Below are 60,948 nucleotides of genomic sequence, written 5' to 3'. Positions count from 1 at the left end.
GAGGCCTCATCTGGAGTACTGTGTCCAGTTTTGGGCCCCACACTACAAGAAGGATGTGGAAAAATTGGAAAGAGTCCAGTGGAGGGCAACAAAAATGATTAGGGGACTGGAACACATGAGTTATGAGGAGAGGCTGAGGGAACTGGGGATGTTTAGTCTGCGGAAGAGAAGAATGAGGGGGGATTTGATAGCTGCTTTCAACTACCTGAAAGGGGGTTCCAAAGAGGATGGCTCTAGACTGTTCTCAGTGGTAGCAGATGACAGAACAAGGAGTAATGGTCTCAAGTTGCAGTGGGAGAGATTTACGTTGGATATTAGGAAAAACTTTTTCACTAGGAGGGTGGTGAAACACTGGAATGTGTTACCTAGGGAGGTGGTGAAATCTCCTTCCTTAGAAGTTTTTAAGGTCAGGCTTGACAAAGCCCTGGCTGGGATGATTTAATTGGGGATCGGTCCTGCTCTGAGCAGGGGGTTGAACTAGATGACCTCCTGAGGTCCCTTCCAACCCTGATATTCTATGATTCTAATGCAAACCCATTCCCCTCCCACTTTCCAATTTGCTGAAACTGTCAGCAGCCACCCGCAGGAGATACCAGCCATTACCGCTGTCGCCGGGCACTGCCCCCACAGCCTGCAGCCAAAGACCAGACACGCTTGGAAGCCCTTGATAGTGCAAAACTTTTTTATTCGGTGCTGTATGTAAAGTCTGAGGTTGGGCTGATCTCAGTTGCGCCCTGGGCTCGTTTGTGATCAGTTCTGGAGTTCGCGCCATGTAGGAGACAGACCCAAACTCCCCTCCTCTCCCCAGCCCTTGGGATCTTACCCTTGTTCTCAAAGGGGCAGCCAGCTGGCATCAGAGCTCCACCCCCATGCCCCTGCAGGTGCGTCTGGGAGGTCAGGGGGCACCTCGCGACTATCCTGGGTTGACGTAGTCTAGATGCCAAAGGGAGCAGACAGTAGCTAAAGTGGAGCTGGGCATGGGTGCCAGCCATCCCTGCCCTGTGCTGCAGGCTCTGGGCACCTGGGTTGCAGCCGCTCAGGAGGGAAGAGCTGTGGGGTAGCTCCTTGCCCTGGCAGGAGGGGGCAGTGCTGGTGCCCATCCAGGGCAGGGGGCAGCGTGTCTGACTCTGCTGCTGCTTGATCTGCAGAGTAGCCACCAAGAACTCGTGGGCAGCGCGGGTTCCAGGCACGACCCAAAAACAGGCCTTGGCCGCTGTCCTGCAAGGAGGGGAATTTGCTCCCTAGCTCGGGCTTGGAAAGCTGACGACGTTCCCCCTTCCCTTGCCCCACAAAACCACTGGTGGGAGTGACAATCTCACGTATCCTGGCTGGAACATTGCTCAGCTGAGGATCTCAAAGCACTTTAACATTCACTCACAAAGCCTCGCAAGCCACCAGGGAGGTAGGTACGGGCCAGGAGACCCATTTTTGGCAGATGGGGAAACTGAGGCCTGGCATGGCACAGCCAAAGTCATGCAGGGAGCTAGTGGCTGAAGCAGGAGGAGAACCTGGGAGCCCTGAGCCCGCGTCTCTTACGCTAGCCCCTCAGCAGGAAGGTCCCCCCAATCTTTGGCTGCTGTTCCAGAGAGAGAGATAAGAGGTTGTGTCCCAGAGGCCAATTCCCCAGTGTCCCACTTCCTTGCAGTGACACCTGGGGGGAATTTGGCCCCACGCTAGTGGCTGGAGTGCCCCTTATTCGTTTCTTTGCATTACCACTATCTAGCACTTCCCAGCGCTTGATTGCAAAGGAGCATCAGCATCATGGTACAGAGGGGGAAACCGAGGCACGGGGTGGTGGGGACCTGAGTGGCCCTGTGTGACACACCAGGTCTGTTGGCTGCTTGCTGTGGGTTGGAAACCCTGGTGGATCTAGGCTGGGGTGGGGCAGGTCCGGGGAGAGCTGGTGTCACACCCCGTTGTGTTCCCCTGTGTCACAGGGGTGAGAACTGACACAGGGGCCTCGGCCCAGCACGCAGCCAACCTGCCCCCGGGGTCAGGGAGCCGCTGGGGCACTGGCAGAGTGGATGCTACAATCATCTGCTTTGTGTACAAACGTGAGGCGGTGCGGGGCGAGGAAGCAGCGCACGGCCTGGCCAGGGCCTTCGTGGGGGTTGCATGGTTTCTACCTTCCTAGGAAGCAGCCAGACCAGAGTCAAGAGCCTGTGACTGCAAAGAGCACTGGGCCAGTGGCCCACTGTGGGAGCAGGTCCGGCGTCCCTCCAGGGCAGCGCTTTCTGCTAGCGGGCCAGGAGGGGAGCAGCACTGCCCAGTCGGGGAGGCGGGTCCTGCACCCAGGCTGGGCTAGTCGTGTGCAGGACGTGCCCCGCATGGGGAAGAAGGCCATTCAGAGCTTTTCCTTCCGGGCTGGAGAAAGGCAGGGAGATGGGCTGAGGCCGCGCTGTTCTCGTCCATCCTCCATCAGACTCAGCCACGAACACTCCCATCTCGAACGGAGCTCCCAGTCCCTGCGGGTCGGCCCGCACGCACGCCGTGGCGAGGCCGACTTCTCCTTGTTCCATGTGCAGAAGGGCAGGCCTCCCCTGGGCACGCCGAGGTAACGATGGGACAGTGGCGTGGCTGGAGAGGCCCGGCCCTGTGACACAGTGAAGTGACACAGACGCCAAGTCCTTGGCCCCAGCCTGAGGGATCATCATTAAATTATACAGACACACCCACACCGGCTCTTCTGTAACCATGAAATGCTCCAGCACTGGAGCGGATCCCAGGGCCGGCGCCGGGGAAGGCGGGCCTCCTTACGAATTCCCGCGGTATGTGATGTTAGTAAAGGTGGAGGTGGCGCCTTTGTATAAGGGGTTGTTGGCCTGTAACAGAAACACAACGGACGTCACGCCACACAGCCCTGCTCACCAGCAGGCCGCAAGGCACCAAGGGAAGGTAAATAGCATCATCTCTCCTTTATAAATGGGGAAACTGAGGCCCAGAGCCCTTTGGCCCAGAGCCCTTTGGCCCCAGGACACAGAGCGGGTCAGTAGCAGAGCTGGGACTAGAACCCTGGTCTCCAGGGCCCCACTCCAGTGCCCTCACTGCTAGAGCATGCTGGGTAATTGAAGAATTTCGGGGAGCAGAGTTAGGGTCCGTTCTGAGCGTGCCCGGCTGGGGCCTGATTTCCAGATGGGCTCAGCACCATCTGCTCCCATCCTGACACAGCCAGATTTGTGTGCAGAACCCTGGGCAATATCTCTGCCTACCCGGGCGCTGCGCTCGGTTGGAAATCTGACCCATAACCTCAGCCCCCTGGTCCCAAGCACTGGTAAGAAAGGGGCTGGGTAATTTCAAATGGAGAGGAGGACACAGGTTCCCTCTCACTCTCTGATGTCTCATTCTAGTGCCTGTGTGCCAACAGACAGGGGCCCAGACTGCAGCAGCCTCTCTCCACCAGTTCAAATCCTCCCTAGGGGTCAGCCAAAGAGAATGCCGAAGCCTCGCCCTCAGGGACATTTCTCCACTTCGCCACCCTGTTCAAACAGGGCTGTGTCGGCCTGGAAGGGATCAAGGGCTGCACGCCAGGACTGAGGGGCACTGGCACTGCAGGCTGGCAGAGCTGGGTGTGGGGAGCCCGGGGCTGGGGTAGCAGGGGGCTGTGGGTCGGGAGTGAGGGGCACCGGTAGAGCTGGGTGTGGGGAGCCCGGGGCTGGGCTAGCAGGTCAGCGCTGTGTGCAGTGAGTTTTGCCCAGTGTCTGGCTCTAGCCAAGGAGGACAGTGTCATTGTTATCAGCACCGCTGCATTTCAAAGAACGGGGCCTAAGAATGTCATCAGACGCTCATGCCCTGCCGGGGGCCCCTGGAAAGGTGCAGTGCTGCCTTGAACCATGCAGTGGGGGAACAAGGGGGGTGGGGAGACCTTCCACAGACCCAGCCGCCCCCCGTCCCCCTTTGGTGCTGAATTCCCCGCACTCCATGTGTCTCAGCCTTTCCAGCCGTGCTGGGCCGCTCGCAGGGATGGAAAAGCAGGAGGAGAGTGAGTCAGAAGGACGTGCTGGGGACGAGTGCTCAGGGGACGGGGGAGGCCACTGGGACATTCTCTCCTGCACACGTGCAGCCCTGCTGACTGGCATGTGTCCGGAGGGCAGTGCCCTGTAGCCAGACTTGGGCTCTCCCTCCCCAAGGCTCTTGATCTTCCCCTCCCAGCACCCTTCCTGCAGAGCATCTCCTGGCTTCTCAGGACCTACCCCGGTCCCCTCTGACCCGCCAGGCCCAGACACCCAGGGCATCTGACAGAGGGGGGCGGGGCACAGCAGCCGAGCACAGTCACCCCAACACACCGTGACGGAGGGAGAGGAGCAGGCTGCCCACCCGACTCTTACCGTGTCCCATTTCGCCCGTGCCCTCTCTTCCTCGAACCTGGCGAACTCCCGCCGGTCGTGGACGGTGATCAGGAGCTTCCAGATGAACAAGGCGGCCAGGCCGATGAGCAGGATGGCTCCTGCCACCACGAGCAGAACCATCAGGACGTCTGGCCCCTTGGGACAGTCTGGCAAGGGAAGGAGGGAATTAGTGCTCGGCCATTGCCTGCTTAACCCAGTGCATATCCTGCAGCTCCTCCACGCAGCTAAGCAACAGAAGAACGCCTTCGGCCAGCAGCAGTAGCAGGTCTCTTATCCTGTGCTACTAGAGGGCCGCATCGCTCGCCCACGCACAGGGCCAGAGCCTCCTGCACTGAAGCACATGAGCATCCCCACTGCGTTATTCTTGGGCCGACAGGTGAGGTTTTCAAAGGGGCCTGAGCACCCAAATCCCCCTGCAATGCACCCTCGCTCCCTTTGGCTCCTTTGAACGCCCCAGCCAACGTGTCGGCAGGGCCAGGGGCAGGGCTCTCTATGCTAGGGTCTACCAGGGCGGAGTGGGGAGAGGAGGACACCGCCTTCAAAGGGCAGATATTCCCAGTCAAGTGTCGTATGCTGGCTTCACATCACGCAGCTAGAAATGCAAGGAACGCGGCATGTGGCAGCGGGGACAGACCTGCAGGTCCCTGAGCCTCCCTGCCCCGACTGTAACGGGGATCCGTGCCCTGGCTCCCGGGGTGCTGGGAGGGCGACCGTGATACAGACTGGGAGGTGCCCTGATGCTCTCAGAACAGGGGCCAGGTCGTACATCGGGCTGGGACCTCCCCTGTCCTCAAGCCAGCTGGTCCCCTCTCGTTAACCTGCTTTCCTCCACACATCTGATGGGCAAATCCAGGGCTCCGGGGCTGGGAGCAGAGTAGCTGGCCTCTAGCACCCACTGACGGGCCGCAGTTCTTGCGACTTTGCTCGTGCTTCGATCTGTCTGAAGCTCCCTCCTCCGCACCCCTCCCCTGCGCTGAGCTGGCTGGCTATGTGCCCTGTGGCATCTGCTAACACCTCTGGGCGTGTCCGTGTCTGACGGAGGAGGGGACACACCCGCTCCCCAGGCTCTGACGCAGCACGCAACCCAAACAAACCTGAGCCACCCTTGCCCTCCTGTCTGCCGGGCCCAGCCCAGCCCTCGGCAGCCTGACTGTAATTACAGCTGGCGGCTGCTTTTCAAAGCCTTCGGGGAAAAGCTTGGGGTTGCTGGTGGCCCCCTACAATGGGATGCGCCAGGGCAGTGGCTGCCTCCTGCTTGCGGATCTGCGTGGGACCTGGTGTTATACCCCTTCTGTACAGGGGACATGCCTCTGTCCATGCCCAGGCTGGGGCCGAAAGAGCCCTGAGGCTCCCCCAGATTACGCTGCAGTGCAGAGGGGTCACTGCAAAGCTAGGGAGCCCCAGGCGTTCTCTGGACAGGGCGAGGTCTCTCCCGAGCTCGGCTCCCCGACGTGCGCCCATAGTACTGAGCTGTGGAGACCAGGCAGGGCCGTGCAGAGGGGACGTCTGGTCTCTGCAGCCCACGCTGGCTGCAGGGACGTGCTGAGCAAAGCACAGGGAGATGGAGACAGGAAGTCTCTGTGCTGAATGGCGTGAAACAACAAGGAACAATCTAGTCAGGTTCTCACTCAGACCTCTCAGACGGCCAGGCCCCGCGTCCGAGCCGCACCAGCCAGGACAGGCAAACGGCGGCTTTAAATCCTGCTCCCTGGTGTACATTCGGGCAGTCCCCGCGGCTAGTCTAACATGCAGAGGCTCAGCCTGTCTGCTCCCCCAGTGCAGGGTGCTCCGGCCTGCTCCTACCATGCCGTTCTCTTGGCCTAAGGCCGGTCAGCCAGGTATCCCCCAGGGGCTGGTCGCACTGGCAGAGAGAGGCCGCAGCAGACCCCAAGGGGGTCCAAAGCCTGAGAGGTGCCGAGGCTTTCCCCCCGCCCCGGACATCTGGGGAAGCTGCCGGACCTGGGGCCAGTCTGTATGAATAGGGCCTGGAGGAGGAAATGGATCGTGTCCACAGAGGTTCTTTGTTCTGTTCCTCATGTTTCGGTTGCATTTTCTGAACGCAAGGGGATGGGTCTCGCTCTCCCGGCAGCGTGAAGCGTGGAAGCTCACAACTGTGTGACGGAGACCAGAGTCCACCTGGGCTCCAGCTACTTTGGCCCAAAGCCGCTCCTGAGCCGGGGCTGCCAAACACGAGGCAGAATCGTTTCAGTTCATCATATTCAGCCTCAGAAAACAGCCAGGGAAGCATCCGAGAACAGAAGGGCCTGTAGCCCCAGGGCAAGGAAAGGCTATTTGCCACCCACGGGGCAGATGCTGGCATGCAATGTGGGCTAATTGGTTGGTGCTAGTCCCTGAGATTTCCCAACAACGCCCAGCAGCATTAGGACTCTGAGTACGCTCATAGTTAGCATTGGGAAACAACATGTTCTGGCACTTCCCTCGGAGGGGTATAAACACAGACACACACCCCCTCTGTTAGGCACTACTGTCATATAAATAAGACTAGAACCGAGCTGTCCTGACCCCCTGGCTCTTGCTTTATTCATTAGAATGCCTGTTGCCTTTAGAAATTAAATCCACATCACCCAGCCATGGGGAGACTTCCTGTGCAGCCCCCATGTGTGCTGGACCCCACCTCCCTGGAGAACCCATTGGGGCCGATCGCCAGTTTGTTGGTGGCATCCTGAATTCAGATCTTGGCCAGTGGGCTGGATCTGGGCCTGTCTCCAATTCTGTCATGAGCCAGGGACCTGTGTCTCCTGGCCAAGGGTGAAGGGGGGGTGTCTCAGAAGTGGATTAGGATAAAAGGCAGATGCAGGACAGAGAATTAACCAAAAGGGGGAGAGGGCAGCAGGCGGGGAGAGGAGCCCCCAGAAGAGCTGGACAACCAACGGAGCAGCCACCGGGGCACCGGATGCCAACTCCTCCCCAATTCCTGGGTGAATTCCCACTGGCTGCACTGGGTGCTTCTCTAGAGACAGTGAATGGCAGGGGGATGGGTTCAAGGAAGAAAGGGGAGCATGAAACCTACACCCCAGCAGCTCAGGTCCTGTCCCTGCAGTGTGCCATAAACCTCCCACCACCGTATGGAATAGGCCTGGGCTGAAATTCACACCCTGCCTATTATCCTTGGCCAAGCTGCTGTCTACTCCTAGGGCATGTCCAGCCTGTGATCACAGGGCATGAAAGCAGCTTGGGTCCGGAGCTGTACAAACCCGCCCAGCACCCAGGGCTCTGCAGCTGGCGCAGCTTCACTGCTAGCGGGATTCAAACTCGGTCAGCTCAGGCTGCAGTCCCGCCCTGTGATCACAGGCTAGACACCCCCCACGGAGAGGAAGCAGCTGTCCAGGCTGGACAGAGCCAAGGGCAGCTGACCTGCCCTGCAGAGATCCCATCCAGAAGCTGGGCTCCTCAGGGACGCCTGGCTGCGTATCTCCGCTCCCAGTGGCAGGGCCAGCCCGGGGGCTAACCCTCCTGGGCTATCGCTCGCTCCCTGTCTCACCTGGCTCCTCGACATAAAGGATGGATTTCCCGCTGGAGTCCTCATAATACTGGAACCGCACCACACAGTCGTTCTCATCCTTGTAGGTGCAGTTCACTGCGTCTTTACCAGTGTCACCTGCGGGGGGCGAAGGAGAGGCCGTCAGCCCAAACCGTGCGCCCCGGGTGGGGTTAACAGATGCTGCCTAGCTGGACAGACAGTGAAGCTGAGGCCAGGCCTGTGAGTTCCCCCGGAGGCTTTGTCTAAACGAGGAAGAAAGTCAAGCCTATGTTGGGCCAGGGCCCAGGCTAAAACAGGAGCTGAACCCTGCCTTGAGATCCCCAAGCCGCACCTCAGCACTGGGGTTATTACCGAGAGCCCCGGACCCGCTGCTCAGAGCGACCGCTGCTGCATGGGCACCAGGATCCCGGCGCTGGCTGGGTGTGTCCAAGCAAGGTGTGAAATCCCAAGGGGCACCCACCATGTCCTGATGCTGCTCTTACGGATGGCAGGGCCCACCTCCCACAGAGCTCAACGGGAGTGGGATGGGGCCCCAGCTCTGTATTCGCTTTCCTGGCCAGCGCCCAGGGAAAGGAGGCTGGGGCTGGGCACGCTGGGAGGGGAGGGGGCGGGGATGATGCTCAGCGGGCAGGATGCTGAGCTCCGGCTGCATTAGGCAGGTGGCCGAGTGGAGGTCAGGTGCGTCGAACGTTCGCTAGCGTGCCCAGTTCAGCTCGCCTGCCTGCAGGCTTACCAACCAGCTGGCATGCATTTGTACCTCACTGTGCGGGGCATCTTTATACAGCCCCAGTGAGTCCCCCCAGGAACAAGCAGCCTTTAGCGTCTCGTCTTGCAGGCCCTGCAGCGGGTGGCCTCTGCCTGGAGCATCGGTTTGGATTCTGGCTCCGGTTTCCTGGCTCTGACTCAAAGGGAAAGCTCTGGCTCCCAGAGATCTTGTTGCCAGCCTCCAGCAGTTTACATCTGCTGTATGTTGCCTCCCTCCCCAGCACTCGCGGTGACAAACGCTGATGATCCACTGCCCTGCCAGGCGTCCAAGACTCCGGCTGACAGCCCAGCTCCTCCCTTGCTCACCGAGTTCCTGCACTTCCTGGATCTCGTCCCGGCAGGTGCGGCTGCAGGTTTGCTGCTCTGTCAGGGTCCCCCTCTCAAACTTCTTACACTCCACGCACTCCCTGAGGAGGAGGAGAAAAGTGACAAAGGACAGGAACATCAGTGGATGCTACAGTCAGCTCCAGGGCTCCCTGGGAAGCCTTTGGGTTTGGGGCTCAAAAATCAGACTCACAGCTGGGGGCTCCCGCAGGATCCCTGAAGCAGCTCTGCCAAATGGAGAAGGGGAGGGGAGAAGGGTCCCCCCCATCTGCTTCACATTGTTCCCCTATCCTATGTCCCTGCTTCCCAGCACCTCCATTCCCAGTGGGGATCCCCTGTGCTCCCCGATGGGGCCTGGCCCCTGACACGGCCACTGGTCTTGACCCTGCCTCCTGCCAAGCCCCTGAGTGCATGGAGGCTTCCCGCAGGGATCCCAGGGAGGGGGACCCTGATTCTGACTCTCCCACAGAGGAGCGACCCTTTGCCCTGCATCCACCCTGATTTCACGCTGGAAGATTAGCTGCCTTTTGGCATCAGGGTCTCACAAACCTGCCTCCTCCCCGCCCCAGACTGCAGCCACAGCATCCCACAAAGTCTAGAGCTCAGCCTTCTTCTGGGGCAGACGCTTCCCATTGCGGTGCCACCGGGACCCATGCCCTGAGCCCACGCCAGGTCCACCTGCTGAGATGCCTGCAGCCCGGAACCCCAGCGAGCACCGCCAGGCGTGGGTGTGATGAGCTTGTCTGAGTTGGGTGCCGCCTCGGGCCCTGCCCTGCCTGTCAGCAGCAGTGTTCCCCAGGCCAGGAATTACACACTCTGCCCCCAGCCCCACTCACTTCTTGATGGTGCAAGCATCAGGGCAGGTAGGGCACTTCTCGCAGGTGTCCCCGTAGGAGCCGGCCTGGGTGCACTCGCATTTCCCGCACTGGCAGAGGCCGTGCCCGCTGCACACCAGACCGTTGCCGGACATGCAGGTGTCGGTGCGGGTGGTGCAGTTGCAGTAGTCCCCCATCCAGTCCGAGTCGCACAGGCAGTCCCCACAGCTGCACTGCCCGTGGCCTGCGGGCCAACGCAAGGGCGTCAGGAGTGACTGCAGGCCCCCACCTAGGTTTCCCCCCCAGCAGCTTTGCCACCTTACCCTGGCCTGCAGCACCCCATGCTAGTCCTGACTTGGGCAGCCACACCTGTTGACGCCCCCTAACGTTGCGATGCATGTTAGCCTGGCCCTTTGTAAAACAAACCACCCCACTGGGATCTGAACTCTGCAGCTCATTGCAAAGCTGCTTGGGACTCTGCCCCAGTCTGGTCCCCCTGGGATGGCGAGAGGCAGCGGTCAGGGAGCACTGAGTTTGGGCCACGGGGGTTTTCTCTGTCAGTTTGGAATGAGCCTCGAAAGCGAAAGAGACACTTGGTTGGAAATCTTGACTCTTGCTCATTTCCTCCCCTGACCCCTAAGTCCTAGGGCCTCTCCTTGGGTAGGGCTGCTCCGGAAACAGACCCAGGTTCTCTGAACTGGGACTCGTGCTGCAAAACGGAGACCCAGGTTCAAATCCTCTCCAAGCCTGGGGCTGTGTGGCTCATGGGGTTGGGTTCTGGCCCCAAAGATCCCAGCAAACCTAGCTGGAGTGCTGGATCCACAGCAAAGCCAGCACAAGCCCCCCCGGCCCTGGCCCTCATTGGAACCCTGGGAAATTCTGCTGGTTGCTGCGGTTGGGAGCAGGACCGCAGCCCCTCAGTTAGGCTTTCCTTGGGAAAACTGTCCAGGGCTGCAGTTTCTGCTCAGCCCCGGGTGCAGCGTCGCTGCTGGACAGACTGAATGTGTCACTTTTTAGATAATGGGAAACTAGGGATGAGTCAGGAAAACTGGCCAGAAAGGTGTCAGGAGAGCTATATGCAGGGAGCCCCAGGCTGGAAGAGCAGTGGGTCCTGTGGGTCAGGAAGGAGGGAGGACGGTTAAGCTGCGGGGGTGCAGACGTAGCCCGACAGGTGCCTGGGAGCTGGCACAAGGCATCCGAGAGAGGGACGTCGGTATAAACTTTCCTCTCGCCCCCATTTTAATTTCACAACAAGCACCAAGAGAGTGGGGAAGGTGGAGCAGTGTGAGATACAGACCAGCCCCACCCATGAGCCTTTCAGCTGATCTCATTAACTTCTCGGCCCCTACTAGAGTGACTCCGGATTGACTCCAGATTCACAGCAGTGTGACTAAGAGCAGGCCCTCCATAGGCTGCCCCCCCGCCCACTATGGGGCTTTTACACTGCTACCCTCTCCCCCGGAATGACAGACCCCTGTCTGGGTGATAAACCGCCCACTCACCTCCTTCCTCCCCATGGCTTGTTTGTTTGTTGGGTGTCATCAATTTGTCATCGTCCTGATAACCAGCTTGGCCCCCTGTCTCTGATAACCAGCTTGGCCCCCTGTCTCAGGCCAAACATCCGGAGCCATTGCATTGCACAACAAGCAGGGAAGAGTGTGACGAACTGGCCCAGAGTGAATACAGTGGGGGGGGCGGGGAGCCAGTCCTTCCAGCTGAGCACACTTATTGCTGTGAGTCACCGGGACACTCTCCCATTGCCCTGGAAGATCTGGAGGGCTCACTAGGGAAAAACAGGCCTGCTCCTCCCACCTGCACTGCAATAACTGCGGATAAGGAGGCCCGGAAGGGAGGGGGGGGTTAGGCAATGCTGTGGTCAGAGCAGAAAGCAACAGAGGTGCTGGGTGTGCTAGGGACAGGAGCCCAGTGGGGAATCCACCTCGGGGGGGGCTCAGTTCAGCAAGGGGGGTGGGCAAACACTGGGCTGGGAAGGGGCAGAGCCAGCTCTCCTGAGGCACTGTCTCCCCCACGCAAGGTGGTTCAGACACAGACCAGTCCCCAGGGACCTTATGGGAACCCCCAAGGTCTGCGCCCTAGGGCCCGGTGCCTGGGAAGGGGTAAAGCCTCTTGGGGGATCTGGGGATTTCCCTGAGTGCTGCTGGGTCAAGTGGCTGCCCCCTCTCCTGCCACCTGGGCCCCCTGGGGATGTCATGGGTTTGAACCTGCTGATGGAATGGGCCAAGGCTCCTCTCGCTGGGCGGGGGCTCTTTCTGGAGTAAGCTGTGTGTGCATCTCCCAGCGTTTAGGGAGCCTGCGCAGAGGGGAGCTGGGCAGGGGCTCGCTGGCCCCCTTTCGGGACATGCTGTTCTGAGTCAGGCTGTCTGCCTACTCCCTCTGTGAACTCTGCTCAGCTTTGCTTGGCTGCTTCCGTGAGAAGCTCCAAGGGAAATAAACAGATGTGGTGTTAACCCAGCTGGCTCAAGAAGGGGGAGCAAGGCGACTGGGGCCAGCCTGCCCTGCTGCAAGGGGTCTCCTCAGGCCTGCCATCCTCCTGCCATCTGCTCAGGTTAAGCCACTGAAATGCAGCCACCTCTGGGGTGGGACCTGGCAGCTGCTACACAGCTCTGTACAACAATAGACACCCTGCATCCAACTGCACCTGGAATTTTAGGCAGTCCGTGTGGAATGACACAAGCTGGAGTCCAATCAGAGTGAGCCCCCCTTTTCCTTAGGGGAGCTGCCGTCGGATCTTGGATGACTCCCGGCATCTTAGGCCCAGCACCGGCTCGGTGCTAATACGGACGGGGAGAGCACAGCCGAGGGAACTCCCCACCCCTCCGAGCTCCCCTCAGCAGGCCAGGGCCAGGGGGCTGGTGCTGGGATGGCGCCACTCACCCGAGCACATCTCGCCCTTGAAGCGGACGCAGGAGAAGTCGTCGCACTCGCAGTACTTGCCGGTCACCTTGCCGAAGTCGCTGGTGTGGCAGACGCACTGGCCGCAGAGGCACTCGCCCCGCTGGCTGCACAGGGGCTGCCCCGCGCCGGGGCTGCAGTTGTCCTGCTGCGCGGGGCTGTACTCCTCCTCGGAGCACTCGCAGCGGGAGCCCAGCCGGCCCTGGTAGCAGCGGCAGACGCCGCACTCGAAGGTGCCGTTGCCCTGGTTGCAGGCGGGGCTGTCGGGCTCGGCGTGCTGCTGGCAGGCACAGTCGCAGTCGAAGTTCACCACCACCGTCAGGCTGTCCTTGAAGCCCACGGGCTTGATAGTGAAGGATTTCTGCCGCTGCTGGGGGCAGCCCCGCACCTTGGCCTCGATGCTGAAGCTCACCTGGGGAGGGAAGCGCCGGGGTTCGATTGAGGCAGGGCTGCTCCCAGCACAGCAGGGGCCACCTGGCTGCAAGGCCTGAGACCCAGAGCCGCCAGTCCCTTCCAGGCATGTTTGACCCGACGCTGCCTGGTGACATGGGGCAGCACAGGCTGGCAGCGAGCCATTCGGAGAGAACCACAGGCTCAGTGTAGCATCCCCTTTTGTATTCGTCCCAGCAGAGCCCTGCCATGGAAGACATTACAAGCCTGTGACCTTCTTCCGCAGGGGCAGAGGCTGGGGAACGCGTCCAGGGCTGGGGCGTGGGATGATCCCAGAGTGCTGGGCCGGCTCCTGACAAAGCCCTGACTTGGATGATTTAGTTGGGGATTGGTCCTGCTTTGAGCAGGGGGTTGGACTAGATACCTCCTGAGGTCCCTTCCAACCCTGATCTTCTATGACTCTATGATCTCCCTCCCAGCAGGCTGCCAGCTGGCAAGACTCACCGTGTCTCCTATCTTGAGTCCCACGCAGGACTTGAGTCCCTGAATGACCTCGTCGTTGAGGCAGGTGGCGTTGAAGGAGAGGGACAGCTCCTCAGGCAGGTCTCGCACCTCCAGCTCTACCTTGGAGCGGATTTTCTGGAGAGAGGGAGGAACAGCGCACGCCCCGGATTTAGGAAAGGGCATCGAGAGGAGGCAGCCGAGCCCAGGGAGTGGGGAGCTCTCCCCAGTGCCCAGCGCAGTTAGATGCAGGCCTGTGGAGACGCAGAGAGGGCCAGCCAGCTCCATCTCTCAGGAGTCACCAAGAAGCTGTCACATAGTGACAACTTTTCTCAGCTACCGTCCTGGGCTGGATCGGAACCGGTGACCTGCTAGGGAGAGAGGGAGGCTCTCCTAGAGCAGCGAGCTCAGCGCATGTCCCCGGGGTGCACTTGGGGAAAGGCTTGCTAGCCAAAGGTCCTTGCTCTGCTGCCGAGACATCAACCAGAGGGCCGGCCTGTCTGCCAGGAGGAGGGGGAGAGACAGCTGCCAAGGGGAAGGGGACAAGGTGGGAAATGGAATGACCTCGCTTCCTCTTTGCATCACTAAGGCAGATGTTCACAGCTGGATCCGGGGAGCTCGGGGGGTGAGACGGGGTTGCCAAAGTGCAGGTGCCTCTTTAAGGGCTGAGTTCCTGTGGAAGCACCCCCCATTTTGCTCTGCTTCTGACACGGGGCTCCTCCCAAGTGAGGAGACCCCAGTAGGAACCCCCCAAAACTGCTGCAGGCAGCGGCCCTGGGAGATGCCCTAGGCTGCCGTGGGTTTGCCAAGGCGCCGTGGGCCATGGAGTCCCCGGTGCTCACACTCACCCCATAGGACTCCAGAATGAGCTGCAGGACGTTGCTGGAGTCTCTGGACAGGGTCCCCACAGTGGTGCCGGGAATCAGCTCGCTGTAGTTCTGGCAAGAAAACACACAGCATCCCAGATGCGCTAGGGAAGGGCAAGAGGGCGATGCCCAGGGCGACCGTGGCATGCCAGGGCTTCAGTACCAAGGCCTGGCACAAAGCTCAGATCACTAGTTTTATAGAGCATCGCTGCTCTCCTGGGGCATCAAGACGGCAATTGCCATGTGGCTCAAAGCTGTGCACCGGGGCAGGGGTGGGTCAAACCTCGTGTTTGCAAACACAGGCCGTGTGAGGCCATGGCCAGAGCTCTGGCCTGGGAGCCAGGAAAGCCGGGCTCTGTTCCCGGCTCAGCTGCTGCCTTGCTGGGTGACTGGCCAGGCCATAAAACCTGAGACCGGAGAGCTGAGGGTCACTAAAGGCCCGGGAAGGGTTGCGAAAGGGTTTCTAGCCACTTGGGAGCAGATTGTGGGCAGACGCAGTGTCTGCTTTCATCAGCCATGGGTGGCTCTAGGCAGCCTGGCCCTGGGGGCTGCCTGCAAATGTCCTAGAGGGTCGGCTTACAGCTCCAGCTGTCCTGTGGGGTGGCCCTGGGTGTGCTGAGCTCTTCAGGTGCTGGGGAGGGGAGGGAGCTGCCATTGGGGGCGGAGCTTCCTAGGCTGTGGGCGGGGCATCCAGGACGCCAGCATGGAGCAGTCACCTTGTAGAGGCCAACCACGGTCTCCGTCACGGCAAAGATCAAGTTGATGTTTTTCTGGGAGAGTTTCTCAGTCATCAGGCCCAGCGAGGGATAGTCCTGGAGGGAGAAACGAGTTGTCAGGCCTTGGGGGCTGGTCCTTCCGCAGGCGCATCAGCTGCTGAGACATCTAATCCCCCCCAGCCCCACCGCACAACACGTCTCACCAGGCCCTGCCGGCCCGGCTTGTACTTCCCTCCCTGCCCCGGAGGCCTGTGTGGAGGTGGGAGCTCTGTCTGCCCTCAGCAGCCTGCACCTCCTCTTTCTGCCGTCCCATGCGGGTAGGGATTTCCCAATCCCACAGGCTGTTCCCCCGGGACATGGCTGGGGGAGCCCTGCAATCAGCACACATCCTCCCTTTACTGTCTTACAGAGGTGCACACACATGGACCATGAACATCCACATGTGTACACACAACTACACACACACACTCCTGCATTTACACATAGCTATCCGCGTGCTCTCGTGCGCAAGCCCCCCCCCATCTTATTATTTTGTTTACCTGCCTGCCAAATTCCCCAGGAACTCCCGTCCCATACCCGTGTCCAGGTTTGCACGGAGGACCCAGGAAGGTTTCCCATATTCCATAGGGACCCACTTCCCTCCCCGCCACCCGCAGGCAGGGCCCTGCGTTTACCAGTGTAGTCGAGGCCGAGTAGAGATTATCCTTGCCAATGTGGCACTGCCCGTCATTGGGCTGGACGATCCCCGCCAGCCTCCCATCCAGAGCGATGTGGGTCTTGGCGTCTGTCGTGAAGACCAGCAGGTGACTAGCATCATTCCTCCAGCCGATCTTCTCCTGCAGCAAAACACAGGAGCGGGTTCCCAGTCTTTTCTATACCTTAGCACAGCTGGACAACCACGGAGGCCATCGTTACTGTTCCTGCCTGAGCTCTGGTAGCTGGAGCTCCCAGGGGTGACCAACCCCATGGGCAAGCCAGCAAGGAAGTATGGGCTACTCCTAAATGTGGGATATGATTAGGAAGGATGCAAATTAATAAGGGGGACACCCTGATGCTTCAGGGCATGAGCAGCACTGACTGCCTTGGGGTCAGGAAGAATTTCCCCTGATGGGCAGGTTATTCCATGGTCCAAGCTGGGATTCCATGCCCCTTCCTCTGAAGCATCTGGCACCGGTCCCAGAGACTGTTCTGTTCTGAGCCAGCCTGCCAATTCCTACGTTCAGCGTTCAACCCCCTGCACCTCACACCTGCTCTTGATGCATATCCCACTGGCCTCACCGCACTGCGAGATGCCCAACCTACAGCATCCCACCTAGTGACCCTTCTCTGCCCCGGGCCAGAGTGCTTACGTCACAGACGGTCGCTTGGATGATGGCATCGAACCCCCCTTCGGGTGCGTCGCGGTTCCGTGAGACACTCTGCTTGCGCACCTCCTCGTTGAAGCGGGTCACCTCGTCCGTGAGCGTCAGGACGTGTTTGTAGCCGAACATGGGCAGGCAAGTTTGGTGGATCCTGCGGGGAAGCAACCATGGAGAGGAGTACTGTAGCTCCCCAACACAGGGGAAGGTCAAGAGTGTGGACAGCGCAGCGCCCTTGCTGCCTAGCACGCACAGCGTCTTGCAGTGTCCTTACTGGTACGGTGATTTTCAACCAATTCTGTATTCCCCCCTCCATTCCATACTGGGACGCTTCTCCCAGCTAGCTGGGACTGCTCCCCTTTAGCAATAGGGGAACAGCAGGGTGTTAGAGACCCCCCCTGGGGACACAGAGCAATCGAGCAGGGCAGCTGGCACAAGGCTGTGGAGGAAACTCCTGCAGGATCTTGGGACCAAACCTAATTGCGCTGCGCTCTGAGTGGAAGGCACACTCTGCCTTTGTGAATATAAACACAGCACTTGTGATGTATTTAATTTACACAGAAAAATCCCCCTTGGTAGAGGAAAGGAGAAAGATCCAGTGACTGACAGATGCCAGTCACATAGCTTAATAACCTCTGGAAGATGCTCAGATACCACGGCGATGGACACGGATATAAGAACCTGAAGAGAAAAACAACAGCTGAGCTCGTCTGAGAATCAGGCCTCCTTTGTGGGTGGAGAGTGCTTGAAAAGCTGGGCCTGAAAATTTTGGAAAATCTGGCACACACCATCTGCACGTTCGGCATCAACTCCCCATTGAGTGCATGCAGCTCCCTTCGGGGGATCTAAAACACCAGGATCGCCATGGTGTAACACAACGCCAGAGACATGGGCCCATCCCTGTAGGTTTTTAAACACCCATTGGCCGTAACATTTAAAAAATAAATAAATCACTGCAGGCTTCGTGACACTAAACCTTCATCTTCTTTTTAAATCTTCTGTCATTTAAAAAAGAAAATCAGACAAACCTCCCCGTCCCCCCTGCCATATATTTTTCCAGTAGGAAATTGGAGAAACAGTGAATTTCTTATACCTAAGTTACATAACTCTAATAAATAGTAATGACACTTTACTCTTTTTTAGCCAGGCTGGATCAGATCCAAAGTCTATCTAGCCCAGGATCCTTCCACAGTGGCCAGAGCCAAATGCTTCAGAGGAAGTGGTAAGAACTGTAAAGTAGCAGATGTGGGATAATCTCTTCCCTACATTAGGTGTCATCTTGGGCCGTAATATAGATTTGCTTCAGCCTTGAATCACGAGATCTAATATCCCTTCCAAAATGTTGGTGGTTGTTAATTACAACAACTCTGGATCTTCTTGTTATCCATATGAATATCCAGTCCCTTGTTCAGTCTTGTTAGGTTCTTGGCCTCCACAACTTCCTGTGGCAGAGAGTTCCACAGTCTATTAACACATAAGGTGAAAACGTCCTTTTTCCTGTCTTAAATTTCTCCTCTTCTCATTTCGCTGACTGTCCCCTTGTTCTTGTGTTAATTATCTTGCGGTCTCTCTTACTTAGCGCCTCAGCTGCTGTCACTTCTTGAGTCAGCTCCTGTATGCTACTTAAGACGAAGCCAAGACCAGCATCTCCTCTTGTGGGCTGTAGAGCTAGCTTTTCCAAGAAGACATCATTGAAAAGTGTCCAAAAACTGCTATTTCAAACTTTATCCTGTTGTGCTGCTTGACCAGTAATAATAATAATTGACTCTTATCTAGTACTTTTCATCAGTAGAGCTCCAAGTATTTTACAAAGGAGTTCAGTATTATTACCACCTTTTTAGAGATGGGAAACTGAGGCACAGGGAGGGGAAGGCAGGGCCCAAAATAGAGTCCCAGTTTTCGGAGTGTCAGTGCAGTACTCCATCCACTAGGCCACACATCAACACTTCAATAACCCTCTGAGGTTGGCAATTTGGAAGAGTGGATAGAGCACTGGCTCGGGAGTCAGGACTCCTGGATTCTGTTCCTAGAGCTGTTAGTGACTCACTGTGTGGGTTTGCATAGTGCCAGGCACAAGAGAGCCGCATCTTGGCTGTGATCACTAGACGTTTCTAGACGAAAACAATACGTCACAACAAATACTGTTCTATAAAACGGCAGCTTACTCCTGTAAGGGTGCTTGACAATCTATAGGTGAAAAATGACATTGAAGTGTTTTATCCTCCTCCTTTTGCAGACGGGGACATGAGGGCCAGAAAGATGTAACCTTTTGCCCATGGTCCCACAGCAAGGGAGCAGCAGAACCCAGGAGCTGAACTGTGTGTATGGCTGACTTTTCGGTTCAGTGGCAGAACCAAATAAAAAGAAAAAAGGGTTTCGGTGAACCAAAAATGCTGACAAAATTTCAGTTCAGCTTGAACGAAAAGTTTTGTTTGGTTTGTGTGTGTTTCTTTTTTAAAATAAAATTGAAATAAAATTCGAAACAAAAACCTTTAGATTTTTTCAGAATTCACCCCCCCGACTGAAATAACTTGCCGAATTTGCCACAAAGTCTTGAAGTATTTCAGTCAACCCCAATCTGCGTTTTCTGTTGATAAAATTTTTGCTCAAAAAGCTTCTCCCAGCACTTCCCAGGAGCCCTAGTTCCCTCTCTGCAACTATTAGACACAATGGGCCAGATCCTCTGCAGGCATGAATCAGCGAAGCTCCCTTGATTCACACCAGCTGAGGCTCTGCTGGAATGTCTCCCACTGACATTCTTGTGCCATAAAGCCAATTGGCTTTGTGCACCTATGACCTCAATGCCCATTTGAAGTCAATGCAAAGACTCCCATTGACTCCAGTGGGGGTTGGCTCAGGCCACCATGGCTGCTGCTTCCTCTGGGCTGTGACTTACTCGTAGCACGGGTTGTCGATGGCTTCTTGCGGGGAGATGTACATGTACGGCGAGATGGGCTTGTCCACAAAGGCCCCGAAGCCGATCCGCAGGTTGCTGGTCAGCTTGCGCATCTCAGTGGCTAGTTTGGTGCCCAGGCTCTGGATGTTGTGGAGATCGTCCTTCATGGAATTGGACAGGTCCATCAGGTAGTAGATGTCTACTGGGTAGTCCTCCACCTGGCGCACTTGGACGGAGAAGTTCCTGGAGTCATCTGAAAGGGAACACGGCAGCGGGGTTAGGAGCAGGTGTAGGAGATCTCCCATGGATCCCAGTGGGATGGAAGGAGGTTTAACTGTCCAGGGTGTCGCAGCTCACAGACCCAGATGGAAGCTATGTGTTTGTCTCATTGGACAGGAGTCTTCTGCCCCATGGAGGGTCTCAGCCTGCTCTGGTGAGACAGACAAGGGTAAACACAAATGGGGGTAATACTGCAAAGGGCACAGTGCTTGGGATCAAACAGGAATGAATTCTGGGAAGTCCCATGGCCTGTGTTGTACAGGAAGCCAGACTAGATTATCGTAATCCCATCTCATAATCTAAAATATATGCTGGTTTTATCCCATATGGGCAAAAGTGCAAGGAGCTTGCATGCATGGTCTAAGGCTCCCACATGGATATTGCAAGAGGGTCCTTAGCTAGGCATGATCCTTGCAATCGACCTCAAATAATTTGATCCTTGGGTGATAACATCTATTATGGGCATGAGCAGGGATTGAACTGGGGACGAAAAGCATGTGCCTCTCACTGCGGTGACAGTGACAGTTTCCGTCAGGCATGCGATTCTGAATCTGGATGCAAAATGCGTATCCGCCATGCGGCGTGACTGGCGCACATGGTGTGTGCAAAGTCATGCTGTTTGGAGGATGGCATTTGGTTCGGGGGCAGACAGAACCATCCCCTGGGCACAAATGGTTGTGGGGCACGCACTGCACGTGCAGATAGCATGCCGCTCGCTTCTCTCAGGACAGAGCCTCTAGGTCTGAGCTGTGACTCACTCAGATCCTCACTGCTCCAGATAAAGAGCATTAGCCGCTGAGTTATCCCAGGGGTACAGGCAGAATGCAGACGCAGCCTCTCTGACTCTGATGGAAATTTTGATGGGGAACTTTCCTCCCAGGAGGCATTCAGAAACCCCCAAGGTGAGAGAAAGAACAAACCACACACGACAGATGTTAGTCATGTCACTTAGCCCGTGACTGCGAAGCGCTCAGGTGACTATGGCGAGATACAAACCTGCATAGAATAGACGCAGCCTTTCTCCTTCCCGAGACCTAAACAGACCCTGACTGGACCCCTGCCAGCACTCAGTTCTTGATGGGCTCCTCCCAGCCGTTCAGAACCAGACTTCTGGGCGGTAAGTGAGCAGACGGGTTCATCTTTCCCCGCAAAAGGAGAGGAGACACCGTGTGATGTGCTGATGATTTTCAGGCTGGCAGGGGCGGGTCCCACAGCTCTGTGCCAGGTTTCGGCGCGAACTGCTTACCTACAGCAACGGCTCCTCAGCTCCGAACTCCTTCCCTATGGCGGCTAGCACTTGAGTTGAACCTTTCACCCTCAGCTCAGTGCCCCAGGCTGTAGGGAGCCCTCAGACTCTCCTCTTGCCAAAGAAATATTCCTTCTCTCCCACCCTCGTGCACTTCCTGGCTTGGTAAAAGACACCCAGAATGCATCACTTAGCGGCCCCATGGATGGGCTACCAAAGGACCATAAGGAGTTTCCCAAGCATCTTCTCCCTGAAGTGGTGGAATGGGAGGGGTGCCAGGACTTTAGGAAGTTGGGGGTTAATTATAACATGGATAAGAGTATTCACGTTCGGGGACTCAACTCTTTTCCAGATACTTGGCCCAAGTCACCTATGGCCTGTTCACCTGTCTCCTCCCTGCTGGGGTTGCCAATTTTGGTTGGATGTATTCCGGGAGGTTTCATCAAATGACATAATCATTAATTAAAGATTCATCTTTAATTCCTGGAGACTCCTGGACAATCCTGGAAGGTTGGCTACCATACTCCCTGCAGATTTTGGTGGAACAGGCGTAGCTTGCCAGCCCCCAAAGAAATAGGATAGGAGACTACTTGGCTGCCCAAAGAGGACTAGAAAAAGGAAGAGGGCGGCTAGGTTCACCTGATGGGAATGGGGATAAAAGGTGGCTGCCCCCCGTACTGGGAAGGTGGCTCGAGGGAGTCCCAGGGGCTGTTGCAGGGAGTAGATCCAATACGGAGTCGCACGGTGAGAACGGAGGTTTCAAAATGCCCATGTGGATAAGATTCTTAGTCATGGCTCAGAATAGTTCCCAGGTACTCAGAACCCCAGGCCCCACAATAAGCAACACGCAGGACCTCACGGGCTTGGCTGCAGTCCAGGGTAAGCAAACCCAGGCCTCCAGAATAGCTTCTCATTAATAAGGGAGGGACCACAGGTACACAGGACATGGCCTGATGAGTCAGGAAACCTGGGCTGTCGTTCCAGACCCTGTCGTGTGACCTTGGGCAAGCCCCTTCATGCCTGTTTCCTGGGCTGTCTCTGACGCTGCGTATTACGCGGTCTAGCATAAGGGGGCCCTGAGCTCAGCTGAGGTCTGCGTGGCATGCGAGTTGGTTTCAAAGGCATTTCACCAGGGCTGCAATTAGCATGCTGTATGTATGTTAGATACAGACCCCGTGCGTATGAAACACAAAACACAGCCCTACATTAGGCTGCTCTCCACCACATCAGGTGAGGGGTAACATCTTCTAAAGCACCCCGTTGAATTAGGAGCCTACCAACTTTCAGTTCAATTGACCTGGGCAAGTCACGTCCCTGTTTTATACCTCAGTTTCCCCTTCTGTTAAATGGGGATAATGATACTGACATCCTTTGTCAAGCGCTTTGAGATGAAAAGTGCCATGCAGGTGCTAGGCTTTATTATGATGATGTCAGTTAGACTTAAGCCCCCAAGCACATAAGTGGCTTTTGAAATTGGGACTTCGGCACCTAGGTCACTGAAGTGCTTTTGAAAATTGTATCCTGTAACTAGTCTGGCATCGAGTCACAGGTCCAGTCTCAAGGCCTTAACAGCTCACCTGGCCTACAGCATATCACCTGGCCTGCAGGGTTAATCCACTGATTAACATTGGGTTCCTGTAACAAAGACACCACCTTCCTGATTGTAAAGCTACAGGATTGGATGTTGCTCTATGTATGTAACCTACACTCACTCGTGTGCTACTCTGTCCCTCTCTCGTGGTGGCTGGGCCATGTACAGAGGCTGATGAAGCTACTACCAGCCAAGAGACCTACTTCTGTTAGCCCAGACAGTACAGGCTCATGGTTTGAAAGCCAGAGGTTTCAGGTTCAACCCCAACAGGGGTTTTTTTGGCTCCTACCTGGCCGCAGGTGCAGTTCAATTTTCTGAGGGCTCATTTGGGTGGTGACGGTCTGTCCAGAGCCGGTGTTACTGAGTGGCTTGTCCTCTAGGATTTCCATGCTGCTGACCGGGTACTCGATGAAATCCTGCGTGCAGCCATTTTGGAGGAGGTTCTTTTTCAGGTCGCAGCGAGGGGTTCCCTGCCCCAAGCCCTGTGGGCAAGAAGGCGGAGATAGAAGCAAAGTCCCAATGCGGCTGACTGCCAGGGATTGGGACTGGGATGCGGCTGACTGGGATTAGGCCAGAAATAGGGGCAGTGGATCAGGCGTTGTTGGGAGTGGGGCTGTGGCTCTGAAACTCCTTAGCACAGAGCCTGGGACGAACCCGGGATGGATGGCCAGCAGGATGCAATATAGGGGCCTCTCCTCACTGAGGACAGCAGGAGAAGAGGTGGGGAGCCAGTGACAGGATGGGAGCCGTAGCAATACATAGACCCAGAGGTAACCAATCCCCCACTCCAGCTCAGCACCCGTTCAGGAACGCATTGAAGTGGCTCGAGTTTCAGAGGTGCTCAGCCTGGGGCAGGGCCCTTAGTAAGTGTAACTATTGCCCTGGCCTCTGGCTGGCCCCACAGCCAACAACAGCGTGCTCCTTGTGGGGTGCAAAGGGAGCAGCTCCTTTAGCTCGGGTGGTAAAGGCCAGTGCTTTTGATGCAGAAGATTCCCAGGTTCAAGCCCTACAGGTGCCCATGGGGTATGCAGGTGTGGAAACCTCCGGCTCCCGTGGGCTTGGGACAATAGCCTTTAGCTGCTGGCAAAGGTTTCCTGAGTGAATTTGACTCTGCTTTGCCCCAGAGCAGACCCAATGTCCATCGAGCCCAGATCCTGTCTCTCTCAGTGGCCAACAACACCAGTTGCTTCTGAGGAAGAAACTCTGTGGGAGGCAGTTACGGGCGAACACACCCCTAGGGAAATTTGTTCCTGAACCCCAGTAATTAGAAGGCCTGGAGCAGGATGGTTTAAAACCCTTGTCACACCAGGGCTAAGATGGAAGGACCCAGGAGGGCTGCTGGCTCAGACCTTTCTCTGCAGACACTTTGCAAACAGCGGCTATGTTTGCTGGGAGAGGGTGAGATGCAGCCCAGGCACTGACAGAAGGTGGGGACTGCGCAGCCAAATGGGATTCTGACCTTTCCATGCCCTGACTTCCCCGAGTCATGGGGGCAGCAGAGTGCCAAAGCCTGGAGCTCTGCCTACGGGAGGCAGGGAAGTTGCAGGGAAGTAACAGCCCCACTGCTAGAAATTCATCCCGAATAAGAAGCCAGCTGGTTGTGGGACAGCCTGTCACATTGAGGAGGTTAATTCCTGGACGAGGAAACCACAGACGTATCTACTCACTCCAGCCTCCTGCAGGCTGCAGTGCTGTGGAGGAACAGAGCACCAAAAAAGGAGTAAAAGAACCGAAAGAGCAAGAGCTGAAACGGCGAGAGCTGGAGGAGATGCTGTCGACCACCCCGCAGGGACCAGAAACTTAAATGGCAAAGTCACTGTGTATATCTCCAGGTCCCGTGGGCATTTCTGAGAAACCTGCCTGGCCCTTTCCCCCAGGGCCAGTTTCTAATCTGCCTAGGGCTGGTGCTGCCAGCTTCCCCGATACGCTGTCTCTGGGGGGAGGTGGTTTCTCAGGTAGGCAAATATGTAATAATTGAACTCCTGCCCTCTGCTGTCCATGAACTGGCTAGAGACAAAGGCCAAGATTTTCAAATTCCACTGGCACCTAAACACCATCAGGGCTCTGTTGTGTTAGGGGTGGTACAACTCTAGAGCATGGGCTTGTCTACACATGGAAGTTAATTCCGAATAAGGTGTGTGGGGGGGTGTGACTTTAAAGCAGATTAACTATCCCTGATTAACGCCAGGTATGGACGCTTTTATTCCAAATTCGCTTAGTCTGCTTCCTGGAGTTAATCCAGAGTAGCTATTCTGGAATAACTCCGCATTGAATAAAGCCTAAGAGCCAATCCTGGCCACAAAGAATTTATGGTCTAAACAGGCAAAGGCTGGGAGAGAGAGGAAGAGGCAAAGTGACTGGCACAAAGTAACACAGCAGGTCTGTGGAGAGCCAGGAATAAAACCCCGGTCTCCCAGGTCCCAGTGCAGCACCTCTACCCACTGGGCAGCGCTGCCCCTCTTTCACCCTCCCTTCTGAAAATCAGAGCCTCTTTGATCACCGTGATGCTTGCAGGCATCCCATTATTCCCTCGGCTTGTATATTACATAGAATCATAGACTATCAGGGTTGGAAGGGACCTCAGGAGGTCATCTAGTCCAACCACCTGCTCAAAGCAGGACCGATCCCCAACTAAATCATCCCAGCCAGGGCTTTGTCAAGCCTGACCTTAAAAGCTTCTAAGGAAGGAGATTCCACCACCCCTCCCTACCTTCCCCCAGCCCTTTGCTTTGTCTAGTTGGACTGTTGGCTCTCTGGCTATATCAGACCAGGGCCCTTGCCTCAGCTGGGCCCTGGGGTGGTACCGTAATCCAAACCACAACATATGCAAACACAATGTCTGTTCCTGTATCCTGCCCTCCTACCTCCCTGTGGGTTTATTCCACTGCTGTGCATTGTCTAAGCCCCAGATGGAGAACTCTCTGGGGCAGCCGCTTTTGTGTTATTTGTCTGGACTGTGCCTAGTCTTACTGAGACAGAGGTCAGTAACAGTCCTCACAGCATTATCCTAAAGCTACTGTGTGTGTCTCTCTCTGCTTCACAGTCATGCTTCTGCTAAGAATCTCCCCCAGCGTCCCTCTACCTGGCTTCCTGTTACACATTTAAAGGCATACGATATGGATCCCCCTAAATCCAAAGTCTCTAGTCCATCTGCATCTCCTGATTCCTCCTTCGCGCCAGTGTGTGGCTCCGCTGACGGCTGGGGCGTGATGCTTGGTTTAAACTGGTGTCACAGAGATCGGAATCTGGCCCTGTGTTTCTAGAACAGGCAGAACCAAAACCGGAGCTCTGGGACACCTCAGCACTGGAGGGTTTCGAATGCCGAATCCAAACCTTCCCGGAGCTGGAGGTGGTTAGAGTCAGCTCGTTACAAAGACAGATTCCAGCTGCGAAGTGGGATCTGAAAGGGCCCAGGAGAAGGGACTATCTTTTGTTTGGATCAAATGAGTGGAAGGATACAAATGGCGTTGTGAGGCAGGCCTCGCTGGCAGTGACTGCACTATTGGCCTCGCTTCCCCCCCAGCAGGGCCGATAGCCACGAAAGGCAGGAGCAGCGAGCTCCCTCCTTTGAGGGCTTCCATTTCTCAGCTCTCCGCTTAGGCTTCCTGCTGTCAGTCACTGGCCAGATGGCATCCGACTCTGCTCCATATTAGCGACTACATGGCCAGCCACGCCAGATGACCGGGGCTGCTGGGCGTTGATAACTTGTTGCCTGGCAGTGGGCTAGGAGTCCTGGGTTCTATTCCTGGCTTTGCCACCGACTTGCTGCATAACCACAGGCAAGTCACCCGGCCCCTCCCTCTGCCTCCGTTTCCTCATCTGCAAAACAGGGATAGTATTTACCTCCTTCACTGGGTGGCTGAGAGGCCTAGTCACTAACTTTGTACAGTGCTTTTGGGGTGGCTGCCATCTTGGCTGATGGACCGCGGTCCCCAAGAGCTCAACACTGGAGCTCCTACCTCTTGAACCAAAGGTTGCCTGACTGGGGCTGTCCCAGCCTCAGCTCCTCTGCAGATCAGGGATGGAGGGGGAGAGGTAACACTCACTCCCTGGGATGGATCCTTGCTACAGGTGTCTGGGTCCCATGCTGTGTTCCCCATCCTAGCCCGTCAAAACCAGAGCAAGCCACGGGCTAGGGATATTCTGCAGTGACAGTAATGCCAGACTTAATAACATTGCTGGCCAGACAACACGCGCTGGGCCCCCACAATTCCTATGGAGTTCACAGGGAATCGTTCAGCACCTGTCAGGATCAGAAGTTTTAGACACACTGCTCGAGAGGGGGTGCTCTTCCCCTGAGACTGCAAGTTAATGCCAAGAAGCCCTCCAACACCCCCTCCGCAGGGCTCAGAAGAACCATCAGCTGGTAATTAGCTTTGGCTGCTAACGACCAGGGTTCGTTTTAGACTCATAGACTTTAAGGCCAGAAGGGACCCTCATGATCATCTAGTCTGACCTCATACACGTTACAGGCCACAGAACCTCACCCACCCATCCCTGTAAGAGACCCCTAACCTCCGGCAGTTACTGAAGCCCTCACATCATGATTTAAAGACTTCGAGTTACAGAGAATCCACTGTTTACCCTAGTTTAAACCTGCCAGTGACCTGTGTCCAAGAAGAAGATGAACCCCCCACCAGGATCTCTGCCCATCAGACCTGGGGGGAAATTCCTTCCCAATCCCAAATATGGTGATCAACTGGACTCTGAGCACATGGGCAAGATCCCCCAGCCAGACACCCGGGAAAGAATCTCTATGGTAACTTGGAGCCCCCGTCCAGTGTCCTATCACCCGGCCATTGGACATATTTGTTGCTAGCAGTCCCAGTTTTGAACTGGCAAGCTAGCAAGGGAGAAAACAACATGCCACTGACGGTCCCCTGGGCTACCAAGCCCTCCCATCCCTGAGTCCTAATAACAAGCAGGGCTGCGTAGAGCCTTCCTTAGGTCTCTGCAGCCTCTGTAGGTTCTGCTGCCAGCCCACAGCTCGGGCACTTTGCTAATGCTTGTGACTAGGTTAGGGACACGGTGCCAGGGGAAAGCAGCTGAATCCAGGCAAGCTGGGCTGCACAGGTCACGCTGTTCTGTAGCTGCATAGCCATGGTGACTGGCTGGGACATCACAGCCTTCTGTAGTGCTCTGTGCTAATTGAAAGCCACATGTTCTTATGGGCAGGGCCCCAATTTGGGAACCAGGAGGCTGAAGTGCAAATCCCAACTCAGCTACTGGGTGCACATGGGCATATTACTTCTCCTCTCTCTGCTTCAGTTTCCCCAATGAAGATAATGATTCAGACCCACCTTCAGGGATGTCTAGGGTGAAGGTACTAAGGACAACAATTTATTATTCATGCACTCATGGATGATGTTCAGACCCCCATGAAAAAAGCATCCACTGCTGAGATCTCCGGGATAACACCGATGGATCATTTCCTCAGCCGTAGCAAATACTTAATGCCTCAGAGGCACCCTCCTTCCCTTATAATGCTCCTAGCCAGCTGTGGAATGGTGTGTGGGGAGGGAGGTTTCCTCCTGACTCCTACCAGAGACTATGCCCTGAAGCCTGAGGGTCCCCTGGATCGCCACATGCAAAAGTTATGAATGGCCATCAAAATCATCCAGCCCCAGTCTGCAACTCCCCGACCTGCAGCAGCAGATGCCACAGGCTGGATGGGATGCAATGGAAAGCAGCGTTTCCCTCGATTGTTTCCTCATGTATGTCCCTGCCCTGTCATTGCAGTACCCACTCCCTGGTTTTCAGCTGGGTCCCATGCAGGGCCAAGACTGCCTGGATGGAGGGAGGGAGGGTTAGAAGAAACTGCAACATGGGAAATTCTAAATTTCTGCAACTCAAATTCTGCAACAACCAGATGCTTCCTCTGCCCTTAAGGAGACAGTAGCAGGGCTTGGCCCTGCAAACGTTGCTCACGCAGAGGTCTGAACGCAATGGGACTACGCACTATACTCTGTACTACTCAGTGTGAATAATAGAGGCAGAACTGGCCTGGTTCACAGCCAGGCCTGAGTAAGTGTGACTGGGGTCCCCTGTTTAGAATGGAAGCGGCTGGAATGCAAAGAATTCCTGCAGGAAGGAACCAAACAAATAAAGGTGCTGTCCCTTTAAATAAAGTGCGATGAAGTGGGGGGAGGGGGATCTGATTTGCTAAATTAAGAAAATGTGGCCAGATGTGGGCAGCCACACAGTGGAGCGGCTTTGCGCAGCCCAGCACTCTGGGGGCCGGCTGCTGACAGTCAGACGTCTCTTTCCCAAATTGTCACGTCTCTGTAAGTACGGCCCCCCCCAGCAAGTGCGGGGAATATTTCCTTGTTTGGAAATTCTGGCTGGATCCGGGGAAAGAACTCACAGCACGTCAAGCCGCCCCCGCGGCCTGAGAACAAGGGCGGGGAGGGGAAGGCTTGTGCTGGAGCCAGTTAGAAAAGCCCCATTTCCCCAGGCTGCCCCAGAGACAATTAGTGCAGTCCTGCCTGGAGGTTTGACTGTCACACGCCAGAGAAACTCGGGGTAATCACAGCAAGCCTCTCCCTGAGTTGAGAACAGATCGGCCTTAGTTATCAGATGGGCAAACTAACAATGGCTCCCTTTCCTAGACAGACAGACAGACACACCCACCCCTCAGTGTCTCCCCCTCTCCCAAATTCACACACAGTCAGACACTCAAGCACACACAGGCGTGGGTACAAATCCTGTCACATGCACATGCATTTCAACACACACACACACACACACTAACCCCGAGGACTTGGTCTATGCATAAAATTAGCCTGACCAAGTGGCAGATGCTCAGGGCTGTGAAAAATTTCCCCTGTGGAGATGTGGCTAGATCAACCACCTAATGACCACGCCTGGATTAACCACATGGATGGAAAAACCCCTTCGAGAAACCCCAACCCCCGAGACACCCCCTCACCCCATGTTTCAGAGCCTGGGCTCCAACCCAAACTGGAACGTCTACACTGCTATTTTTAGCCCAGCGGCCTGAGCCCCGCAAGCCTGAGTCAATTGACCGGGGCTCTGAGACTTGGCACCCTAACCGTCAGAGATTGGCTTAAACGCCGAAGCACAAGATTTAATATCCCCGCCAATGTTTTTATCCTCACTCATTGCTCCTTGCCGGATAACATCGTCACGTCAGCCGCCAGCAGCTCCCATTGTGACACTCCTGGGTACAAGTTTAAAAGCATCCAGCACTCAAGGGGCCACGATCTTGTTACAAATGATGGTTGAGCTTACAGAGTAGATAGGGCCAGAAGCACCCTGGACCCAGATGCAACTAACATGCAGCTAAAGGGCTGAATTCATTCATCATTAAGAACAGGGCTAAAGGCAGCAGCAGATAAGCAACGAAAGGCCGGGCAAAGGTATGAACCACACAGGCTGGCTGCATGTTGTCCCCTTACCTCCTGGAAGCACCATGCACACAGCGGGCTCACGGCCAGACACTGCTTGCAGGAATTCACCCCGCGAGTGGTACAGATGTTACCTGAAAGAGAGAGACAGAGACCGATTAACACCTGTGCCGGCCTGGCCTGAAGCAAAGAGGCTCCTTCCAGATGCAAAGCAGGGTCACATTGTTCTTTGCTGATCAGGAAGGCTGGCTGGCGCCCAGCTCTCCTCGCACAAGGAAATGGCAAGTCTCTGAAATTCATTGTTATTGTTGGTATGTCCGAGAGGTCGCAGCCAAGATCAGGGCCCCATTGTGCTAGGGGCTGTACGGACAGTCCCTGCCCCAGAGAGCTTCCAGTCTACATAGACAAAGGGAAGGAGGGGAAGCAGAACCACAGAGAGGGGAAGCAACTTGCCCAGAGTCCGGTAGCAGGACCAGAAGCCACGTCGCCTGCATGCTAGTCTAGTACCATCTCCCCTTGGCCATACTGCCTCTGTCTTCTGTGCCACCCTGCCATGCTCTGATTACAGAGGAGGCCATTTGCCTCTGTGGATGCCCGCAATCCGCGACTATCACACTGACTCTCCGATCGCCATGCCATGGGCCCCCAGTGAAGACAGTGAAGAATGAGAAGCCGCCAAGGAGTCTTGGGCCTGATTTTCAGAAGGGAGTACCTGCAATTCCCAGTGGCTTCAGTTCAGTGATGCTCACCCAGGCCGCCCATCACACACAGACCCAAGAGGGGCACTGGCTGGTGGGAGCCCTTGGGTTTGGAGGAACAGCCCAGCAAATGCAGAAAAAGGTCCCACTCCTCTGTACTTGGGAAGGTTTGTGCCACCTCTGGTCCTGCCTTCCATGGTGCACGGGTCAATCATAGAATCATAGAATCTCAGGGTTGGAAGGGACCTCAGGAGGTCATCTAGTCCCACCCCCTGCTCAAAGCAGGACCAATCCCCAATTAAATCATCCCAGCCAGGGCTTTGTCAAACCTGACCTTAAAAACTTCTAAGGAAGGAGATTCTACAACCTCCCTAGGTAACGCATTCCAGTGTTTCACCACCCTCCTAGTGAAAAAGTTTTTCCTAATATCCAACCTAAACCTCCCCCATTGCAACTTGAGACCATTACTCCTTGTCCTGTCCTCTTCTACCACTGAGAATAGTCTAGAACTATCCTCTTTGGAACCACCTCTCAGGTAGTTGAAAGCAGCTATCAAATCCCCCCTCACTCTTCTCTTCTGCAGACTAAACAATCCCAGTTCCCTCAGCCTCTCCTCATAAGTCATGTGTTCCAGACCCCTAATCATTTTTGTTGCCCTTCGCTGGACTCTCTCCAATTTATCCACATCCTTCTTGTAGTGTGGGGCCCAAAACTGGACACAGTACTCCAGATGAGGCCTCACTAATGTCGAATAGAGGGGAACGATCACGTCCCTCGATCTGCTGGCTATGCCCCTACTTATACATCCCAAAATGCCATTGGCCTTCTTGGCAACAAGGGCACACTGTTGACTCATATCCAACTTCTCATCCACTGTCACCCCTAGGTCCTTTTCCGCAGAACTGCTGCCGAGCCATTCGGTCCCTAGTCTGTAGCGGTGCATTGGGTTCTTCCATCCTAAGTGCAAGACCCTGCACTTATCCTTGTTGAACCTCATCAGATTTCTTTTGGCCCAATCCTCCAATTTGTCTAGGTCCCTCTGTATCCTATCCCTACCTGCCACTGTATCTACCACTCCTCCCAGTTTAGTATCATCCGCAAATTTGCTGAGAGTGCAATCCACACCATCCTCCAGATCATTTATGAAGATATTGAACAAAACCGGCCCCAGGACCAACACTTGGGGCACTCCGCTTGATACCTACCGGCTGCCAACTAGACATGGAGCCATTGATCACTACCCGTTGAGCCCGACAATCTAGCCAACTTTCTACCCACCTTATAGTGCATTCATCCAGCCCATACTTCTTTAACTTGCTGACAAGAATACTGTGGGAGACCGTGTCAAAAGCTTTGCTAAAGTCAAGAAACAATACATCCACTGCTTTCCCTTCATCCACAGAACCAGTAATCTCATCATAGAAAGCGATTAGATTAGTCAGGCATGACCTTCCCTTGGTGAATCCATGCTGACTGTTCCTGATCACTTTCCTCTCGTGTAAGTGCTTCAGGATTGATTCCTTGAGGACCTGCTTCATGATTTTTCCGGGGACTGAGGTGAGGCTTACTGGCCTGTAGTTCCCAGGATCCTCCTTCTTCCCTTTTTTAAAGATTGGCACTACATTAGCCTTTTTCCAGTCATCTGGGACTTCCCCCGTTCGCCATGAGTTTTCAAAGATAATGGCCAATGGCTCTGCAATCACAGCCGCCAGTTCCTTTAGCACTCTCGGATGCAACGCGTCCGGCCCCATGGACTTGTGCACATCCAGCTTTTCTAAATAGTCCCTAACCACCTCTTTCTCCACAGCGGGCTGGCCACCTACTCCCCATGCTGTGATGCCCAGCCCAGCAGTCTGGGAGCTGACCTTGTTCGTGAAGATAGAGGCAAAAAAAGCATTGAGTACATTAGCTTTTTCCACATCCTCTGTCACTAGGTTGCCTCCCTCATTCAGTAAGGGGACCACACTTTCCTTGGCTTTCTTCTTGTTGCCAACATACCTGAAGAAACCCTTCTTGTTACTCTTAACATCTCTTGCTAGCTGCAGCTCCAGGTGTGATTTGGCCCTCCTGATTTCATTCCTACATGCCTGAGCAATATTTTTATACTCTTCCCTGGCCATTTGTCCAATCTTCCACTTCTTGTAAGCTTCTTTTTTATGTTTAAGATCAGCAAGGATTTCACCGTTAAGCCAAGCTGGTCGCCTGCCATATTTACTATTCTTTCGACACATTGGGATGGTTTGTCCCCGTAACCTCAACAGGGATTCCTTGAAATACAGCCAGCTCTCCTGGACTCCTTTCCCCTTCATGTTATTCCCCCAGGGGATCCTACCCATCAGTTCCCTGAGGGAGTCGAAGTCTGCTTTTCTGAAGTCCAGGGTCCGTATTCTGCTGCTTACCTTTGTTCCCTGTGTCAGGATCCTGAACTCAACCAACTCATGATCACTGCCTCCCAGATTCCCATCCACTTTTGCTTCCCCCACTAATTCTTCCCGGTTTGTGAGCAGCAGGTCAAGAAAAGCTCCCCCCCAGTTGGCTCCTCTAGCACTTGCACCAGGAAATTGTCCCCTACGCTTTCCAAAAACTTCCTGGATTGTCTATGCACTGCTGTATTGCTCTCCCAGCAGATATCAGGAAGATTAAAGTCGCCCATGAGAACCAGGGCGTGCGATCTAGTAGCTTCTGCGAGTTGCTGGAAGAAAGCCTCATCCACCTCATCCCCCTGGTCCCGTGGTCTATAGCAGACTCCCACCACTACATCACCCTTGTTGCTCACACTTCTAAACTTAATCCAGAGACGCTCAGGGTTTTCTGCAGTTTCATACTGGAGCTCTGAGCAGTCATACAGCTCCCTTACATACAGTGCTACTCCCCCACCTTTTCTGCCCTGCCTGTCCTTCCTGAACAGGTCCCCTCCGAGAAGGCTGCGGAAAGCAGGCCGTGGCAGTGCACAAAGAAGTCATGGTGGAATGGAGCAGGGAGACGGGAGAAGAGGCGAGTGAACCGAGCTGGGCTGGCTCTGCAGAGAACTGGAAGGGATGGAGGCAAAGCAAGTGCACCAAGGTTGTGAGTTGAGGGGAAAACTCCTACCAGCTGAAGGATCTCTGGGGTTCAGTGTAAGCCTGGACCAAGGGGTTTGGTGACAGCAAAGGAGTTGGGGGGCTTTGTCCTGCAGCGGGCAGGAGGAGGTTTTGGAGAGAGCAGTGAGCTGTGAGAGCAGTGAGCTGATGTGGGTGGCTGCCCAAGGAGCAGGTGGGGGAGGATTAGGTTCTGTATCTGCACGCTAACGGGTGTAAAGTGGCCTCGCTACGGTGAAGTCAACGGAGTGGTGCTGACAGAACCCAGCTGGGAATCTGGGCTGATATTTGCACACACATGTGATGCAAGAGGAAGAGAAACAGAAAGATGATGACGACAGGTCTCACTAACTTGAGATAGGGATAGAAACCAGTGAACATGAGAAGTCAGGCTTCCTTGCCCTCCTCCCTCCCCCAATCCCTGCCCCCAAAACGAGTGCCTGTTCCGGGTGCAAGCAGAACTGGCTCCTTTCCAGCTGAGCAGAGGGCCTGGCTACGTTCCAAGGAGTTTAATCCTAAAGTGAACACACTTGCACATAGATTCAGGAATTCCTTCCCCGCTCTCAGCAGCTTTCCATGCAGCTGGGGGCAGGAATTCCTGAGCATATGCAATATAAAGAACAATGCACAAAGCCTTCTCCGAGGCCAATCCTGGGAACCTAAGAACTGCCACAGCAGCTTCAAATGCTGGCACATCTAGACCAGGATCCTGCCTCCGGCAGGGTACATCTACACTGCAGAAATAGGTGTGTCCTTCACTCGGCTTCAATTAGCAGTGTGGACACAGCAACCCGGGCTAGCAGAGCAAGTTACAACTGATAGGAGAGCCTGGGGTTGAAGTCGCGCTGCTAACCCAAGTTAGAAGCCATGCCTTCGCTGCTGTTTGAACCCTAGTTAGCGAATCTGGCTTGCAAACACTCCTTTTTTGCAGTGTAGACGCACCTTCCATGACAAGAAGAGAAGGAAGACAAATCCTCCTGGGGCTCCGCCGTGTTGTCTGTCTAGTGGGGACATCAAAGTTTCGAGAGAGCTTTTCTCCTCTGCTCAGCCACAGACTTGGCCTGCTCTGGTGTAGCTGAATCCTTGACAAGCGCTAGCATAGACAGACCAAACTGCCACCAGCTGCCAGTTGAATGGGCCCATCCCAGCCCACTTTCAAGCCTTCTGAGGGGGATTCGGCTCCACGGGCAATAGCCAGCTGGGAGTTCCTGCAGGGACCGGCTGTCACCAGCTGTCAGGGCACTGCGCCAATCAGACCTTATCTCATCAGGGATAGAGGACATGGGGCAGAAAATGCTGGCCACAGCCTATCTATGCTAGGGCTCCCAGCAGTGGAGCCAGATACATGTCAGCAGTGGTCGGAAACTTTCACAAAATTCCCCTGGTGTCGGCAGGACCCTGTGGTTGGGGCCTGTTGGTGTCAGCCTGGCTGCAATGTGGCCAACAACGGTTGTTACCAGCGGGAACGGGTGCTTGGGCAGACAGAGCCAGTGCGTGTAATAAAACTCACTGCTCCAGGGCACCCCCTTGCAACGTCAGGGGGAATCGCAGCAGCTTTGCCTCAGTTTCCCCTGGGTCTTCCAAAACTCCATCCAACCTCCAATGCCTTCCAAGCTGCTCTGATGACTTAGCCCTCCAACTAAGCCACATTTAGCCCCACCCCTTCCAGTGTACCAGTGTCTCCAGGCCTTAGGTCAGTGGGAGCGACACTTCTATAGTTAGGTCGGTGTAAACTGCCTTGCATCGCCCTAACTCTGTAGCATGTACCTGACCACAGATCTGCCATTTTTCTTCCTCCCCTGTATCAGGGCTCCCACATTCCTTCTTCCCCCTGACTGCAAGGGTACCCTCCAGCCCTCTCATGAGGATCTGTAAAGAGTCCTCTTAGCTTAGCTTCAGGGTCCTCAGGCTCATGAGGACTCCGTCCCCAGACCCTGGCCATCAGAGATCTAACAACTGCCCCTCTCTCCCCTTAGCTCCATCTAGTAGACTCCTCATACAGTCACACCACTACTACGCTCCCTTACCCTGCTCCAGAGGCTTTAAAAATCCCAGGAAAGTGCTTTCCCAATACTCTGAGTATCTTCTGTCACCTTCAAGTATCTAAATTCTCCCCATAGACCCTGCCTTTCCTGGGAACACGCCCTGCATTCGCATATCAGCTGATCAGCTGTTTCTTTAACCTGACCTGCCTTTCCCAACTCATTGTTGTCTGGACTCAATAAAGATCAATGATTATTCAACCCACAGGGACTAGTCAACACTGCAAATGTGAGAACGTCACTGAGCCATGCAGAACTTTGCTGCGAGTAGTGCATTTGCCTCTATTCTGGGGCTTTTTTTATAGCCTCTTCTTCCTCTCATCGGCCAGTAATTCTTGTCATTCCTTTTTAAACTAACCTTGAAATCCCTGATTACTCAGTGGAATCTTTAGAGCAATTTCTCCATATATATATATATATATATGCTTTTTCTCCACTCACTTATTTACTCCCCCTCCCAGCTCAGCTTTTTTCCTTTTAAGGCCCCACTCTGTGGAGGTATGGTGGGGCATGACTAATTGAACAGGGCTTTCAGCTGGCCCCAGGCCTAAAAGGGGCAGGCTGCCAGTCACAGGGTGCTGGGTGATGTTGCTGGCCTGCGATATGCAGGAGGTCAGACTAATCTAGTGGTCCCTTCTGGCCTTAAACTCTATGGTTCTCCAGTGTCACTGCCTTTTCCTGCACCTCAGTTTCCCCATGAAAACATAGAGCTGCACCGTCTTCACTAGGATGCTGAGCATTCGTGTAACTAGTGTCTGTAAAGTGCGTGGAGATCCTTCGTGCAATCGACGGATCGCTGTGGTTACCGCAGCGCATCTGGCTGGCGGCGGGTGTAACGCTGTGACTCTTTGGAAATCCTTTGCTGAAGGGCAGTTGTTGGTTCTGAAGCCTCTCCCTCCTGCATGGCCTGGCATCACCGCCTGGGACTAACAGAATCATAGAATCATAGAATATCAGGGTTGGAAGGGACCTCAGGAGGTCATCTAGTCCAACCCCCTGCTCAAAGTAGGACCAATCCCCAACTAAATCATCCCAGCCAGGGCTTTGTCAAGCCTGACCTTAAAAACTTCTAAGGAAGGAGATTCCACCACCTCCCTAGGTAACGCAAATCATTGCCTCGCAAAGAATCATTGGGTCGCACGGCCACTTGTGCACATGTGCCGAGGCAGCAAAGCACGGGTGATAGCTGTCTCGCTGGGGACTGTGCCGGCAACCTCCAGCGCAAAACACCTGAGCTACTATGGCGTGAGCCAGACCTCCCCAGCAAGGTCTGTAACAGCCTCAGGCCCTCTGTGGATCAGCACAGATGGGGACACACAGCACACACTGCGCAGTGGGTTCCACATGTGTGTTTTCCTGGAAAAGAGGCTTCCATTACCAGAGCCCCTGCGGACTGACTGGTCCCTCTGATTTCAATCCATCCAGGGCTTCTTGGCATCCTGCCTCCACCTGAAGCACCCTTCAGGGCCCCATGGATTTTATCAGTGCAGTGCCCACACCAGCCAGAGAGGGCGCTCTTTAGGTACATGGTAACCCACCTCTGCATGGTTTGTGAGTTCTCTCCCGGCGCCATGGATGAGGGCCCCATGGATTTTATCAGTGCAGTGCCCACACCAGCCAGAGAGGGCGCTCTTTAGGTACATGGTAACCCACCTCTGCATGGTTTGTGAGTTCTCTCTCGGCGCCATGGATGAGGGCCCCATGGATTTTATCAGTGCAGTGCCCACACCAGCCAGAGAGGGCGCTCTTTAGGTACATGGTAACCCACCTCTGCATGGTTTGTGAGTTCTCTCCCAGCGCCTAGCACAACCAGGCCTAGGGGGCTGACAAAGGCGCTAATACAACACCAACAATACTAACTGGTCGGACTGGCCGCAGGAGCTGATGCTTCCTGTAAATGGGTCCTGTTGTGGGGAAGAAGGGAGCCAGAGGAGGCAGCTGGCTCGGGGGCTGAGGGAGACCCGCTGACTGATGACCTCTCTCCTGTTACTGAGGCCCCGTGATGAGTCAGCTGGGTTTAAAGCACCAGGCCTCCTGCTTCAGCCCCATCGCTTGCCCCACTGCAGTGTATGTTGACAGGACAGAGGCTGGACTGAGAGGCGCCTGTCGCAAAACAAGGCGGCCTGACTCCCTGCTCCGGGATGGCCTGGCTCTGTGCACTGCAGCTGCAGACGCGGGGGTGGAAGTACCAGCTTTTGAGTGCTGTAGCTAAGGGGATGGGAGGAGGGGAAGGCAGGAAAATGAAAGCAGAACAGGAAGAGGAACCAGTGAAGCAACAGCGGCTGGTAGGAAATTGCTTAAAATAGCTGGGTGCCCAGACTGATTCTTTGCCCTTGCCTCAGAGCAATCGGAGCAGGAAGGGACACCCTCCCTGGGCTCGCTTGTATGCACGGCTTTTGGCCCTCACTGGGGCAGGACATAATGGGCCTGCCCTTAGCCAGCGCGGGGCACATGGCCAGGCTTCCTGCTCCATCCTAAGCAGCAGCTCACATCAGTCATTTGCACAGGGCAGGGGTGCTGTAGGCAGGCTAATGCCCACTGTAAAACTCAGCCCCCACACTCTTTAGGGACCCATTTTTCCAAAGAGTGATGGGTGCTGGGGGCAGTTTAATGGAAAGGGGTCTGATTCCTCTCCCCGCCCCGAGCCTTGTATCTCCTACCAGGAGAGCCACATCACCCATGTACAGTGAGCGTCTGATTCTGCAGCACTGGGCATTCACTCTGCACTGGTGTCAGTGCCCAGCCCCAAGGGTGAGGAAAAGGGCCATCAACACTGAGCTTTGCCCACATAATCCCTAGCTTTCATACAGCACGTTTCGCCCATAGATCTCAAAGTGCTTTACAACCATTACCCCTATTATACAGAGGGGGAAATCAAGGCACAGGAAGCAGAAGTAATTTGCCTAACATCACCAGGACTAGAACCTGGCTCTTTTGAGTCCCAGAGCAACACTCCTTCCATAAAACCACCAAAGACCCTTATTAAAGAAGATAATCTCTATTGACCACCCAAATTACACGTCTCTAAGTGCCCGTCTACATTGAGGGCATTCATACCAGCGTAGCTACAATGATGTTACAGTCAGCGCCCTGCTGTGTAGATACACAGGTATGGATGGTTATCACCTCTTCTTTCCATTCTCCTGCCCCCTTCAGTGTCAACTCTCCCCAGCCCTGCCAAGACCCTGCCAAGCTGCAGTCCGGGCACTATGAGCACGGGCACTGGATTTCTTTTGCTCATCAAAGCTGGCAGACAGCCACAAAGGGGCTCAGAGAGCGGCTTAGTGCTAGGGAAATTTCAGGAGAAGCATTAGCTTGGCAGCCCGCAGGAGAAGCACAAAGGGACCCTCAGTTGGCCATTGCGGGCATTCAGGATTCTGCACTGGGTCCTGCAAACCACTGGAGCTCCTGATAGATACATAAGACACAGAGGGTACCTTTGAAAGCTAAGGGGGCTCAGGCCACAGGGGTGGGCAGTGTCTAGCCCCGCTCAGAACAAAACCTGTGAGGCAGCCCTCACATGGCGTCCCGCAGGTTTGAACCAGTGCCACCACAGTCTCGCGGAGGGAGGGGAAGGTGTTCAGGTAGGCTCCCTGACCCCTCTGCAGCCCGAGAATTTCCTCCATTCCTCACTTCTGTCTTCCTAAGAACCACATTCACCTGCTGAGTCATGGGTTGCGGTCACCAGAGCGCAGTACTGAGCCCATGGTGCTTAGTTCTCCTTCAGCAGCCAACCGGCAGAGCGTGCTTCCTATCAGATGGGTTTTCTCCCCTCCGTGTTCGGGGCCTGTTGACAGGTGTGGTCATTAGTCTCACCCTGGGCTAGCTGGGGCTCCTCCCTTGCCCCACACAGCTGTGTTAGGGATAGAGCCCGCCTAGGAATGAGCCAATGTGGGGTCTAAAGCTGGCGCTGCATGACCTTGGGCAAGTCACTTAGGCCGAGTGTGGCAGCACCTGTCATGGATGTGGACCTGAGCTAGAGGCCATCTGTTGGACACAAAGCACTAAATATCCTGGGCTAAAGAACACGGGGACAAATGGCTCCCCATCTGCGTGTTGCAGCCACACTGTGCAGCCGGGACCTGGTGTGGTAAGGTCTCCTCTGGAGGGTCCTGAGCTAGGAACCCCATGGAGCACGTCCAACAGAGGCTGAGCCGGTCGTGCCAGCACTTGGAGCAGAGAGCTCAGCTGCAGCTAAACTCTGAGGCCTCCTGAAATCCGCCCCCCCCTCGGGAAAGTCAAGCACCAGCGATGATGAATCCCAGCTCAGCTGCTTTCCAACCAGCGCCACCACTTAGCCCCCCTCTGCTGCGTTACCGTCCTGGCCACTTCCTTTTGATTCACTGCAGTAGCGAGAAGGGCCGGGGGTTTTCAGGGCTGGCTACAGGCAGGTGGTGAGGGAGAAGCAGACTCAGCAATGCTGGTCCCAGAGGAATTGTGTTTCTGTATACGGAGTGCCAAGTTTTCTTCCTTGGTGCTGGTGTAACTGGCAGACAGTGGGGTGAAACTGGCACCAGTGAGATCTGAATCAGGGCCCTGGTGCTGTCTCCTTTTGGGCGGGGCTGGTCAAAGAAGCCAGAGGGGGATAGGTTCACAAATCCCATTGACATACAATGAAAGTCAGGTATCTAACTCCTTTAGGCTCCTGTGACCATCCTGGATTCCACACAATTCCAAGCTCCTCTCTGAGGCCTCGATCCATGTCCCCTGTCCTGGGCAGACCCCTGCAGGGCATTGGCACTGCAGAGCCACCTATCTGCCTTCTCCCTGACTGGATGGGGGGCTCTGCTTGTTCATTGGTTCATGGTGCAGTCAGCGCTCTGGCTGCCCGCTGACAAACACAGCGGGCTGAGTCTCCAATGTCTGACCCCTTGTGTCCTCATTTACACCTGGGCAAAGAGGGCGTAAAACTCTCCCCATGCAGGGAGCAGAGAATTCAGATCTGGCAGCGTTTTATCCCCGGGCAGACTGGCTAGCCACTGTCCCGGGCACGGGAGTCAGTATTGTATGCCAGTGTCTGTTACCTGCCCAAGAACATTAGTTGGAGCGGGGGCAGGGGTAAATTAGGTGGGATGCCAGCAGGAGAAAAGGAGTCATATCCCCAGGCGGCCGCCTGGTTTTGCTGGGTACTATAGGGGTCATGATGAGCTGGGAGATTGTACCCTGGAGGTTCTGATGAACCATGGTAAGGGTGGAGCAAAGTCTGAGTGGTTTGAGATGTTAACAGACCCCCAGAGATGAGATTGAACACACGCGTTCCCCGACTGCATTACTAGCATAGTGCCCCAGCGCTGAGACAAGACTGCTGCACGGAATACAAAGGGGGGTTCTTTATAGCCTCTGCTGGACACAGACAGCCCCGGTCCTTTCTGGGCCTCTAGCTCCCAGCCTGTGCCGCCCCAGTTTCCGCACACGTGGTCTCCCCGAAGTCCTGGCCCGGCCCAATCCGCACAGAAGAGACTGCTAACTCTGCAACAGGCTATCCGCAAAGGGTAACCCTCCCCCCAGACCCTAACCATTCTCTGTGGCCATGCACCTCGTGTCGCCATCTACCCCAGTGCCAAGCAGGTGGCAAACGCTGCCACTCGGCTCTCTGGGGGCAGGGACTGGCTTCCTGTGCTGTTTGTACAACACCTACCACAACACATGGAGTAAATAATACGGATGATTCTGGTTCACCCAGTCAGCTCGCTGTGGCCACACTCGACCCAAAGCCTCGTTGAAAAACCTGGCCAGCCAGCACATCGGAAAGCACAACCTGTGTGCCCCATCTAGACTTACCCCTAGGCTCCAGCTGTGGCATAACTGACACCAAGGGGGTTTTATTGCTGCCAAATAATTAATGTGCAAGAGTTTTCTCACTGTAAAATCCTCAGTAGAGACATGGCCTGGATAGTTTTATTGCCTGGTAGCCAGGCAAGGCCAGCTGTAAACCCTCAGGGAAAACCAAAGTGCATCCAGCGGCCAGTGCCTGGGCGGTTGTTATCCCATGGTAAAAACACACCTATTTTGTCAGGCGGCGTGGGCAGAAGTCAGAGGTGATGTGTCAGGTGCAGGTCTCATGGACTCACACCCATTCACCATCGTGTAACTAAGTCTCAGCTGGTGTGCGATACACACCCAGAGGGCTGGAAGGGGGCAGGCTGCATCACCATAGCCCTGCTCTCTGTGTCTGGCCCTGTGTAGCCCGCATGCACTCAGTCTTCCCCTGGCCCAGGAGTGCTTGACAGGACCTCGCAGTGGGTGGGTCAGGAGCAAGAAACTCAGCACCAGCCCTCTCAGCGCTGTCAGGCCTGGTCAGGATGGGGGGTAGCCTCAGGGGAACAGCAGGAAGGGCTGAGATGGGGCGTGGGAATGGCCGAGGAGAGACCCAGCCGAGTCCTCCGCACACGGCTTTGCAGCGCAGGGATTTGGGACCCAGCTCTCGTGTGATGCTGGCTTGTTTCACCAGGAAAAACCCAAACATGGCAAGGCTCTCTGCCACCTCTGCAGGAGCTGCCCTGTGCATGTCCCAGTATGCTTCTTTCCTGCACAGAGGCTGGGAATATTCCTGCTAGACAGAGACACAGCCAGACATGTAAACCCACGCCCAGACACCAAACCAATCACAAGGGAAGTGCTGATCCACACTCATGCCGATGGTGCCGCGCCATTGCGCAGCACCACACACCAAACACACCCACACAACACGGTGCAACCACACGTCACTAACCACACACTTCCACACGCACGCCAAGGGTGCAGTCACACGCCAACCCACAGCAACACAAATGGTGCAATCACACATCACAAAACACTTCCACACACACGCACCAACACTAACGGTACAACCACACATCACCAAACACACACTTCCACATGCACACTGAGGGTGCAGTCACACACCAAACACACACACACACTGGGACTCACAGATCCTAGAGTTCGGAGATAGAAAGGACTTATGGGGTCCCCAGTCCATTCCAGGGGCCAGGGCAGGTTAGTCCCTGCACACACCTCAGCTAGTTTTAAAAAGCCCAAACAAAGGGGCTCTGGTACCTCTGGCTCTTGCCAAAGCCAAGCCTTCAAAACTCAAACGATTGGCTTTAAAAACACGAGATTTTAAAAACACTCAATTCTGGGGTTCTTCTTATTTCTCTTCCGGGCGTGGGGGGCGGGGGGCGTCTTTGGGGTCACCTTTCCCAGCTCTCCCCTGCCGCTGTGAGGCTTTTAAAAAGTGAGTCTCATGCAACCCCTTGAGTGCAGGGGCTTGAAGAAAAGCACCGGCTAAAGTCACGAGCCGTTGCAACACCTCGCTGCCTGGGGAGGACACCTCAACCTCCTGTAGCCCAGGGGCTATGCACACTCCTGGGGCTTTCACCCAAGCAATGGCCCGCTCGGATCTGGAGACCTACCCAACTCCTAGCGCCTCAGTGTGCGGAGCATCGAAACGCACACACCCAATAGGAGCTGAATACGCAGAAACACAGAGTCAGGTACCTACCCCCCCCCAACGCACACCCATCCCCTCCGGCACAATCTATGCATCGCTGGGAGCGGAGCAAACAGAGTTTGCAACCTTCCCCCCCGGGGCAATGCCGGGCACCGGCCACCCTCGTGCCCGAGGGTAACCCAGCGCGACCCCCGGAGCCCGGGGAACCTACCCTGGAGTCCCGCAGCGCACAGCGCCAGCACCAGGGTCCGGAGCGCCGGGCGAAGTCCCCGCATCTTCTCCGAGTCCGGACTTCAGCGCTGGGAAGGCGGCGAGGGCTGGAGCCCGGGGCTGGGACGGCCGGAGCTTTTGAGCCACCCGGGGGGATGAATCATGAGGCTGAGGGCCTGAGCCGCACGGACGTGCTGATCCAGAGCCCGGGCTGCCTGGAGGAAACTCCGCCGTCAGCTTTGAGTCAGCGACTGCCCCCGCCTGTCTGCCTGCAGCGCGGCGCTCCTGTCTCTGCGTCCGTCTCCTCCCAGGGCCTTATAAACCCAGCCTGGCTCCGTGACCGCCGGCCTAGCCCCCGGGCTGCAGCCACTCTGGGGCCAGAGCCTGCTTTTACACCCTGCACCCGCCCCAGGAGCGTCTCCCTGGGTTTCTTTTCTGCCTCTGCTCTAGCTAGAGATAGGGCCTGGATCCAAACCCTTGGAGTCCAAATTCCGGGGGAGGTCAGATCCAGATGCAAAACACCCAACTCTCTTCTGGCTGACGCTGGTGTAAATCAGGAGTAACTCCACTGAAGTTAACGGAGTGATGCTGCTGTCAAGCTGGTGTAAGCGCAGGGGGGTCCGACTCAGGGTCTGAACAGACAGGGGCTTTGAGTTTGGATGCAGCCGTCCCAAAGGTGGAGGAAGTTTAAGATCTGGTTCCGAACTTTGGGCCTGCTTCGCCTCCTATCTGCACCGGTTTTACCTCGTTGACAAAAGTGGAGTCGCTCCAGATTTACACTGAGGGGAGATTTCAGAGTAACAGCCGTGTTAGTCTGTATTCGCAAAAAGAAAAGGAGGACTTGTGGCACCTTAGAGACTAACCAATTTATTTGAGCATGAGCTTTCGTGAGCTACAGCTCACTTCATCGGATGCATGCCGTGGAAACTGCCTCAGACCCAGCTCTACTGTGGGGAAGTAGCCAAACTTTGGGGGGGGCTTGTCTGATCTGGGGAAATCTCTGACCTTTTGGATCTGCCCAGAGTCCTACCTGTCCTCGGCGCATGGCTGGAAGGGGCCAGTGCCACAAGGAAATGAACCTCTAGTACTACACCCCTGCACAGTCCCAGGGTGCCCTGCCACTCCCCCAGCAGCTCCCTGGCACTGGCAGGTTCAGCCTTCCCTTGGAAGGATGCAGTCTGGGGCCAGTAGGGGCAGGGACAGCGGGTCTCTGCTCCCTCCCCTGCGTTAGGGAGCAGCCCCTGTGCACAGCCCCGGGATGTGCTCCATCACTCACGGTCTGTGACTCAAAGCTGGGTATCTTTCCAGAAGTTACCGTCCTGCTCAGACAGCGCTGCTGGGCCGGGTGCAGGAGTTACTGGGCGAGATGCTCCGGGCCTGTGCTATGCAGTGGGTGAGACTGGGTGATGCAAGCGATGAATCTGTATAGGACTGCTTGCCCACCCCACCTCTGCCCTGTGGTGTCCTTCCCTGGGGCACCGTTTACCTCTGTCTGTCTGTACCGCACCTAGCACAGGTAGCTAGATGCTACCCTAACAATAACAGGAGGCAGGGTGAAAGAGAAGGACACATCTGTTTTCCTCTTTCTCCAGCCCTTCCCCTTTCCAAGCTGCTGGAGCACTTGAGTGAGGATGAGTTGTCAGGCAGATATGCCTCATGCCAACTCAGCACACGCGTGGCCGGAAAATCAGAGATCTTAGTCCTGCAACCACCTGCTTGCCACAGCCTCCGGAGTGATTTAACATCCGCTCTTTCGAAAAGGAGCCCAAATCGCCACCACAGCTGGGCAAATGGATGGTCTGTGTCTTTATCAGCGTTTTTTATATTTCAGGAGCAGCTACCGACCAATCAGGATCAGGGCCCTGTTGTGCTGGGTGACTGACACACACACTGACACCCCCCCACACCCGCCCCCCCCCCCAGCATGGGACACTGAAACTGAACTCAGCCCTGGGTCCAAGTGGCTGGGAGTGGGTACTGGAGAAAGAGTCAGAGAACATTTGTAGGTGCAAGGACAGAATAGCTGGTGCACCAGATTAGGGGGGCGGGAACCCCTGATTCTATTCCAGGCTTTGCCACTGCCTGTTATGAGATGTTGGGTAAGTAACTTCACTTTCATCTACCTCTATTTTCGCTCTTCTCCTTTGTCTAGTTGGACAGTAACTTCTTCAGGACAGAGACCGTCTCTCACTGTGTGTCCGTCCAGAACCCAGTATGCTCCAGGCCTGATCGCGACCTTTGGATTCTACTGTAATAAAAACACTTCCATACAAACGTGTGATCAAAAAGTTCAGGTTGCAAAGTCCAGCACTTGGCAGTTAGGAAATGCCAGAACGAAGGTTGGACTTCCACTGGCCCCCTTTGTGCGTATGGATGCCAACGATGCAATCTTTAATGACCTGATCACATACTATTTTGTTTGCCATTGGACCCTCCCTCACTGGCTCAGTGCACAGAATGGACAGCGCTCACAGAAGAGGCAGGAATTTGACATTTCTTTGTATCCTGCTCATTCAAAGGGCAGCCCAGGTCTTATTTAACGCACCCCCTCCAAAACCGGCACTCAATCCAGAATGATTAATTTCCCCCTGGATGCTTCTGTTGGGCGTTCACCAGAGTACCCAAGTGCTTCACAGACATTCATGAATTTATCTTCACAACCTCTTCACATGAGGGGCTGCCGTTAGCCTCGTTTTTCTGATGGAGAACCTAAGCCCAGCGAGATTAAGGCCCACAGTGTCCACTAATTTAGAGCGCCCAACTCAAGAGAACTAGGGCCTGGCAATCTTCACAGGATTTAGCATTTTTACCGTGATATGGTCAGGGCACAGCTCCTTGTGTCTTCTGCTGCAACTGTGAGCATCCAGCACTTCTGCACCTCAGACACCCCACCTGTCTCAAACTGGGCACCTAGACACCAAGGAATACACCATTAGTGACCACTGGTGAAACGTTTGATTTAAGTGACTCGCCTGGTATCATCCAGGAATGCAGACAGGGATAGAATCCAGTTCTCCAGAGCAGCAGTCAGCTGCCTTAACATGAGACCATCCCTTCCCTTCCTGCAACCCCCTGCCTCCTTCACTACACACTTTCCAGCTTTTGCAACAAGCGAGGCAGGAGTCTTACCGACAACAGTCTCCCTCCCTGCACCGCACTGATTTGTCTCCAGGGCAGCTCCCATCTGTGCACTGAATGAGGCAGGGGTCTGGTGGAGAAATGAGCATGCAGTCATGTAATTAAAGATGGTGTCCTAATGCCTATGCACAAGGGAGCTGAATTAACCTTGCACATTGTTTTGTGTGTGTAATTTCTTATTTTAAAAAAGCAGAATGCAATCCCCAACAATTCCGTCGCGTGGACCCAGATTGGCACCCACATAGGTCAGGTCATCAGCATGGCCACTTGGGCTAACAGAGTAAGCGGTAGCAGTTGTAGGTTGTTCTCCTCTATGAATCATAGAATCATAGAATGTCAGGGTTGGAAGGGACCTCAGGAGGTCATCTAGTCCAACCCCCTACTCAAAGCAGGACCAATCCCCAATTAAATCATCCCAGCCAGGGTTTTGTCAAGCCTGACCTTAAAAACTTCTAAGGAAGGAGATTCTACCACCTCCCTAGGTAACGCATTCCAGTGTTTCACCACCCTCCTAGTGAAAAAGTTTTTCCTAATATCCAACCTAAATCTCCCCCACTGCAACTTGAGACCATTACTCCTTGTCCTGTCATCTTCTACCACTGAGAATAATCTAGAACCATCCTCTTTGGAACCACCTCTCAGGTAGTTGAAAGCAGCTATCAAATCCCCCCTCACTCTTCTCTTCTGCAGACTAAACAATCCCAGTTCCCTCAGCCTCTCCTCATAAGTCATGTGTTCCAGACCCCTAATCATTTTTGTTGCCCTTCGCTGGACTCTCCAAATTTTCCACATCCTTCTTGTAGTGTGAGGCCCAAAACTGGACACAGTACTCCAGATGAGGCCTCACTAATGTCGAATAGAGGGGAACGATCACGTCCCTCGATCTGCTGGCTATGCCCCTACTTATACATCCCAAAATGCCATTGGCCTTCTTGGCAACAAGGGCACACTGTTGACTCATATCCAACTTCTCATCCACTGTCACCCCTAGGTCCTTTTCTGCAGAACTGCTGCCGAGCCATTCGGTCCCTAGTCTGTAGCGGTGCATTGGGTTCTTCCATCCTAAGTGCAGGACCCTGCACTTATCCTTGTTGAACCTCATCAGATTTCTTTTGGCCCAATCCTCCAATTTGTCTAGGTCCCTCTGTATCCTATCCCTACCTGCCACTGTATCTACCACTCCTCCTAGTTTAGTATCATCCGCAAATTTGCTGAGAGTGCAATCCACACCATCCTCCAGATCATTTATGAAGATATTGAACAAAACCGGCCCCAGGACCGACCCCTGGGGCACTCCACTTGATACTGGCTGCCAACTAGACATGGAGCCATTGATCACTACCCGTTGAGCCCGACAATCTAGCCAACTTTCTACCCACCTTATAGTGCATTCATCCAGCCCATACTTCTTTAACTTGCTGACAAGAATACTGTGGGAGACCGTGTCAAAAGCTTTGCTAAAGTCAAGAAACAATACATCCACTGCTTTCCCTTCACCCACAGAACCAGTAATCTCATCATAGAAGGCGATTAGATTAGTCAGGCATGACCTTCCCTTGGTGAATCCATGCTGACTGTTCCTGATCACTTTCCTCTCATGTAAGTGCTTCAGGATTGATTCCTTGAGGACCTGCTCCTTGGTGGAGGATGAGACACATGCTTTGACAGTGGGTTTCACAGCTAGTTGCTGACAGCAGATGAACAAAGAGAGCCAGGAGGCCTGAGTTCAAGTGCAGGGTCTGGAAGGGAGTGTGGACTAGTGGCTATAGAAACCTTTCTGCCCTGTTCCCCCATGTGATTCCTGCTCCTATCCACCCCCACGTTCTAGCATGCACAGAACTCTGCAACAACTTGGGAGGATGCAAGCTAAGTGCATGGGCAGAGCTACCAAGGGGCCTGGGCCAGCAGGGAAGGGCGGCAGGCCACTAGTGTGAGCAGCCTGTGAGCGACTGACTCTGCCTGGTCTCCTCTCCAGGGCACCGCTTTTCAAAACACGCACCCTGAACCCTCATTGGTTCCCTCGGCTGCCCCGTGTCCTTTCCATGGTGTTCTGGTGCTGCCCCCTAGTGTCCTCATGTGCATACTGCTGCTGAGCAGATGCAGAAAAAAGTCACTGGGCAAAGTGTCTGGCCTCACACCGACTTTTTGTCCTGTTGATTATAACCCCTTAGTGCTGGTCTTACACGGCATTTCCAGTTAATTCCCTCACTTTAAGCACTAAAAGAAAAGTAGCAGGAATCCTGCAAGTGTCACGGTAACATTTATTACCCACAATAGTAACACTGTAAAGACTTTAATAGTGTCAGCTGGCTGGTGTTTATGGAGATCGTCTTTAGGCAGAGACACCCCACTGAGGCCTTAAAGACCCCAACTCCCTCTGTTTGAAGAACTGGGGGGTGTCCTCAAAGGGGAGTTTGGTGGCCTGGCCAATCTTTATTCAGCTTCCCAGTCCCCTCTGAGGTCATAGAATCATAGAAATGTGGGGCTGGAAGGGATCTCGAGAAGTCATCAAGTCCAGCCCCCTGTGCTGAGGCAGGACCAAAAAACCTAGCCCATCCCTGACAGGGATTTGTCCAGCCTGTTCTTAAAAACCTCCAATGACGGGATTACGCAACCTGCCTTGGCGGCCTGTTCCAGAGCTCAACTATCCTGAGAGTTGGAAAGTTTTTCCTAATATCTCACCTAAATCTCCCAGGCTGCAGATTAAACCCATTACTTCTTGCCCTACCTTCAGTGGACATGGAGAACAATGGATCACCGTCCTCTTTGTAACAGTCCTTAACATATTCAAAGACTGTTATCAGGTTCCCCTTCGCTGTCTTCTTTACTCAAGACTCATGCCCAGTTTTTTTAACCTTTCCTTGGAGGTCAGATTTACTAACCCTTTTATTATTTTTGTTGTTCTTTTCTGGACTCTCTTCAATTTGCCTACATCTTTCCTAGTGTGGCATCCAGAACTGGATGCAGTACTTCAGCTGAGGCCTCACCAGTGCCGAGTAGAGCGGGACAATTACCTTCCGTGTCTTACATATGACACTCCTGTTAATACAGCCCAGAATGATATTAGCTTTTCTTGCAATGTATCACCCTGTTGACTCATGTTCAATTTGTGATCTACTATAGCCCCCAAATCCTTTTCAGCGGGACTACCACCTAGCCACTTGTTACCCATTTTGTAGTTGTCCATTTGATTTTTCCTTCTTAAATGAAGGTTTGCAGTTGTTTTTACTAAATTTCATCTTGTTGAATTCAGACCAGTTCTCCAATTTGTCAAGGCTGTTTTGAATTCCAATTCTGTCCTCCAAAGTGCTTGCAACCCCTCCCAGCTTGGTGTCATCTTCAGATTTGATCAGCATGCGCTCCACTCCATCATCCAAATAATTAAATGAAAATATTTAATAGTACCGGACCCAGGACTGACCCCTGTGGGACCCCACTAGATCCACTTCCCAGTCTGACAGCAAAACATTGATAACTAGTCTCTGAGTACAGTCCTTCAACAGGTTGTGCACCCACCTCATAGTAACTGAATCTAGACCGCATTTCCATAATTTGCTTATGAGAATGTCATGTGGAACTGTGTCAAAAACCTTATTAAAATCAAGATATATCATGTCTACAGCTTCCCCCCATCTGCTAGGCTAGAAACCTGTCAAAGAAGGAAATTAGGTTGGTTTGGCATGATTTGTTCTTGACTATTATAATCCTATTATCCTCTAGAGGCTCAAAAAATTGTTTAATAATTTGTTCCAGTATCTTTCCAGGAATCAGTCAGGACTGGTCTATAATTCTCTGGGTCTTCTTTGTTCCCCCTTTTAAAGAGAGGTCCTAGATTTGCCCTTCTCCAGTCCTCTGGGATCTCACCCATCCTCCAGGAGTTCTTGAAGATAACTGCTAATGGGTCCGAGATCGCTTCAGCTACTTCCTTATGTACCTAGGGTGAATTTCATTGGTCCCTGCTGACTTGAATACATCTAACATATCTAAATAGTCTTTAGCCGGTTCTTTCCCTATTTTGGCTTGCATTCCTTCCCCCTTGTTGTTAATATTCATTTTGTTGACTGTCGGGTCATCATTAACCATTTTATTGAAGACCGAAGCAAAATAGGCCTTAAACCCCTCAGCCTTCTTGATGTCACCAGTTGTTAGCTCTCTTTCCCCATTAAGTAGAGGATCCACACTTTCCTTTATCTTTCTCTTGCTGCTCATGTAGTTATAGAACCTCTTCTTATTGCCTTTATGTCCCTTGCTAGTGTAACTCATTTTGTGCCTTAGCCTTTCTGAGTTTGTCCCTATGGGCTTCTGCTGGGCTTTTGTGCTCCTCCTTAGCAATTCATCCATGTTTCCACTTTTTGTAGGATTCCTTTCTGATTTCCAGGTCATTAAAGAGCTCCGGATAGAGCCATACTGGCCTCTTCATATTCTTCCTATCTTTCCTTCGCTTGGGGATAGTTTGCACTTGTGCCTTTATATTGTCTCCTTGAGAAGCTGCCAGTTCTCCTGAACTCCCTTTTCCCTTAAATTTCCTTCCCATGGGACTTTACTTGCAAGTTCTCTGAGCTTGCTAAAGTCTGTTTTTTGGAAGTCCTTTGGCCTTAGTCTGCTGATTTCACACCTTCCTTTCTGTAGGCTCATGAAATCTATTGTCATCAAATTGCCTTCCACCTTCAGAGTCACTACCGATTCCTCCGGTTGGTCAGAGCCAAGTCTAAAATGGCCGTCCTCCTGGTGACTTCCTCCACTTTCTGAAACACAAAACTGTCCCCGGTATGCTCGGAGAGCTTACTGGGACTTCTGTTTTGCTATATAACTTTTCCAACAGATGCCTGGGCGGTCAAAGGCTCCCAGCGCTATGAGGACTCGTGTTTTGGATCTTTCTGATGTTCGTTCTAGAAATGCCTCATCCCCCTCCTCTTCCTGATTTGGTCATGCTCCATCTTCCTGCCTGAAACCTGCCCTGGACCGGTTTACGATGCTGTGTCCCTATTTGACTAACTGGTGCAGAAATGGCTTTGGGATCCAGCAGCTCTGCACATCTGACAACTGCCCTCTTGGCTGGGACCCCAGGGACTGAACTGGGGACCTCCAGAGCTAAAAAGACTCGTAGGTCCAGGTTCGGCTAAAAAGCCAAGCCACCCCCTCCCCGTCGCCCACTGGGGGCTGTAACAACTCCTGTGGCTCAGCCCAGAGGGGACACGGTGACACACACTCACCAGCTGGCTACACACGAACTTTGCACTGCACTTTGCGATCCTTCAGGAAGGAAGTTTCATTGAGGGCTTGGATTTTAAGGTCAGCAGGGGCCATTGTGCCAGAAACGCTCGGCCAGTGATTCGTGCATCCAGCCAGACAACCTGTGGTTGAACTAGAGCATCTCCATTAGAAAATCAATCCGGCCTTGCTCCGAGGACTCCAGAGACTGTAGCACACCCACGGTGCAGTGGGTGGCTCGGCACGTCCCCTCCTTATGCGGAGTTATTCATGCCGAGGTGTTACGGGGGCATGTGCAGAGTGTGCCTTGGGCAGCGGGATTGGCATCCCTCTGCGTTTCCCTCACCCGTCCTGGAACCCGTGCAGCAGAGCCCCCCGTGCTCCTTAGCGCACACCTAGAAGAGGCAACGCAGGGGTGGCTTGAGGCCTTCCCCTGCCCTCAGGAGCTGCGCGGGACTTGGAGACGTCTCTTCCCCCCTGCCCCATTCAGACAGAAGACTCCTACCCCATGGCACCAGGTCCTCCCTGGCCTACAAAGCATCTGGCCAGACCTGGTGCCCCACAAAGCTGACCATAAACTCCCTGGCAGAGACACAAGGACGGCTGTTGCCAGGCTGCAGCCACCAGAGGGGGCAAAAGCTTCTTGAATTGGGAGTGAAATGAATGGAGGGTTAGAGAGAGCTCCTGCGGCACTATCCGATCCTGTAGGGACAGCTCCTTCCACACCCGGGATTTACCCCCCAGCGCGGCCTCTAAATTCTGATGGTGAGGTGGGCTTCGGACCAGGCTTTGCTAAGGGATCGCCACTCTGTGGGCGGGGAGTCTCAGCTCTGGGCTGCCCAGGGTGTCTGGGGGGGGGGTGCAGGACACTATGTTGGAGGGAGGGGCAGGGGGCGGGCAGGGGATTCTCTGCCATCTGATGCACGGCTCTGGCTGCAGTCAGGGGTCCTTACTCCATCACTAGGCTGGCAATAAGGGGCGGAGTCCTGACCACTCACAGCGTGTTGTGCACCAGTTGGGATGTACCTCATCTGTCTGAAGTTTGCTCTTTTTAGCCCCGTTGCACCAGCTCCTGATGCCCTGTCACAGGTGGGTTGCAGAAATGAGCAGGAACAGCTCCCAAGACCTCCCCTTCTGGGCAGAAGTCTGACCTAGTGATTGCAACGCAGGCATCGGCTCCAGAACCCAGGCGCTGTACAAACAGGTCACGAGAGACGGCTCCTGCCTCAGACAGCTTCCAATCGAAATAGACAAGAAGTGGGGAAACTGAGGCACAGGGAGTGAAGTGACTTGCCCACAGTCATGCTGCAGGTCAGTGGCAGAGCCAGGAACAGAACTCAGGTGTCTTGACTCTTAAGCCAGTTCCCTTTCCTTAATCCAATTACTGAGACTGTCAGCTCTTTGGGGCAGCCACTAGCTTTTTGTTCTGTGTTTGTGCAGCCCCCAACACAACTGGGTCTTGATCCACGGTTGGGGTCCAAGGTGCTACTGCAATAGCTTGGGACGGCAGGTGCTGCAGGAGGGCAGTGTGCCATTAAATCTGGGCTGGTGCCATATACTAAACCTCTCTGGCCTCCTTCCCTTGTATTAGGGAAAGTAACTGTGGTTTTAGTCTCCCCGGCCAGCCAGGCTCAGAGCCTCTGGGTAGCAGCAATGCCTTGATAGGTGTCAATAAAAAGACCCTGAACAGCAGAAGACCAGGCCTTTGTGAGGGGGAAGGCTGGTCTTGTGGCTAAAGCACGGGCTGGTGAGTCAGGACGCCTAGGTTCTTTTCCCAGCTGTGCCAGTGACTCCCTGCATCCCCTTGGTGGGTCTTCTCATAATGGTCCCTTCTAATCTTGAGATCTATGAAGGGAACTTCCCAGAATTTGCCAGCCGCAGGGAGAGCCAGTGAGCTGGCAGGAACTCGATCCTTCCCCAGCTCCAGGGATCTGTGACAGAGGATTTTCATACCAGGTTAGCTTCTTGCAGGGTGTGATCCCCGATAACCCCTGATCGTCGCACACAAAATGCTGGAATGAACAAAACATTTGCTCAATGCAGGAAACCCCACCTTGTACATCCACCCTTCGCTCACTGTTGGAGGACTGGCTGGCCCGTGGGACTGGTACTAGTAGACAGGGTCAAAGCAGGCCTGTTGAGAGACATTTGGGGCCCCGCCCCCACCCATTTCACCCCAGTTACAGACATGTTAGGCCGCCCTGAGTTCAGGGCCCACATACAATGTCTCCCCTCCCCATCAGCCCTGGGTCAAATGCTGCTCAGTGTGGCAGTGACCAGCTTGGCATATTGTGGTCTGGAATGAGCTGGTCTTAGTCAGATGCCTATGGGGACGGTGTCATGAGGCGCACAGTCCCAGAGCACCCCCCACAGCAACACCGATCACTGCAGCACTCCTGCCTCAGTTTCCCCACATCCATTTTTAGTCTCCTCCCGCTGGAGAGGTGCTTTGCTGCAGTGACTTAGGCCCTCCAGTTAAGTCAATACCAAAACTCCACCCCCACCACCCCCACATCCTGGGGTATCCAAATACAAAGCAAGCAAAACACAAAGCCTTTGCCCCAGTAACCAATTGGGCCCAGCCCCATCCTTCCCCAGGGGTCTGTCCTCTTTCTGCTGATTCAAGCACTCTTCTGCCCACCCTCTGGGCTCAGCTTTCACCCTGCCCACGCTCCTTTCCCTCCCTGCCCTCAGCCCCTCCTGGGATGGGATCCTCTAGTTTGCTCCCTGCTCTTCCTGAGCCTTCCTGCCTGGAGCCTGCCACACACCCCTGCTGCCTTTTGCACTTCTCTGGCCCTCTGCTCTGCTGGGCATCCTTCCTCTTAAGCCCAATACCAGCCCAGGGCAGGACTGACTGGCCCCAGGCCTCCTGGCCCCTGTGGGGGAAGCCGCCTTGTTCCTGGCAGGCTTCCAGTTTGTGGAACGTTGCCACTAGCATGGCAGGCCCAGCACGGAGGCCAAGGAATGGGTGGGTCATGAGGATGAGGAGGATTGAGGAGACACATTGGATGGGGCAGGGTGCGGTGATCTTGTGTTGCTGCTACTCACGCCAACCCTGGATGGGATAACTAGAGGCCTCCAGGCTCCCGGGCTGTCAAGCTGAAACTCATCACAAACACATTTAAAAATAACAGCAATCATAACTAGTAACCCGTTACTGGAGATGGGTGGAAACTGGCATCAAGATGTCTCTATTGCCACCATGACCAATCAGTAGCAGGGATAGACCTCAGGTCGTCCTGCTCCGAAAGCCCAGTCCCCACCCAGTCCTGCTCCAAAAGTCACTTGAGCTAAAGGAGAATCTCCACTAAGTGTTAGCAATATAGGGCTTATGATATGCAGTTGAGCATTACTGATTCCATCCAGTAGGGGGCAGTGGTACACATACAATCTAGCCTGTTCACTACAAAATGTAAAAATAACCAATGGCCGGTCTTTGCCCTTACAGTCCTGAAGCTTTCAACTCTCACCTGTCCTGTCAAGGTGTTTATTGGCCCTCAGGATGAATCCCATGGAATAACAGTAGGACCCAGATCCTCACATCAGTGGAAGCGAGGTGATTAAATACCTTTAAGGATCTGAGCCTGGTTTCCTGCAAAGCCAGGGCCAGTTTATGCAGGAGCTGTCTCTGCTTTGGCTGCTCCAAAATCCTGATGTGGCGTATGGATGGGAGACTCTGCAGCATAGCACTTGACCTTGCTTCCCTTCTCTGAAGCCAGGGGATGTTTTGCACCATGGTAACAATCCCAGGCTTGCACACTCCTGTCATCGGATTGGATGCAATTAAGAAAACTTTGGATTCAACTTTCAGGGGCTGAAGCTCCTGCTTCCTTAGGGACTCTTTTTATTTTATTTTTTTTAAAAAAGGAAAGGTGAAAGGATACCAGCACAGGAAGCATTTCTTAGCCTAACATCAATGTATTAAAAAAGCCCCCAAAGGGTTCTCGCTCTGCATTGCTCACCAGGCTCTGAGATTAATCACTTTGCCGTGAACTTTAAAAAAACTTAGCACTTTAAAGGTGACCTGCAAAAAGGGTCTGTGCCTCTTTTGTGCTTCTTAACGATGGATGGAAGACTGGTTGGGATTTTTAAAAGATTTTATTTCTGTCTGGATGGCCAAGACTGGGCATTCCTGCTTTGATTGGAGGTCTCCTTGGAAGACTCAGAGATGCTCAGCAGGAGCTTTCAGAGTTTATTTCTCCAACGTAGCTTTTCTCCCAAAAAGTTGGAATAAAAGGCTTGAATCCTACAAAGACTTAGGCATCGGCATTCGGTATGGCTGAGAATAACCCCAGTTAAGCGAATGGGACTTTGCTCCCATGTAAATGTAAATGTGTGCATAAACCCTGGAAAAGATACCAGCTTTTTAACTTCCCTGCGTATGTGTTATATCCTAACTAGAGCTGGGAGCCACTCTTCATCTGAACCGTTTCTTCGCTGAAAAATGCAAACCTGGGTTGACCGAAACGTTCTGTGAATTTGTGTTGAATTTGCCAAATTGTTTCAACAGGAAAAAAAAAAACACTTAAAAAAATCAGAAAAAATCAAAATGTTTTGTTTCTACATTTTCACACCAAGACAACTTTTTCTTTAGAAATTTACCCCCCTGTTATTTAAAAGCTAAAACCCCTACCAACGACAAGAAACATTTTTGGCTGGGGTTGAACATCCAACTCCAAACCATGTGTTGGTTTGGGATGGTCAGTGAATGGAAAAATCAGTTCTTTGCCCAGGGCTAGTCATAACCCTCCACATTCTCCGGCAGGCAGGTCTTCATGTAGACAAGGCCTGAATAGCTAATGTTGAAAAACAAACAACTAAAAAATAATTTTTTAAAACTTTCAGGCCTTCTCTATCTGCCACAAAGAAGCAAAGACAGGCACGAGTCCCATACCTTTCCAGGTTACAAATCACCATTAAAAGGAAAGGAAACCTCCCCACTTAATCCTTTCCCACCTTGCTGCCAAGTTACTGTTCACCCTCCCTCAGCCAGTAATCTTCAGTCCCTTCTCAACAACCCCTCACTGTTAAATCTCCATTAACCCTATTCTAAAGCCTTCTGCATTCCGCACACGGCAGAATCAGCCAATAATTATAGTAACAATAAGGAGAAAGGCTTGTCTGCCAACCCCAAGCAAATAAAAAATAAACCATGACAAAGCCAGCTCTGGAAGGATTCTCCCCTTTTATGGTGCCCCAGCGTGTTCACCGTGAGCTAATAGGCTAATGCTAACCAGCCAGCTGAGAGCAGACATCGAGGGGGAGCTGCTTGCGAACACGAAGTGTCACCTGGTTGGTAGAGAGAGGTCTGACAATGGGGAGTCCTGGATTCTAGTCCTAGGTCTAGGGGGAAGTGTGCTTTTCAGGGTCAGAGCAGTGGTCAGGGAGCCAGGACTCCTGAGGTCTAATTCTCAGTTGTCCTTCACCTTGCATAGCCATTGGCACCTGTGCCAAACGCTCTCAGTCTGATTGGGTAGCACTTCGTGCTGGTGTAAATGATAGCACCGGGTGCAGGGCAGTGGGGAATGGAGCCCCTGGTTTTTATTCTACTCACTGCATGGCCTTGGAGCCAGTTGCTTAGGCTGAAATTTTCCAAAGTGAGCAGTGATTTGGGGATGGGTCTCTCCATTTTTGGGTGCCCGGATGGGGACCCCAAGGTGACCCAAGTTGGGTACCTAAAAAACAGAGACGTCCCAAATCAGTGGCTGTATTTGACAATTTTGGCCTTAAACTGCTCTGTGCCTTAGGGTACGTCTACACTGCAAAACCAAAACCGCACCAGCGAGTCTCAGAACCTGGGTCAACTGACTCGAACTCACAGGGCCTGTACTATGGGGCTGAAAATAGCAGTGTAGACGTTCTGGCTCAGGCTGGAGCCCGGGCTCTGAAACCCAGCACGGGGGGAGGGTCCCCGAGCCTGAATGGGAACGTCTACACCACTGTTTCTAGCCCAGTAGTGCAAGCCTGAGTGACCTAGTTGACCCAGGTTCTGAGACTCACTCTCGCGGGTCTTGTTTTGCAGGGTAGATGTCCTGCTGGTTTCCCTATCTATAAGACAGGGATAATAGCTCAGATCCTGAGAGGCGTCAGTCATGTTTATAAAGGAATTCCCAAGGCTCAGCGGAAAGACGGGATGGAAGATCAAAGGGATGTAGGACGCAAAGCACAGACTGTGGAGATTAACCCTGCACCAGTGGGTCTGTCTCCTGGGGGATTGAGTTTACTGGTAACCAACCCCCCCTCCCTAGGGAATGGATGTGACGCGCCAGTCCTAGGAAGGTTATAATAAATTCAGGCTATAGACAATGGCTGGTCCTGCTCTCACCTCTGCCCCCAGCATCTGCATCAGCTGCCTCTGGATTTGGTCCCTACACGGATTTCAGGGGGTGGGGAGCTGGTCTGTCCCACCCACTCAGTCTCTCCTGGGGATGGTCAGACACAGGATGCCCCTAACAAGAATGATGGAGCAGCAGAGTCCAGCCAGTGGGCCAATGCATCCCCCAAAATAACAGACCGGCGCCCGAGTCCCCTCCGCTGGTGGCAGGACTATTGGGGGGGAGGGAGGGGACCTCATGGGAATGGGGTCTGGAGATAGGGGGTAGCTACCCCCACTTCGAAGCTGCTTTCCTAGCCAGGGGAGGGAGGGAAGGGGTCTTGGCATTGCTAGGACCCACCTGCAAATTCTTATTCCATTCCCCACCTCTTCAGAACACCCTCTGCTCTCCTCCGTCCCCTTGTCAGCCCATTTCTTCCCTTTGCCTTCTGCTCTCCCCCTGCCCTGGCTGGTCTCTGCTCCCTGTCTTCCCAGTCCATCCTGGGAACTGGACAGGACGAGGGTCCTGTGAACAAAGTAGCAAGTGGGCATGTGGTTAAGGCTGATATAATGCACATGCCCAAGGCAGCAGAGCTAAGGGTATGTGTATAAGGGGGCACAGCAACCTTCATTGTGCCCCCTCTAACTTCTGAGCGCTCAGCTTGGCAGCCTTAACATTCCTGGCAGGTTGTTTTTCAAAGCATGGGAGACCCAGTGCGGGAGACATAGGGGGCACAGCCCTTGGCTGGGGGTCCAGAAATGGGTGGGATGGCACTGAACTGGGGGAGGAGGGATGTGAGGGAGGCAGCGATGAGCGGGCAGCAGGGAGTGGGGATGGGGGCCAGGAGTGGGGAAAGCCATGTCAAGGGATGGGAGTTCAGGGGTGGGTGGGAGACAGCAGTACCCAGCACTAGGCATGTGTGTCAGGATTAGGCGGAGGCCAGCACGGTCTGGGCAGTCAGGAGTGGGAGAGGTTAGCAATGAGTGGGGATGGTGGGGGCTAGGAGTGGGTGGGGGGCATCACTGATCTGTAGGTAGGGTGTCGGAGGGGGAGGGGGGCAGCAGTCCTGGGGGACCAGAGAGGGTGGAGTTGACAAGTGATGATATTTTAGCACCACGTAGACTTTCGATTGGAACTTGCATTTGTTCAGTTCCCAGCCTGCAGGATTCAGCATCTTCTTTCTGTGTTAATTTCACGACTGGGAATGTGCATCTCTGCTTTGCTTTCCTAGAGCACTGGAGAGAGATTAGGGATTTTGCGGGACCAGGGACGGGGTAAATTGCAATCTCCTGCCTGTTTGCTTGTAGATTTCCCCTCCCTGTACCCCCCTTGCCTTCTCTCTCTGCTCTGTTTGGGGGCTCATGTTTATAATATCCTTGCACAGAGGAATCAGTGAGTGAGACATCTCTCAGCTATGCAAATTGGCTGCCTAGTTGCTTGCTGCCTTGAAGAAGTTTCTCCAGTACCTGACGCTTCACCGTGAGGAGAGTGAGGTAGTGACGAATCTACCTCAACCCCTGTCTTGGCTCCAAACCAAAAGTGGCTTTTCTCTCTCCCCTTGGGTGGAGATTCTGGATGAAAACAGCAAAATGAATGGGACCTTTTTCAACCAGACTGTCATGGAGCAAGGAGTTTATTCCAACAGGACCCAGGACCTAGGCACTTTGATGGGTTGTTGCAATGGCACCAGCTCGGTGGTGGCCAGCGATGGTGGGTCCTCCGTCCTGCTGCCCGACGAGAGGAGCCTCTACATTACACGGGTGGTCCAGATTGCTGTGCTCTGCATCCTCTCCTTGACTGTGGTGTTCGGGATCTTCTTTTTGGGCTGCAACTTGCTCATCAAGTCGGAGAGCATGATTAACTTTTTGGTCAAGGACCGCAGACCGTCTAAGGACGTGGGAGCTGCCATCATGGGGCTGTACTGAGAGGATACCAGGAGTCTGTAGGCAAGTGAACGGTATGGAATTCTGGTCGAGAAGTGCAATCCCATGCACATGGGGGGCCGGGTGTGGAATCCGGATTTGTTGCAACATGCTGGTGTACAGGGTAAATAACCCTTCTGTGCTGAATGAAAGACGTGCTGGTGAAAGGGACGGAGACATCTTTCTGGCCCTGTGTTAAGCACAATAATAAAATTGCCATCCTAATGTTGCATGCAGAAATGTGTTACGTTTTGCATGAAAACTTGCAAAAACAAAGTGAAGGTCTGGAATCTTTTTGGCTGTTACCTTGGATACTGTTACACGTTTCTTAAGGCTTTTTTTAAAACAAAACAAAACAAAGCAAAAAAAGTGAACTGTGGTGTGCAAGCCAATTAAATGAAATGTTTGTGGGGGCAGGGAAAGTGGGGTGCTCTTTGAGTCTTAAAGCCAGGTCTGCATGCTAATGAATGTGCCTGTCTGTTTCTATTTCGCACCTCAAGCATGGATCCTTTTGTAAATCAAGAATTTTGTAATTGGAAAAGCATGTTCTTTTTGTTGTTGTTTTTAAATGCCTGAGATCTCCTTGTCCATGAACTGGGATTTTCTTTTATTTAATTAAATTTAATTGTTTATTTACACTATATTGAAAGAAGAAAAGGGAAAAATAAACAAAAGCATGGTTTTGTTCTGGGACCTTTTTTGAATGTGACATTGTTTAATCCTTGGGGTTTTTTTCTGTAGTTTTGAAAACCAGTGAAAGTTGAAAAAAACCCAAAAAACTGTTTCAAATGATTTCGCAGTTGTCTTTATTTTGTGTGTGTGTGTGTGGATTTTTTTTCAATGACAGCTCCAGAAGGTTAAATACCCCCCTCTTACTTTTGCAGTTGAACTCACATTTTAAAAAAATATGATTGAAACTCAAAATACCACTGTCTTGGGTCCCATTGACTAATACATTAACTGGGAACTGTTTTTTCGGGGTTGCTGCTAAATCGCTGCCAAGCACCGAAGCATAAAGGTTCGGCAAAG

The 60,948-nt window shown here is 53.9% G+C and overlaps 2 protein-coding genes across 3 annotated transcripts; one reads left to right on the top strand and one right to left on the bottom strand.

Moving 5' to 3' along the window:
- Positions 1-664: 664 nt before the first annotated feature.
- ITGB3 (integrin subunit beta 3) lies at positions 665-43,727 on the bottom strand. Of its 2 annotated transcripts, none has more exons than XM_073325556.2 (15): positions 43,336-43,727; positions 29,927-30,009; positions 22,798-22,990; positions 19,393-19,645; positions 16,488-16,650; positions 15,813-15,974; positions 15,139-15,234; positions 14,405-14,494; positions 13,560-13,694; positions 12,648-13,077; positions 9,774-9,996; positions 8,920-9,020; positions 7,849-7,965; positions 4,326-4,492; positions 665-2,822 (listed from the first exon to the last, which is right to left on the bottom strand). In XM_073325556.2, the coding sequence occupies exons 1-15, from the start codon at positions 43,397-43,399 to the stop codon at positions 2,754-2,756; spliced, it is 2,346 nt and encodes a 781-aa protein (XP_073181657.1). In that variant the 5' UTR covers positions 43,400-43,727; the 3' UTR covers positions 665-2,753. The 2 variants fall into 2 exon arrangements, with proteins under 2 accessions (XP_073181657.1, XP_073181658.1); XM_073325557.2 differs by lacking the exon at positions 43,336-43,727 and adding an exon at positions 23,968-24,199 and having other exon boundaries at positions 29,927-30,010.
- Positions 43,728-59,586: 15,859 nt separating this feature from the next.
- On the top strand, positions 59,587-59,922 carry RPRML (reprimo like). Its single transcript, XM_073325509.1, has one exon. The coding sequence runs from the start codon at positions 59,587-59,589 to the stop codon at positions 59,920-59,922; it is 336 nt and encodes a 111-aa protein (XP_073181610.1).
- Positions 59,923-60,948: the final 1,026 nt, after the last annotated feature.

The sequence above is a fragment of the Lepidochelys kempii genome, chromosome 27, assembly GCF_965140285.1.
Source record: "Lepidochelys kempii isolate rLepKem1 chromosome 27, rLepKem1.hap1, whole genome shotgun sequence".
Lineage (NCBI taxonomy): Eukaryota > Metazoa > Chordata > Testudines > Cheloniidae > Lepidochelys > Lepidochelys kempii.
This window is presented reverse-complemented; position numbering and strand designations above follow the sequence as displayed.

What these genes read in the sequence shown, in the direction of transcription:
- ITGB3 (XM_073325556.2), bottom strand. Translation starts at nt 43,399, where the DNA reads ATGCGGGGACTTCGCCCGGCGCTCCGGACCCTGGTGCTGGCGCTGTGC. An exon ending in TCATTCTGGAGTCCTATGGG is followed by an intron (nt 13,695 to 14,404) that starts GTGAGTGTGAGC and finishes CCCTCTCTCCAG; the next exon opens with AAAATCCGCTCCAAGGTAGA. An exon ending in GACTCAAGATAGGAGACACG is followed by an intron (nt 13,078 to 13,559) that starts GTGAGTCTTGCC and finishes TTCCCTCCCCAG; the next exon opens with GTGAGCTTCAGCATCGAGGC.
- RPRML (XM_073325509.1), top strand. Translation starts at nt 59,587, where the DNA reads ATGAATGGGACCTTTTTCAACCAGACTGTCATGGAGCAAGGAGTTTAT.